General features: G+C 37.4%; 3 protein-coding genes across 6 annotated transcripts in view; all 3 read left to right on the top strand.

Annotated features, from left to right (window-relative positions):
• Positions 1 to 7,948, top strand: part of tlx2 (T cell leukemia homeobox 2) — an 11,654-nt gene extending 3,706 nt beyond the window's left edge. Inside the window, exons 2-5 of one of the 3 annotated variants that reach the window (XM_032554315.1) lie at positions 2,854 to 3,066; positions 3,276 to 3,513; positions 6,899 to 7,079; positions 7,565 to 7,948. In XM_032554315.1, the coding sequence (XP_032410206.1) occupies positions 2,854 to 3,066; positions 3,276 to 3,513; positions 6,899 to 7,079; positions 7,565 to 7,576 (644 nt within the window). In that variant the 3' untranslated portion in view covers positions 7,577 to 7,948. Of the gene's footprint in view, positions 1 to 2,853; positions 3,067 to 3,275; positions 3,514 to 6,898; positions 7,131 to 7,564 lie in introns of those variants that run through there. The other 2 variants (XM_032554314.1, XM_032554316.1) reach the window with 2 other exon arrangements.
• An 8,670-nt stretch (positions 7,949 to 16,618) lies between these two features.
• On the top strand, positions 16,619 to 40,383 carry npm1b (nucleophosmin 1b). Its single transcript, XM_032554756.1, has 11 exons — positions 16,619 to 16,710; positions 16,997 to 17,079; positions 19,013 to 19,132; positions 19,302 to 19,395; positions 19,709 to 19,800; positions 20,031 to 20,110; positions 20,214 to 20,277; positions 25,570 to 25,668; positions 34,363 to 34,452; positions 34,544 to 34,618; positions 38,596 to 40,383. The coding sequence occupies exons 1-11, from the start codon at positions 16,662 to 16,664 to the stop codon at positions 38,647 to 38,649; spliced, it is 900 nt and encodes a 299-aa protein (XP_032410647.1). The 5' UTR covers positions 16,619 to 16,661; the 3' UTR covers positions 38,650 to 40,383.
• Positions 40,384 to 49,346: 8,963 nt separating this feature from the next.
• Positions 49,347 to 70,926, top strand: fgf24 (fibroblast growth factor 24). 2 transcript variants are annotated; one of them, XM_032554758.1, is made up of 5 exons: positions 49,347 to 59,388; positions 59,577 to 59,613; positions 62,612 to 62,780; positions 66,430 to 66,536; positions 69,231 to 70,926. In XM_032554758.1, exons 1-5 carry the CDS (start codon positions 59,357 to 59,359, stop codon positions 69,507 to 69,509), a joined length of 624 nt encoding a protein of 207 aa, XP_032410649.1. In that variant the 5' UTR covers positions 49,347 to 59,356; the 3' UTR covers positions 69,510 to 70,926. The 2 variants fall into 2 exon arrangements, with proteins under 2 accessions (XP_032410649.1, XP_032410648.1); XM_032554757.1 differs by having other exon boundaries at positions 49,842 to 59,388; positions 62,612 to 62,789.
• The last annotated feature ends 1,163 nt before the right edge of the window (positions 70,927 to 72,089 follow it).

Raw genomic sequence — 72,089 nt, 5'->3', positions numbered from 1 at the left:
AATCCTTCGCGGATATATTTATTAGATTGCTGCGGAGGTAATATCCGCAGTGGGGAAGGGAGGCGCTGTCACTGAGAAGTGTTATTAAGTATAAGTGGTTTTATTATGGGAAACATATTCTCCACGGTGGCATTTTATTTTTTCGATAATGCGTATGCTAAATTGTGTTACCGAGGAAAAAGATTTTGTATTTCCACCGGTTTCTTTCTTCTTTTTCGCTTCTTCATCTTAATAAAGAAGGAGTAAAAGTCCAATTATTTTGTAGAATTTCTGCTTTTATTTGCTTTTCCCTTTATGTTGGAAGAGTTTCATGTGACCCCATGAAGGATCGACTCCACACAGGCCGTTAAACTGATTACACCTTTCTATGTCAACACTATTAAATTGATAATTATACATAAAATTACTAACACTGTTATTTTATTGTAATAAATGTTATTATTAAATAAAGCAGCTCCTTGAATAATATAATACAATGTTATTTATGATCATTTGTTACCACTGTACATATAAAAATTCAAATATCTAATATTCACAAGAAAAAGTCACAAAATATGCTCATATTCTACAAACAATTGAATTGTGCTTTGGCAATTTTGGCTATAAACTATAAAACTTATCATTTTTCTGCCATTTCCTTATATTCTGCACAGTTTCTACAACCTCAGGTCATGAAAGCTTTTACAGCTGGCTCATGCATTACAGCAGCACACATGTGATACAAGTTCAGCTGCATTTCAGAGTCTGTAAGGCAATGCCTTGCTGCAGTTGGCAGCTCCAAAAGAGCCTGCAGCTCGTTTGGTTGCCTCTGAACGTGCTCGTATGTCCCTGGCCCATTAGTTAGGCCACAGATGGCCTGAAATAGCCTCCTAATGTAGGATTATTTGGCCAGACCTGCGGCTGGGAGCAACAACAGGCCTCCTCCGTGTTCTCCCTCCGTGACCTGTAAGGCTCCAAGATGATTTAAGCAACAATTTCTCTAAAAATCAAGGATAATGGCTATAAAGGTGTTGCAGTCCACTTATAGTGAAGTTATAGAAATAAAACTGAGTTTTTGTTTGTGTAAAGTCTTGATTAAATACCATGGAGGGTTATCCATGTCCCAAAAGGTGCATCAGTTGGGTGCAATTGCCGTTTTATTGTTATTGAGCGATTATCAAAGTGAACACATAATGTTAAGTTGTATTATGAGCCAATAAAAATATCACAGAAGATTAAAAATAACAATAAGAGGAGGAAACAGAGAGGTCAGGGTTAGGCCTGCTTTCTGTGTCAGACTCTAAATGTGTGCTGCTAATTCACACAGCGCCGATGTAAACTTTATGTGACCCACTGTTACAGCACAATCTAGTAGCTCATCTGTTCTTTACAAATCATTTGTTCGTGTGCGCCTCAATTTGCCAATCGTGTTCAGCACCATCAGGGGACTCTCGCAGCTCCTTGGAAATGACTGCAGCACGGATAATAGCTTCGTGTTCCATTTCCCATCCAAATTGTCATCGTGTGTACGGGCAAATGAATTTTCAGCTTGCTGAAACTCTGATAGCAGCAGCAGCCGCAGCCCCGGGGGGGACACCTATGCAGATGTTTTCATATTCATTTTGGCTCCTGGTGAGCTTCTCTGACAAAACAAAAACAAATAAACAGCCTGTAAGACAGCAGGCAAACAGCTTGCTGGGAAAGAATGACACAAACATGCACCGTTTGTTTTATTTTTTCTTGCTTTTTTCTTTTCTCTTTTTTTAGCATTTGATTTCCATTCAGCTTCAGAAGGAGAATGTGGGCTGCAGAGTGGATCTATGGCCGACGATCTCATTACATTTATTGATCACCTGTTTACCCACGGCTGACAAAATAGACAGGATTCATAGATATTTTATGATGCAGAGGATAAGTTGTCATTAATACCCTGCATGTGAGGTTCGGAAAACACAAACTGTGTGCATGTTAGCTTTAGCTCAGCCCTGAACAAGTCAGATTTAACCTGCATTGTTTTTTATGCTTCTCTTAATTGAGAGTAGTCCAAATGCCTTTTGTGTACTTTTACAAACCAATCAGAGGAAAGGTTTTATGAATTTTAAATTATATTTTAAATGATCCAGTTTAGGCTTAACTAGTCAGAATATTTAAAATTTTGAAGTGAATTTGGTTTATTTACATTCTATCAAGTTATTCTTAAAATCAAAAACAATAAAACATCCCTTTAATTAGTGCTATGCTGAATAGCTGCAGTCCACAGCGATGCATTCTTAAGTTTTCACCTTGCTAACTTCAAATTGGAATCCAACTGTCATTTACCAGATATGCAAAAAAGCAATTTGTCGTTTTGGCTGTAACTGAGAAAGTGTTGTTTTTTTTTCTGTCATTCTTGACAGAATGACGTCCTGAGTAGTTGCCACATAACAGATTTCGAAAGCATTGTGCAGAGAAAATCATTGTTTACATACAAACCATTTCACTTGACAGAATTTAAAGCTTTAGTGACAGAATTAAACGATTTTTGTGCAAATATCCATTTTGTTTAAATCTGATTGTGCTTTGTTTAAATAGAATTTGCTTCTAGCTTCTGTGTTTTTACGTTCCAGCTCATTCAAGCTTTCTCTGGATGGCCTGTTTGTGCTTGATTTATCTTTATAACCCTGCAAGTCCACTCTCATTTTCTCTGAATGAGACATATCTCATTTTGTCGTAAAAATGACCAACTTTAAGAGAGCAGCAGTAAATGTCATTAAAATAGAGTCTGTTCATCATTCAGGCCCTCTTCATATGATTAGCTGCTATGGGTCGGTGCCAGCCCGACTGCTGCTGCTGTACTCCAGATGTGGGACCTGACTGTGTCTCCCTTTCCTTTAGGGGAGGAGGCAGAGGAGAGCCGAGCTGGGGAGGCCACAGGGGGGCCGGAGGCTGCCGGGTCACTCTGTCCTCTCCCCAAGGGAGACATCGGCAGGGTCCCTGTCTGGAGCACGGTGGAGACATTAGCAAAATGCTATTACCCAGAACTCGCTCACCTGCGAGACAGCAATGGTCTTCTGGCAGACTATCCTTTTCCAAAGGGGGCTTGCCCAGGTGAGTCTCCCCTGACAATTAAATAATCATATTTTATCAAATCAGATCTCTTTTAAAGTGTTGTGTTTAAAATAAGTGCTGCTTATTCATCTATGTTTTGCATTTTCTATATTGTGTCCATATGAGTCTTCAAAAACCTGTGAAATATAATTTATATCTCAAATTTTGTAAAAGTGAAACAAGTTATTTCTCCCCACTCAATTTTCCAGCCGCCCTCTCACCCTTCTCGGTGACCCGACGCATCGGCCACCCCTACCAGAACCGGACGCCGCCCAAGAGAAAAAAGCCCCGCACGTCCTTCAGCCGGGTGCAGATCTGTGAGCTGGAGAAACGCTTCCATCGGCAGAAGTACCTGGCGTCGGCTGAGCGTGCCACTCTGGCGAAGGCCCTCAAGATGACAGATGCACAAGTCAAGACCTGGTTTCAGAACAGGCGGACAAAATGGCGGTAAGACTGCAGAAAGGGGAAGGGGTGTTCATTTCTGTTTTCTTCACTTCAAATCGGATCCCTTAAAGCAAAACAAAGAGATTTAAGTCATTTTATCTGACAAGGATGTCAGCTTTTACTTCTGTCATAAACGGACAGCTCTGGATGTCACTTCTTTCTTAAACTGCTCACCTACATCTTACCTTAAGCACAATGGCCTGAAGCTGAAGCATTGAAGAGCTTGTAAAACTCAACACCTATTCTGCTTAGCTTAGCTGCCTGTCGAGGCCAGTTCGCTTGACCAAGCACAATTACTGGTGAGGCTCCTGAAAGGCCTTTTAGAAACCTGCTGTCCAAAGCAATACTGAAACACTCACAGGAGGAGCCGTCTGCCAAATCCATACACACACATACACACACGCATGCTCTTTCACTTCATTCCAACTGTTGTTTATAGTCATTTGGAGGTAAACGAGTAGAAAATCAAATTATAATGCCCTGCCCATTGTTAAAGGAGCAGGACGCATATTTCAAAAGCAAATTACAGAGAGCTAAATTACCTTAAGTCATTACCTTAAGGGTTTTTATGTTTAAATGACCCTAATGCTTTTTAAATGACTTTTTTTTTATAATCGTTGCAGTTAGAAAACAGGTAAACGTTTTTGCAGGGTGGAGTAAATTTATTGATACAGTGATTTACAAATTTAATACGACCTCTTTTCTTAAATTGCAACCACAAACTTGGTTGCATATTTTTGGGATTTTGTGTGGGAGAGAAATACAACATAATGTTTAATCTTGACATGAAAAGAAATTGATGAATAAAGCATGAATTTGTGTTGTGAATTAAAATCTGAAAAGTGTGGCTTAGATTAATTCATATTGTAGAGAGGAAATTAGAATTTGCAAGTGTTTTGTGGCTTTGCAGCTTTAGATGTTTAGAAAATACAAGTTTTTCTTCTCATTTAATTTTTTTTTTTTCAAAAAAGTTGCTATGAATGTGAATTTGTAAGTATTGGCACAAATTCCCAGTTAGATTTTGGTCAAGCCTTGTCTAAACCATTTCCTTGCAGCTCTGGCTTTATGTTTTGAGTCTCCTGCTGTCTCTAGTCATTTTTCCCATTAACTTTGGAAAGCTACCCCACAGCATGATGCTGTCATCACCAAGATTCACAGTAGGAATAGTGTGTACAGGGTGTAAGATTATATCACACACAAGCAAACTTCATTTCCTGACGAAGCAATATCTGCAGACAATTGAATTTTATTTGTTGCTATCAAAGAGAAAGGGCCTGAATGCAAAATTTAAAAAGTTTTTCCACCTCATAGTTATGCATTATTTTATGGTGGACTGTCATAAGAAATTCCAATACAAAATATTTTGAAGTTTGTTGCTTTTACATAAATTATTGTAAAAAAGGTTAGAATGGCATAAATACTTTTGTCAAGTTCTGTAGTTTATTGTATTTTGCTGTAGAAAAAAAAAACTGCTTTTGCATGAAAATCCTCCAAACAATTACATCATTCAGTCTGAGTCTGCACCACAGGCTGTAATAAAATGAGTCTGCTCACAATAAAACACCAGCAAAGCGTATCCTGACTGAGCGCCATGTCACAAGCGCAACGGGGGAATTGGCTTAACTCATTTTTCTGATTCCTACTTTTGCTGAGATTTATGCCACGCTCCCCCCGTTAGTCTTGCATCTGATCGGATGAGCGTGAGGGATGTCTTTGCGTGACGACCACGCTGGTAACAAGACGATGATCAAATCAACAGCCGGGGAATCGGATTATGATAATGCTGTTAACAATAATGTGTGGCTAATGGATGGAGGTTGGTGTGCGTGAAAGAGGGGGTGTTCAGAGGTGTGCTCCTGACTCCTACCTACCATTCAGATTTCACTGTTGAGCAGCTATTTTTGTTCACTACTCTCCTTTCTGAAGATTTATTGCTGCAATTTGCACAAACATCAAGAACAGAGTCCCAAATTACTAATGTTTCAAACACGTGATTGATCTGAATGTTAAATTTAGTTCTTTAATCATATAGGTTCTAAATAAAATCAATATTTCACCTACATCTAAGGAGAAACGGAAGTACATTTAGAAACTCAAATATCCCCATGTCAGTATAAGCTCCTCTATTAATGGTCGTACCGGATGTACAGGATGTGCTTTACTGGTGTTGCTCTGAAATAAACAGAAAAGCAGATGTAAGTTTTCACCTTGAGGCACACCCTCCCACCGCTCCTCCCCAGCTCTTGTGACTCGTGTCAGTCAGCAGCCGTCTGGGCCTGGAGCTGATCCTGCAGTGCAGGAGCTGAATAAATATTCAGGTGCAGCAACCAGTTTGCAGATAAGGAGCTTTTCACATGCAACGTGTTTCCCTTTCTGTTTATAGCCTTGCTCTCTGCATAACATTAGATTCATCAGAAAAATATTATTAGTGATTTTTCTAGGAAATTAGGAAATTAATGTTAATAAAAGTTCTACCATTCCTGCAATTTTATAAGGAAATTTGAGTTTGTTGTGAATTACTTTTTCAACTAAATTCCAGCAGTGCCTGATTTTAGCATTTTTGTTTATAACTTCTTAGAATGAACAGTTACTGTAAATACTTGTTTTTCTTTTTTATTTACAAAAAAATAAACAAATCAATGAAACTAAGGAATTGGTGAAAATAAATTTGTATTTTAATTGATTATTTTGTTCCTTTTTTCATGGAAATAGAATTAAAATGTTCTCTCTTTATAGCATTTTGGCTGTAAAAAATTTTATTAATGAGTTATTTTTCTTAGAATGTACCTTTTCATAATGCAGTTATTTTGATATTTTAATTCACTTTGTATATTAGTTATCTAATTTTTTAACAGTGTGGTCAAGACGTTACTTTTTACTTGTTAAATAAAAATACAAAAATAACAGCAAAAAGGTTTCCTAAAAAATAGATATTTGCAGCCAACATATTTTGTTGCTATTATTATTTTTGTCCATAATATCTTTTCTTATTTTTTTCTGCAATGTTTTTATTGTGAATTTTATATTTTGTCAGATTTTGATTTTTGCCAATTCATATGCTGCACATGAATCGGCTCATTCATGTGCAGCATATATTATTTTCCCTTCCTTATTCTATTTTTTATTAATTTGTTTCAGAACTGATTGTTTTAAGGTCACAAAATTGTTTACACATATTTAAATGTCTATATTTGTTTTGTCCTATTTTTTTGTTTTAGGCAAGTGAAAAAAAACAAAAACTAACCAGCCCAAATTAATTACTGGATTTGACACCCTGCTTAAAATGCAATGATGTAACATGTTTTTTTCTGTACATGCCTAATAAAATAAAACATAATTTTGGTTTGAAAGGATTCTCCGCTCACCGTCCGTCTCCTCCTTCTTACAGGAGACAAACTGCAGAGGAAAGGGAGGCAGAGAGGCAGCAGGCCAACCGACTGATGCTGCAGCTTCAGCAGGAAGCTTTCCAGAAGACGTTGAGCCAGCCGCTGCAGCCAGATCCCCTCTGCCTGCATAACTCCTCCCTCTACGCCCTGCAGAACTTGCAGCCTTGGGCAGAAGACAATAAGGTGACCTCCGTCACCTCTGTGGCTTCTGTGGTGTGACCGTGTGGGTGTGAATGTGTGTCTGGAAGAGAAAAGGGAGGGAGGGGAAAGGGACAAAGTTTGGAATGAAATGCCTATATCCAAGTGCCGTCAGAATAAAAAGGACAAAAGTGAGGAAATTCCTCATATTCTCCTAAAACCTTCTCACTAATCTGGGAGATCATAGACAAAGGAAAATGGTGCTTGCTTTGCAGGGAGAGACTGAGTGGACATTGTGCTTCCTCACTCACTGATCATTACCAGCAACATGGTGGGGGAGCAAACGTAGAAAGAGACGGCTATATGTTACTGTCAGGATCTACAGAAAAACACTGTGTGGACCTCAGAGCACAGGAGCCGCACTTAGATGCTGTTTGTCAAAATTAAGCAAGTCTACAAGTGTTATTTAAGAAATCTAAAGTCTGTTGAGTCATACCCTGCCTTACACCAAGTTTCCGCTTTTCCTTCAGCTGTCGGTCTAAAAGAGAAGAAGGCACTTTCCCCACTAAGTGCCAGGAAACAAATGGACACCTCTGTACATGCCCAACTACTGAGACTGCCCCTCATTTGCCTCCGGATCCATCATGCAAGGCAGCAGGAGGCTCATTGCCAGTGGCGGAAAATATACAGTCTCCATTTTTTTCGCTTATGACTTTGTACAATGTAGTAAAATGCATGTTTCAATCCTTTTCTGTGTGCACTCGGAGGACCCACTGGAGTCAGCTGCGGTTGAGGTGGATCTTCTCCCCAGCTGCAGAGCTCAAGTGGTAGTGGAGTGGTCCTGATGATGGATTCCTCATTATGTTAAAAAAGTGTTTTATATTAAAAGATATTGTGACTTTTTGAAACGATGACCAACTTCTCTGCTTTTCTTGCCTCTTTCTGTTGTTTGTTGGGTTCTTTCACCAACTGACTGTTTGTATTTTTTATCTCCATTATGAAAAAGATGCAATAATGCTTTATGATTTTAGAAAACAGTCAGCCTCATGGGATTTACTTGTGATTACGTATTAAAGTTTCAAACCACCCAAAGGTAAGATGCCAACAGACCTGCATCTGTAAAAGAGCACAGTAGCTATTTTTTAATCCATAAAAACTGATGACTGCAGCTCCCATGTGTGCATGTGGAGCAGGACGGTGCCAAACGACAGTACGAAAAACCCTCCATGGATAAATTAAAGTTTGAAATCAATACCAGCGCAAGCTAAAACGGGGGGACAAAGAAAAGTATGAGTTTTGCTTCGGTACGGAGTAGGTTTAAAATGAAGAAACCTGGATTTGTTTGTTCGTTTTCTGCAATTTACTGTTGCAATTTAAAGGAACATTTGCTCAGCGGATCAGGAAGAAAACTAAATTACATTACATTTGTGTCATTCCTCCAGGTTGTCTCATGCTTTCCAGTCTTCCTGTTTGCCTTGTCTCATTTTGGCTGTAAATGAAGATAAATACTTGCATTAATAGGACTATTATTTGTATAAAAATATATTATTTTGTGCACGGTAAATCTACCTTGCACAAATAATTAATAACTCAGTGTTGGGGAAAAGCATTGTTTTTAGAGATTCTTTGGTTCATTTACACACAGTATCATACAAAAACAAACAGTGATAATCAGATTTTCTTCATTCAGCAAAACAGCTATTCAAATCAACCTGTCTCTAATTTGAAAAATATTTAGACCCTTTGTTAAATTATAGATTAACTATGATCAACAAACATTTCATTAGCCAAAACCAGTGATTTCTAAAAAACCCAAGTGAAGGAACTATACCCAGATATTGGAGAAAATATGAAACACTAGTAAATCTCAGCGCCTTGCCTACCTAACTTACTCCCAGAATGCATCAGCAGCTCATCCAGAAGGTGAAAAAAACCTGAAAAAACATCCAAAGCACTGAGTGCATCAATTGCCTCACTTAAGGTCAGAGTTTAGTATCTACAAACAAACTGGGTAAAAATGGAGAGTTCCCTGGTCAAAACCGCAGCTGATCATGAAGAAAACAAAGACCCTCCTCACATCTTCCCAAAAACTGGCACAAAAGATTCTGGGGAAAATATTCTATGTACTGACAAGGTGAATGTAGAGTGTTCTGGAAATTGTGCTTCTTGTTACATTATAAAACAAATGTATCATTTCAAAAACATCAGCCCAGAAATCAAACATGGTGGTGGCAGAGTGGTGGTCTGGGGTGGCTTTGCTGCTTCAGCACCTGCACAGCTGCTGCAACCGATGGAGGCATGAATTCTGCTTCCTGTTAGAAAATCCTGAAGGGAAATGCCGAGCTATCAGCCTTTCAGATCAAGAACACATTGGTTATGCTGTTGGACAATTATCAAAGGCACATCAGTAAGTCTGACTTGTGATGGCTAAAAAAAGTAAAAAGTAAAACAAGTAAAAAAAAAAAAGTAAAAGTAAAGGCTAGTGAAAGTGAAAGAGTTAAATCGGGACTCCTCTGGCCCAACCTTAAACAGGCTGTTCAGGTTAACAAACCCGCACTGTGCCTGAATTGAACCAGTTGAAGAGCGAAGTCAAAGTCTCATTGCTTGTTATGTAAATGGTGAATGGCATGTGAAGGGTAGCACAAGCAGTTATTAGAGTGAGGACCCCAAAATGTATGTGTCCTCATCTTCTGTGCCTTTCAAGTGAAGTGGGCGTGGCCAGATGTCAGCAGTCTTTGACTGGGAACAGTGGGCTACTGTTCCCAGTCAAAACTGGGTTTTAGCTTAGCTCCAGTCCAGGTTTGGTTTGTATTTAATTTTTGTTTTGACTTGTTTGTTTTAAAGTTTTGTATTTAATTATTAATGGTTTTTTTGTTGGTAATTGGTTGTGGTGTGTCCTGTTTTAATCATGACACTACATGATTAAAACAGGACAACCTAAAGTCAGCTGGACAGTGGCTTTAGGTTTAGAGAAACATGACTTGAGCCAAGTTGATTTGGACAGATTTTTCTCTCCATTTAATGAAATCATTGAAAAGGTTGTGTTTTATATTTACTCTGGTTATGTTTGTCAAATGTTGTAATTTGTTTTATGTTCTGAAAGTGGGACAGAAGGAATAACTTTCAGAAAACTTCATTTGAATAGTTCCAGCATTACTTGCCTAACCTCAAATGAACCTGATTCCATACTGGTATGATTTATCAACTAAATATAATGCTAGAATGGAAAAGCTGTGTTTGGAAACTAAGTACCTCTAAATATGGAGGAGGGGAGTTGGTAAGCTACTCTGTAGCATACAGATGTGTGTTAACACAATTTCTTTCCCTTTGAGCAATAAGCTCAATAAGCTCCATGCTCTTTGTAATACAGATCAGATCATCCAATGTTTTCAGTTCCTTCTGTATATAAAATGAGATTTCTAGATTTATGTTTCTTGAATAATGAGACCAAACAGAGATGTTTAGTGAAATAAGCACAGCACATCAGTAGAATTATCTCATGTCTGCCAAGCATGGTGCTGGAAGGGTGAAGCTTGGGGATTGTAGTCTCTGAATGTCTCTGAAACCACCTTCTCTTCAACAGCTCATGTTTGGCTGGTTCCCGTTAACAATAGAACAATATTGTATAAAAAAAGCTATGTCTCAAAATTCTTCCCCCAGCGATATGTGAGAATGATAAAGTCATGAAGATACCATCGGGCGCTTGCTGCTACACATGGGTTTGCAACCATCTTGCATCACTTAGTACCTCCACAGTTTTTGCTTCAACACTAGTGACAGTGTGGAATCTCTTGTGTGTTTTTAAACTCTAAGAGTTTGATTTTGATCGTTCTAGAAACTGGGTAAGATCAAATCATTATCATTCCTCATAAACATGGAAAAATAACATCAATTACAAGAGGGTGCACTTTTTTACTGTAACTGTGTGTGTGTATATACTGCAGGCATGACAATAGTGTTTTAAACTGAGCGCCGTTTGTTTTGGGAAAACAATCATTCCTGTTTTGGAGCGTCGCGCCTCCGCCCTTTTGTTTGGTCTGATTGTTGTCTTTAAGAATCCTCGCCACCTACACACAGACGGTCGTAAACATCTCGCTATCAATGCATCCAGTTTATCGTGGAAGTGTTTATCATCTCAGTCATAACAAATAACAGCCTGTTTAGAAGAACAGTAAACACGTCATTCATGTTCCCTGCTTGTAAATGAGCCATCATTGCCACAAACGTCCCAAAAAAACGCTCCCTGCTGTACTCCGCCTCTTCTTCATGGCACCAAATCGCTCGTTTTCATTGGACTGTGAGCACAACACTGGCCTCTTGTTAGCCTTGGCTGTACCTGCTGATGACAAATACCACATTTCACAAGGAGTGTGTGTTTTGTTTAAGCCTCCTCATATTTGCTTTGAGCAGTTTGACGATGTGGTTCGAAACAGCTGTCTGCATGTGCACCCACCCCCGACAACCTGACACAGTGCCGCAGTAAGTCAGGTTTTCAGGATGTCTTGCCTGGTTAGGATCCTGTCAGTAGCAGGCAGATCTCCAGGTGACGCCTCCTCAACCCCCATTTCCTCCTCTCCATCCTGCTTTCATCTCTCACCCCCAGAGACCTTGAAGACGTGACTTGGCCCATTTCAGAAAAATTCCTGCGTTTGCTGTTTTCATACTCGTGCTTTGTGTTTTCCTACAGGTGCTTTTAAATATATTTTTTTTATGTTTTTCTCTTTTTTTTGTTTCTTTCTCACTGTCTTCCTACTGCCACCAAACACTGTGTCCTTATTCAATAAAATGTCACCACACGAGAAGAGCAAGCACACAAGGCTCACACTCTATCAGGCTTCCCATCAAGTACTTTGTTTTGAACAGAGGCACCTAAAAGCTATTCACTGCACAGAGCTATGTGTCACGCTCTGTCTATACTCATCCATTGTTTCCTTTCTTGAGCAATAGAGTAAACATTTAAGGCAGCTGCTGCAATTTCTGCTGCTTTATCACTGAAAAGCATAAAAGTCTGAGTTTTAATTTAAAACTAAATCGATTTGCAAAACTATTCAGTTTTGTTCCTATCAGATGAAATTGTTTTGCATTAGAAGTAAAATCCATTCACCATTTTATAAAATCTGATTGACACCTCCCCATAAGGAATAATTTAGTGACTTTAACTTTCTGACTACCAGATGTAATAATATCACTCCATGGTGCTTATAACCAGTTTTATGCTTCGACAGCTGCTTGATTTCAGTAAAAAGCAAACACTATGAGAAAGTGCCAAAGTGTATTAGCTCGCTTCTAATGTGCTGACATGCAAAGCTTTGTTGACAAAAGCCTTCATGGTCCTTGACGATGAAATCCTGCCACGGTCCGTTAGCTTGAGTCACTTGGAAAATAAAAAAAAAAACACCGGATATTTAAAAGGAATTATGTTGAAGACAAATATATTCACTGTGTATGTTATAGTATTTATATATGCATGAAAGAATCCTGTATTCTCATATTTGGTCAGTAACAGCGTAAAGGATTCTTCAAAGGTAAATTTAATAAAAGAACAAACATGAGCAAAATGAAACACCTTTAAGCTCTGGTGAAAAGTGGAAAGCAAAACAAATAGATTCTTTTCAAATGCAATTTCTGGAGAATTGTCTTCTGTTTGATTTGGCTTCTGAACAGAAATACAGCTAAATGTATTGTTTATAATCTGGGAGTAGAAAATGTTTGCAGTTGTCACTGGTCCAAACAGATAGACTGACTTCTTCTTATACTCTATACAACGTAGGAATTAAAAACAACAGGATTTGGGTTATATTTTCTACCCATAGGTTTGACCTAGACTACTTTGTATTGTTTTCTATTCTAAAAACTAAGGGATACAAAAGACATATAACCATGCATATACATACTCACAGCTAAAGGTAATTTAGAGTAACAATTTAACTCCTACATGCATGTTTTTGGACCATAGCAGGAGAAATATGCACAGAAAATCCCTCACTGTGAGTAGGTCCTACCCCTAATGCATTATGTGTTACATGCATGCTAGTTTCTAAGAATGTAATGAAAACATATACAATTTGTAAACCACTTGGGAGGTCAATAAATGACAAACATTTATTTAATAACACAGGTACAAAAAATTACACAAGTAAATAAGTCAATTTGAAAGAGTTTGCCATGTTGTTCAATTTGTGAGTAACTGTCACTTACTTTGAGCCTCATTTCTCACCCACTATATTTGACAAGAGTATTAAAAAACAACAAAAATTATGTGTACCTTATCAGTGGCCCCCACCTAACCAAGCCCCTAAATGCCTTTTTGCTGCTGCAAGCAGCTTTGATGGATACAACTCCGCTGTGGATCCCTGAGAGATTTTCACTGGCACTTGGAATCGATTATAAAAATTACACTGAATAAATAAAACAAATAAATACAACAACCTCATAATGTCAGATTTTAAATGAAAGAAATTAAAAATGTTACTCAACAAATATTTGAATTAATAAAAATTATGCTCAACACATAGAACTGCTTAAAAATATTCCTGTCTCTATAAACTTTAAGAGTTCTTCAGGAATAGTTCTGATGCTGAAAGTTTTAACGTTCCAGTTTTTATGAAAAACTTGTTTATGATAAAAATCTAATTCCATATGGTCTTTTACAATTCAAGTTTTAAATTTAGAAAGATACTCTGACCAGGGTGTATGCAAACAGTTAAACTAATACAGTAACTACCATCAACATCAGAACATAGCATCATTTCAGAATCTTTTCATTTCTCTAACCTATCAACAATGATGAAGCAAAATGTGTTTCAGAAATACATTATAGTATAGTGTGAGATGTACAAGGCAAAATTTTTAACATAAGTTCTTCATCAAGGAGTAAAAATAATAACACTGTAATCGGGAGAATATTTTGTGAAATATTATGAAAAGTGTTTGTAATTTATTGCTTTATAAGGTAAGTGTGTTCAGCTTTAAATTTCAGCACAAATAAGTCATAAAGTTATAAAGTTTAATTCCAAAAAGTTGTGTCAAACAAATATAATTTTCTTTTATTCAGTAGTAGAAAGTCTTTTAAAATGGTTAACATTAGCTGAAGGTTTTTTCATACTGTGCTGTTCATTCAAACAGGGGTAACACTCTAGACGGGCAAAAACCGAAAACACAAAGAAGATGGATAATGAATCAATAAAAAATAAATCAAAAATGAAAGTAGAGACTGAAGAAACGAGAAAGAAGTATAGAAAATTAATTTGTCATCTGAAGTATTGGTATATGCTCCAACATATATATAAGCAAAAAAAAAACTTGTTTAAATATGTTAAATAAACAAAATTTAAATAATATGAAAAAGACTAAAATAAATTTACATAATTTTGTTGTTTAACTGCACAGAAGAAATATTTCTAAATTTACATTTTAGAGTCAGTTAGCAGCAGCAGCAGGAAACTCCAGTCTCTGACTAACCGGCAACAGTTTTAGGTGAAGAATGATGAGCTCTTTCAATAACCTGACAGTTCAACGCTAAAATAACCTGCAAGCACAAAACACTGGTACACATCTCAGTTATATATGCACACATTTGCATACACAAACAGAAATGCAAATACAGACTTCAGTACCAGATTAAAACCTACCATCCACATTTCAAAATGAAAAGATCAAATAATCATACTAATAATACTGCAAAGTACAATATTGACTTTTACTGTTATGGTTTGTTAAATATGTAAATATAAGGGACAATACTAATTTAGATGATTAGTTTGAAAATGCAGAGCACATATGATCAATATTTTTTGTCAACATCATGCTCCTTCTGTTTAATCTCCAAACATGTCCTGACAGTACAAAAGTGTTTTTTCAAGCCTCTGTGCAAACAGGATGTGGACTCCTTTATTCATCAGCAGCTGGTGCTTTGATTGCTCAATAGAGTTCAGCTACTGGTGCATCAGTCATCAGAGAGGAACTTAAAAATAATATTTTACAATCACAAAGTATGAGCTGTTTTGTTCTGTGGTACTACATATTCTCTTTAGGTTTTTGAACCAGGAATATAAAGTGAAGAGAGTAGATTTATTAATGCACGTCTGTGCATTAATAAAGTGATAAAAAGACAGAGGATGTGTCAAACTCACTGAAATGCCTTTAAGTTCAACAGTAAATCAGGTGAACATCTACAGACTTGATGCTTTGATAGTGAAAGTATTACAAAGACTATAAAATGCTTTGGAAAACAGTTAAAAAAAGAAGTTATAATTAAATGTAGTATTTTAATAACAAACATTGTGAAGTTTGAAGCTTTTCACTATTGTGTGCTACACACATGGAAAACCTTTTGCTACACCCATTTTTAAAAATTATTTCTTTTTTTCCCCCTACTTAACACAAACAAAATTCATTCAATCAAACCAGACTAAATACCTTCACTAAACTATTACTGTATTTATAGACACCTATGTAAAACAGCAGAGGTTGATCTGTATGCAAAACAAAACAAATTGACTACATTTATGTAGTTCTTCTGTTCAAAGTGCTGAGTTTAGAAGCACATTCACTCAGTCACATTCACATTCTTACACAGGTAAATAGGCAGCTTGGGGTTAGCCCAATGTCCAAGGTCACATCAACATGTTTGGATCGCATGATGGCTCTTCCCACTGATCCAGATTTAAACCTAGTAGTGACACAGTGGTCATTCTTACCATACATCAGTGAAGAAATCAAGATTTGAACAAAAATATGCAATAAAAGTATGATGCAAACTATCTAAAAGACATTGTTGTGAGTTAAAATTGGTGCATCAACACCTAACAAACAACTCATCAAACGACTCATTTTAAATAGCATCTTTTAGCATGAAATGATATTTTTGCACCAAAAAATTGCATTTTCAATGATTTCCAAAAAGCTATTAGCGCAAGACTTGGCACACAGTGGAGGTGTTAACAGAAGAGTGTTTTAAGTGAAGTGCCAGGTGCATCGGCTGTTTTAAGTTTCTCACTCCTCTGTTTCTCCATCCACTAACTTTATTTTTTTATAGTTCCCTCATTGTACACCAGACAAAGACATGCAAAGTGTTGTTACTTATTGCTCTTTGGGAATCCCCATGTAGGTGTTATGCTTGGCATCTGTCTTAGATTCCACTACTGTCTTGATGACAGGCTGATGACAAAGTGCTTCAAGCCTGCAGTGCATAAAATGGTTCTTGTTGCAATCCTGCTTCATTAAATTTGGTGTGCTTGAGCTTTTTATTTTTTTTTCTTACAGACGTATTTACGGCAATGTATTTTCTGAATTTTTATGTAAGAAACATTATGTGGAGAATAAATATGAAGTATCTATCTATCTATCTATCTATCTATCTATCTATCTATCTATCTATCTATCTATCTATCTATCTATCTATCTATCTATCTATCTATCTATCTATCTATCTATCTATCTATCTATCTATCTATCTAGTAGAACGTCAGCGCCATCTACTGTTTACCTTGTAACACCACCTTTGTCCCGCCTTTCCTCCAGTCCGATTGGCTCCATTCTTTCACTACGCAGATGACGTCTTGCTTTTCTATTGGCTCGCTGAGGTGTACGTTACACTGGCTCTCATCCTCTCCGCCCACTACAAAGATGGAGGACGATATGTCAGATTTTAGCAGACCTCAAATGTATTTGTTTGGTGAGCTTGTTCCTTCTGATAAATATTAATTTGATAGGATGCACAGTGAAGATTAGTATAACATTATCACTTATATATGAGGCTTAAACGCTCATTCAAGCGTAAAGTTACCGTAATAAGTTGCTATTCTGTTGCCCCTGCTCCCGCCAATCAGCTCTTTGTTAGCTAGCTCTGCAGATCTTGTAGAATAGAAACACCCGTATAGCTGATGCAGCCGTTTGTATTGTGCATGTGAAATAATTGCACCTGTACAATTAATGACAATAATATTTATTTGCCTCCCTAGGTTGCACTCTGAGGTCGGATAAACGGGAGTTTAAAGTTGACCTAGATGACGAAGATACAGAACAACAGCTGTCACTCAAAGCAGTAAGACATTTTGTCATTGTTTTATAATCCCTGACATGCGTTTTCATTTGGGATAGCCTCATGAAGGATATATTTGCTTAAGCTGTGAAGTACAACGACATTGTGAATAAATATATTGATATATTTATATTAACAAGTACTGAAAGAGTCTATCACAGCACTTTCGTTTTATGGATTAATTAAAGCATCTGTTTGACTTTGATTCATAAAAATAAACGTTGAGTGATACTAAGATTATACATGTAGATTACAAACTAGACATCAACAGCGTTTAAAAGCTGAAATTTAGGGGACAGCTGGTTTCCCTTAAATTGGAGCCTATGGAAAATTATGGGCAAAAAAATAATAAAACAATACCTCATAAATATAAATATTTCTTTCGAACACTCAACAGATCTCTGAGAAATTATCTTTGTTTTCAGCTATAAATTATGCCCCATTTTTTATGGACTCTGAATGTATCAAATAATTTGATTTTTTGTAAATATAAATGTAAAGATATTAACAGAATATTTGGCTTATGAATATTTTTTTGTGTGCAGACTTTCAGGTTAATCAAACATGGTTTTGTTGGACCAAAAGTTAAACATTAATCCCAGCCTGTGTTGCTAACATGAATTTATAGAGTTGATACTAACTATACTTTTTGTTATGTTTGGTTCACGGAAAAATTATAGCTTCTCAAAACTGTGACCCAAAATAGCAAATAAAGAGCATTTTTGATGGAACTGTGGGAAAAACATCATTGATCGAACTACTAATGGTAACATGTCTATTAAAAGGTCTTACAAATATAAAAAATTAAGATAATTACATTGCTTTTAAAAACTGATATTTTAGCATAATTTATGCCCATCACTATGAAACATTTGAAGAGTTATTAAAAAGCCACTAAAATGCCATAGGAACAGAGGTGCTTTCAACTCTTCTCGCTATGCTGCCCCCTGGTGGCGATCTGCAGTGAGATTTCAGCTACTTCTGTTTCCTTGTCATAGATTTTTAAAATTATTTTCAAGACCAGTGCAACGACTGTTTTAGCTAGTGTCAAAATTGTATTCATACTCATGAAATATAAACAAAATATTGAAAGAGGTTTAGAGTGGTGCCTTTAAGTTTGCTAGAGACCTTATAAATGATTTAGAGAAGATGTTGAGGTCAGATTCGACCAAAACTGAACACTTTTGCATCATCAACATTGTCAAACATGGACATGGAAACTTTATGCTTTGGGGCTGTTTTTCCTACTAAATTTACCTCACTGACAGTTCTATAGATGGAGTCAGACATCTTAAAATCTTGTAATTTTCTGCCTTTAGACGAAAGACACTGAGGATTGGTTGTAAATGGGTCTCCCAGAAAGACACTAACTCAAGGTAGACATATCAACATTATGGAGATCCCAAGCCAGCCTCAAGAACTCTTTCCTGTCAAAAATATGTAAAGGGAGCTAAGGGTTCAAGTTGCTTTTAGTTATTTTATTTTTAGAGAGCATCTGTTGAGAGTAGTAGACCTAAAAAATTGGTTACCAGCTACAATTTGTTTTTTAATTTCCTTTATTTAACCAGCTGATTGAGATCCAGATCTCATTTTCAAGAAGGACCTGCAAAAATGTTGCTTTAATCATGTGCTTAACAACAAATCCATTAAACCTAAAGTAATTTGTGTCTTTAGGATTTTTAATTGACATTCTGCAATTTTGTATTGAAAAGAAACTTCAATAAACAGTAAAAACTGTTTATTACTGGCTAAATAAGCCAAGGTTCAAAGTTAGGAGGAAATCAAATATTTAATGACTCATAAAAACATCACTTACTTAGAAAACCTTTAGACCACTTCAGAAGAGGTAACATCAACTTTAACAGAAAACTAGATTTTTGGACCTTTACCTTCAAAGGAAATAATAAATCCACTGACCACTTTGCTGCTGTTCCAGGTGTGTCTGGGAGCAGAGGCTGAGGACAAATTCCACATGGTGGAAGTCGAAGGGCTCGCATATGATGCAAAAACCTCCAAAGTACCGATAGCTGTCCTGAAACCGTCTGTCCTGCCTTCTGTGAGTACTCAACAATTTTTACTGACAAAATAGTCAAAGAGCTTAAATATAATTGTTTTATTCTGTTTGGGTTGAATTTTTTTTTTTTACCAAAATAACATAAAAGAGGTAATATTAAGTCAGTGTTGGAACATGCAAATACTGCTAATGGTGACTTTTGTTTGTCCAGATGAATTTAGGAGGATTTGAGATCACTCCCCCTGTTACCTTTCGTCTTGTTTCTGGTTCTGGTCCAGTTCACATTAGCGGACAGCATTTTGTCAGTAAGTATTATCACGCAAACTCTCATAACGTCCCAGAAAATCTTTCTAAGTACGACTAGTAGTTGGAACACAGGACTTTATGTTCTATAGAATGATAAATCAGTTTCAAGTCCAGATAATATATCAACCATCACATCAGTTAGTGACAGGAATCACTCTTTGTCAAAAAAAATCCATATTCTAAACTAGGAATAGAGAAATATGCAGCCTTTTCTGAATTTTGGTACTTAAGTTAGTAATGAAAACGAGAATGTGCAAGTAAAGTTTTGTAACCGTGTTGCACCAACCCGAATGTAGAGTATTTGTTTCATAGGTGTGAAAGACTCAGAGGATGAAGAGGAGGAGAACAACACATCTCCGGTGAAACGGCCTGCAAACCTGTCCTTAGTGAAGAAGCCTCCGCAGGTGATCATGTGTTTTTTTTCCTGTTAATCCACCGCAGATCCTCTCAGCTCTTCGGTGAATGTCTCCCAGTGCTCTTTAAAAGTATTTCTATAAAGCTTCTAAATGTAAAACTGTAAGTTGTCACAAGATGAGAAATGTGATCTAAAACTGGATCAGATCAATTCAAAGTAGATTTATTATTAGCAGCAAATGTTAAAACCAGAAGCTAAAGAATATTTCATTTGTTGCAGAAAAAAATTAAAATGGATTCTGATGACGAGGATGATGATGATGATGACGATGAAGAGGACAGTGATGAAGATGAAGACGAGTAGGATTTTTCTTTAGTCTAATTTTACGTATTTGTTGTTAAATTTTTTTCTGCTTACCAGATTAAGTTTTCAAATAATTTTAGACGCTTTGCATTTTTCTAGTGATGATGAGAGTGATGAAGAGGATGTGAAGCCTCAGAAGAATGTGGCAAAAGCTCTCCAAAAAGTAAGTCTGGCCCATTTTCTGTTTATTCATAGGGACTTAACTTTAACTTAAAAATTCAATATGAAATATAGTAGAGTATAAAATAAGGGCACAATGTGATTGTGAAATGTAAGGTAAGGTAATTTTATTTGTATAGCACATTTTCAGTATCAAGTGCTTTTAATGTGAAAATCTTTAGCCATAAAAAGAAACAAAAAGTTAAATTAATTTATTAGTAGGTTGTGTGTTTAATTTGGGATCATTGTCCTCTTGGAAGAAATTTTATTTTGTTCTCTGTTCATTTAAAATGAATTTGTAGAATTTGCAGTTGCTTATCTTTTTTTATTTGATCTATTTGTACAATTTACCAGTACCGCTAACAGCTAAATAGTCCCACAGCATGATGCTACCAACACTTTGCTTTACAGTTGGTACAGTACTCTTAGGATAGAAAGCCTTGTCACTTTGTTTTGAAACAGGATTGTTATCGGCTTGTTAGATTTAAAGAAATCAAGTGTTTGTCAGACTTTTTAATGTTATTTATGCTCCTTGATGTTGGATAAAAACTGGCCGTTCAGTAAGAATGTCACCACAAAATTCCACTAAAATACTTACAAAATTAAGTGTCTATTCCAAGTACATGAAATAAGTCAATCTTCTGAATACAGATTTCAGAAAACAAATTTTTTTTTTCTCAAGCCTTTAAAATGCTCAGCTCAACAAAGGCTTTATTTCTGTCTAATACCTTTGTAGACACCATATTAGCTCCATTACCTGGAAAAACCTTTTGTAATCTAGTCAATCAGATTTAATCATGTCAAACAAACAATATTAATTTATGTTTTGCTCTCTATATACTTGCTCTGATCTTATTTTGAGTTGTAACTCATTTGTTAGTCTGCATGTGATGCTTTTTAAATCATCACCTAAACAGACGCACAGATTCTGCTGCTCCATAGTAACGATACTTTAGGGCACCCGCAATATTGTGAGTGCCACGTTTATCTTGGATGCCCATTCAAGTGTGCTTACAATCAGCGTTGTCCAAATAGAACAAGCACCATAGATGAAATTCAGCTAATTTTCATAGTTTTGTAAGATTCATGTCTTACAAAACGGTTTTGTTTTGTGAGACATGAATCCTTTAGAGATGAATCTGAAATCCTTTTTAATCTTTTTCATTTAAAATCTTTTTAGTTGTTGACTCTAATAATAAGAATATTTTTATTATTTATTTATTATTTTTAATAATTAATACAATTATTATTAAAAATAATAATTGTAATTTTAAATACAATTATTATTAGTGAACCATATCTGCAAATCAAAATAAGATGCAACAACCAAATCCCATTTAAACCTTGGCTTGTCTCTTACATAATTTGCCTTAAAAAACAAGTCAAACATCTTAATTCAGTTTAGGATTAAATGAAAATGATTGTCTGAATTTAGTGTAACTAAATTCATCTCTTAAGGATTGAACTAAATTCAATCCTTAAGAGATGAATCTGAAATCCTTTTTAATCTTTTTAATTTTAAAACTTTTTAGTTGTTGACTCTAATAATAAGAATAATTTTATTGTTGTTGTTGTTGTTATTATTCTTTAAGTAATTGATATTGTATTTATAATAGAGATAAATAATAAATATTACAGATTTGACCGTGCTTTTTAGGAATAAGGGGTGACTGAGGAATGAGAACATGGCATCTAATTACTGATATGCTTATTTGTTGGGTTAGTGTGTAAACAATTTTTCTCAAGCTGTGTGTAGTTTAGTATCTCAACATTATTATTCATATGAAAGTTCTAGAACTGATATGATAAAAGTCATATATGAAGCTACATTAAGACCTGTAGACTAGATGGATAAATTTGACAATGTCCTTCTTTTATTGTTTTATTTATTTACGAACTAATTTAAAACAGAATCCCTGATGTAGCTTTTGGCAATTGTTTGCATCTTCCATTCACAATATGGTGGCAATGCTGCCATATGATCTGGACACTCATGCAGCATCTATTCTTCTGTGTCTGTATTTGTATAGCAGCATTTTGTAATACTTGTGTTTTCCACTAGGTGTCAGAATAGTCAACCGCTTGTCGAGGTTACTTTATTGAAGAATGAGTTTTTTTTCTGAAGCTGCTGTCACTCCCCTCCCTTTTCTTCCACATCATTCAAACTTCTAGAAACTATACGCAACAGCATTTCATTTCAGCAAGCTCCGCCCACTCCTGCACCCACTGACCGTCCAGCTCTTTGCATGAGACAAAACGTGGAACTTTTTCATCCTGTGCGCTCACATACCCACCTGTTTTCAGAGAGTAAAATACAGGGTTTGTGTGGTGTAATGATCGGATTTCTCCTCTGTAATCTGCACGGATTCTCACCAACAACACTGTGCTGCACACACAAAGACATACACATACACACACACACACACACACACACCGTCTTTCTTAAAGGTCCAAACTATAGAGCTGCACATTTAAAAGTGTGTTTATGCACAGACGCATGAATGCACTTCAAGAATACACTTGTAGTTTGCATAAGCTGAAAAGCACAAACTGTTTGCTTTTACACACACACTGCTCAGTTATGGGAAACATCCTTGACCTTTTTTTCTGAGCACTGCATATCTTTGTCCCTCTGTCATCCCACTGTTAATATGATTGCTCCTTTTTATCGTTTCTCATGCCATTTCAGCTTTGCACCTGGCTTTTGCCTTTGAACGCTTGTTTTGCGTGTTACCACAATCGCTTACAAGTGTGTGTGCGTGTGTGTATCTGCCTCATTGTTTTACTTCGGTGTCTGTTTGTAATTTTTTTTTCAAAGCACGCTATCCAAGTGCAAACTGTGCCAGGCAAAAGATCAAAGCAGGGCAGATGCACATACCTGCGACATGAGCGCTGATCCTTCCCTCCGGGTCAGATGACAGCTGAGCATTTCTGTCACCTGTTGATTTATTCTGTTGTCTTCTCATCCAAGTCCTCATGCATCCCTCCACTCACCCCCTCTCTTCCCAGCATGACTCTAATCCTAAGCTCTATAGCTCCGCCATGCCTTTCTTTATTAATGAGTACAAAGTACAAAGCCCCAAAAAGCATGACTGGGAGCAATTATTCTTTTGACTGGAAATTCAGCTGTTTCAGAATAAATGTTTTCTTTTTGTTGTCAAACTTCAGTACTGTACAAGACATCCAAAATTAGGTTTCAGAAATTACACCAAGTAACAGTGTTCAAAAGAAATTACTCAGATGACTTTAATCCAAATAATCTTTGATCAAATGTTTTGGTTTAGTGTGAATTGCTTCCTTTGCTTATTATCAAAGGAAGGTACAAAAGCTCTTTGTGTGGTGACTGATGATTTTAGCTCAGTCGTAGAGTCAATGTTACTTAAGTAGACACTTAGCTGACTTCAGGGTTATTTTTATTGTCAATGATTTGACATTTTGGGTGTTTATTCCATCCTTGGAAACAACATGGGGTGCTGTTTTGGATTCAACAAAAAATAAACATAAGAGGTAAATTCACATTGGTACTTCAGATAGTTATTACTATATTTTCCGTAATATAAGTCACAATTTTTTGACCTATGTGACTTACACTACAGAGCGACTTATAGTCTTATATGGAACATGTTCATCAAACAGCCTGATGTTTATATTGAGAACAAATAATGGATAATGGAAAGGGAATAAGGGAAAAGATTCCATGGTTTTTAAGCTCATTTGAAATTATTTGGCAATGCAGAGTGAACACTTTGTTGGGAGCTTTTTGCTGTCGTTTTAACTACAACTCCCTTTGGTTATGTCTCTAGCAACTTTACACCCATATACACAGGCCCCTCCTTCTCTCTCCTATTATTCTTCTCAAAATAGCTTAAGCTTCATCGGACAGGATAAAGACCGTCTGTGAATCTTAGTTTTCAAGTGTTCCCTTAGGTTAGTTGCTGGATTTAGGTCTGGACTTTGACTGGGCCATTCTAGCACACATGTAAATATGCTTTGATCTACACCACTCCATAGCACTGGCTGACTGTTTATGGTCCTTGTTTTGCTGGATGCTGAACCTCCGCCTCAGTCTCAAAGCTTATGCTCCTATAGGTGCAGTTGTGGTTCTTTGCCACTTTTAGTATTTTAGTGTGTAAACCAGAAAATTTAAATTTGGTTTGATTTGACTAGAGAACTTTCTTCCACACGTTTGCTGTTTCTTCTACATGGTTTCTTGAGTTAGTATTTCCTGTTGCTACTTTTCTATAAGGAAAGGTTTGTGGAGTACTCAATTAATTATTGTTTAAATGTTGCTGTAGCACCCCCAGAAAATACGTGGGCCTCTTCCCTGCTTCCTTGATAGATGATATTTTTTCCTCCACTTGCAAATTATGTTCTACTCTTGTTCACATTAAATACCAATAAAACTTGTTGAGATTTCTGGTTGTAATTTAACAAAATGTCTAACAATTCAAGGAGTATGAATACCTTTGTAAGGCGCTGTTTGCAGCTTCATGTCCTAAAGACCATTATCTTTTAATGGCTCTTTGTGCTGCTTGGTGTGTGCAGATAATCTATCAGCTACTGCACAAGATTCAACTACACATTTACAGTAAATATTTGTACATGGATGTAAAACCATAATACAAACAAGTTGTACCTTCTGCTACTCCAAGCGTGAGGTGTTGCCTTTAAATTATTTATGTAATTGCCTTGTAGCAGTTCAGTCACTGCAGGGAATTACACTCCTAGCCTGCTCTGAGGTGAATACATGTAATTGCCAAACAGCGGTCGGTGCTTAGGAAATGTAGGTACTTGCCTCAGCTATTACAAGGTAATTACACAGCAGTGTAAACCTGACTGGAAGGGCTGTATAGCAGAGAACAATGACGGGTTATTGGGTTACTAAGTAGCTGATCACAGAGAAAATGCCAAGCATGTTTAGCGTCTTCTGTTCTGTTTTAATCTGCTTCTGCAGGTTTTCTGTACTTACTAACTGAGCTGTCTGAAAGTTTAGTTTGTGGAATGTTTAAATCTGTTGAGCTGACATTACTATGATCTTTCAAGTAAGGAATGACAAAACATGCTGGGGTTACAGTCTGATTAAAGGACACGACTGAGAAGAATTTTAAATGCATCAAACCTTTATTTTTGACTCTTTGTAAATTGTTTTACCTGTTTATTATAAAAGACTCTGTAGAATCAATGCAGTGGGATTTATATTTGTGTTTTTATATATAGCCATATATATACATGTACTCAGTGGTTCAAGCTCCAAGATTTCCTCAAGATGTGTTACTTGAGCTGTTTGTTTTTCTAGAGCCCAGAGTTGATGCCTAAAAAGCCCAAAAAGACACCTGTGAAACAAAATGGACCTGCAGAAAAATCCTCCGGACCAGCAGCGAAACCCCAGATTAAGGTATCAATCGTCCCTTTGTTTAGTTTTGGATGTTAGGTTATAACAGTATTTGTATTTCCCAATTTTTGTTACATGTAATCAAAATAGCGTTTGATGTTAGAGACAGAAAAGATTAGCTCTGCTAGGAAGAAGGACAAATAAGGTTAGACTTGTTTGGGATTTTGTTTGGGATTTGCAAATTTCTGTAATTGAGACATTAGCATCTGTCAATCAGACCTGCCACACTGCTGTGGAAATTTTGGAATATTCTAATTTGATCTAGATTTGGGTAATGAAACAATTACAACAGGATTTAACCTTTGTACCCTAACCCTTTACTCAAAACAAAGAAAAAATATAATTACACAAGAGACATTTAAAACTGTCTATAACATTGCAACTTGTAGCCTAACATAATTAGCAAGGGTAGCATTACCAAGAGCAATCTCTCTATTTCCTGCAGAGTTAGTATAACCAGACTGTAGCTGCGAGATTTTCCAAAGACATTTCCTAATCCACCAGATAATAAAAAAGGATAGAGCTGTGCTTTTGAGGTAATACTTTCAACCTTCACTGCACCTTATACCCGTTTAGCTTAAGTAGCAGCCTGAATGAGTAGCTGACATTACTCCATAAAAAGAAGGTTTCTCTTCCATTTGTTCTTTTGCTGGCTTTAATCGAAACACTTAAAAATAAGTTGTCTTGTCTCAGTGCCAACTTTCACGCCAAAGTGTGTTGTGATTAGGGAAACCCGTTAGTAGAGATAGAGATAAATCTTTATTGTCATTGTCACAAGGACAACGAAATTTAAAAGGTGCCATCAGTCAGTGCATATGCTTAAAAACAAAAAATAACTGTCTCACAATTCACACACAATGTAAGAATTAACAAATAACAGGTAAGAAAAAAAGTACCTATGTATGGTGCGTTAGCTGATCAAAGATGTTTAGTTTTTTTTGTCCATTCCTATCTCCAGCTGATTTCTTGGTTCATCTTTACAAAACAGTACACAGCTGTGACGGTATTCTAATGCGTTGTTCTACTAATTGTTGAATAAATAAATGTCAGAAAAGAAATTCTCTCTTGTGTATCATGTTGCTCCTTTTGCTAGGTTTGAAGTTGCCAGTGTTGTACCTTAGCAGCTTTCATTTTGTGCACTTTAAATGCACTTTAGAACCACAAAATCATTTGTGGTAAAAAAAAAGAAAGAAAAATACCTTCTTGTTTTTTTACGTTTGCATCATTTGGTTGACAATTACTCACATTCACAATTTAAAAAATGCAGAGAGAGAGAAAAAAAAAACTTGGCAAAACATTCCATTCGAAAGCAGAGGAATGTGATAAATGCGTGTTGCAATTAGTTCAACCTGATAGCTAATTTCTTGGATAGAATGCCTCCTCCTAAAACAAACAGCTTGAACTCTGTCTCTGTTTGAGCAAACACACATGACCTCTACACAAGTTTCCCGGGGCAGGATTTAAACCTGCGACCTCTTGGCTTGACCCCGCTGTGTTGGGTTGCAGCCACCTTTGATGCTCTTCACCCCTCAACAGATCACGTGCACAGCAGAGAAAACAAATTAGGAAGCTTTTCCTGCTTGTTTAAACATTTCACAAATCATGTTACTGTGGAGAAAAAAAAGGTCTTGGACAGAAACTGTTTAGATAAGGCTTTATGTGTTGGCATGGCGATGCCAGCAGATAACACATCATAACACATAGCTGTGTCTGTGATGAAATATACAGCATCCTTAACTCACATGCACATTTGTAGCACATGAGAAGGCTGTGATGTGTTTGTGGCAGAAGGTTTTGTGCCATGATAAATGCTTAGCCACACTGTTGCTAAACTCCTGAGTGCAGCTTGAGGGTGAGTCCAGCCAAGTCTGCACACCTTGATCTTCGCCTTGCTCATGGTGTTTAGCCGATTTGTGACCCAGCTTGCTCAAACTTTCCCAGCGCTTACTTTTTCTGGCTCTTTGTGCTTTTAGAGCTCCTATCCCCTCTCGACTATTTCACAAGTGTTCTCGCTCCACAACCTCTTCACACCCCTCACTTCCTGGACACACCTTCTCCCAATTGCTCTCATTACCAGCGTTTGATGTCTGGTGCAGCTTGCGCTTCCAGATGCCCCTGAGGAGTGAGGAAGCGGGCGTGGGTGTCTGTTTCTGCCCCCCCCCCCTCCTAAACGCAGGTGACTGGTCATTAGATTGGCTTGTCAGATCTGCTGCCAGCACCGCAGTTCTCACCTCTCGCAGCTCAGCACAGAGCGGCACCTTTGCTGTGTAACCGGCTCGGCATGAGAACCAGCTAACTTGAGTTGGGCTGATTTGAGGCACGCTAATCTTCCAGCTGGTGTTTTGTGGGTTTGGAGAAGTTGATGCCTTGAAGCACACGTCACGCTCATAAAACTGTTAATCACTTCACTTAGCCGTATCCCAGAAGGGAGTGAGTCATTGTTTCAGCGAATGATTGACATGCACTTGTAGCAGGTGCATTATTTATTTCTTTCAGGATGTGTTTCTCCTAGGTTTGAATGGCGAACCCAGAAACTTACTAACACAGTGCCTTGCACAGCCCTTGAAATCTTTAATGTTATTCATTGGCATTTTATGTGACACAGCAGTTCTTACTTGCGAAGTTGTTCAACAAATTAAACGCTTACTCTGATACCTCTAAATAAAATCCAGGATTTATTTCAGAAGTTACCTGGTTAGTAAATAGAGGACACATGCATTCCTGTGAATTCAGTCCTGCTTAGACAATACTAAGGCTGAGTTTGCATCCATACCGGCTTTCATGCCTAGAAAAAAATGTTGCTTCTTATTCTTTGCAAAATGGCTCAAGCTCAGTCGGGTTGGATGGAGAGCGTCTGTAAAAATTACATTTGAAGCCTTGCCATAGATTCTCAGTTGGATTTATTTATTTTTTTTTCCATTTTTTTCTCCGAAGAGTTTTTTGCGGCGCTAGTGGCTCGTATTTTTTCAACAGTAGGCAGACAGGAAGGAGAGGGGGAAGACATGCGGCAAAGGTCGTCGGGACCGGGAGTAGAACCCGCGACGTCCGCGTCGAGGACTAAGGCCTGCTAACCTCCTGCGCCACCACAGCACGCCCCAACTCAGTTGGATTTAACTTTGACTAGGCCATTCTAACAGATGAATGCTCTCGGTCCATTATAATTAATTTAGATCCACAAATGTCATATGACCTTTTGACCAAAAACAACTCAGAATCTTTGATAGTTATCTGGGAAATTTGTTGTCATCTTTAAAGAACTGCCATTTTATTAATAGTTTTAGATTATGGAAAATGTAAAAGAAAAAAAAAACAGTTTCCAAGCTAATAAGAAAATCTAAAGACTATGGATTATTGGCACTTTTAATGTTGTTCTGTTGACTATACATCAGGTAAACATAAGTATCCTTCTATATGTGATTCATAGAAAGTTTTGTGTCCTAACTTTTTCCTCAAACATGAGTCTCCAAGGATTACACTTAAAAACAGACAATTACCATACCTGGACAAACTTGATGAGCAAATGTCACAATCATGTGCTTGCACTGGATTGAAGATGAGCAATTGCATCAACTGATGGCGTGCTTGTGATTAAGTTCCATGTTTTTTGCCATCTGTAATCAGCGTCTGGCCCAGATGAAAAAGCTTGCCGGCCGAGTGTTTATCAGCTGTTTCAGGTCCACAGCTGTCCTTTGGAAGTAGAGAGCTGCCCGTAAATAATAAATATGTGGTGCATTTGTTTGGCCCGGAGCCAGCAACATATGTGTGCGTGCTTTTTTTAGTGACGTTTTTAGTGAAGTGTGGTGTGTTTGTGTCAAAGGTTTGCTCATTTTGCACCTTTGATCTCTGTTGTAAAAAAGGCAGATTTTTTTAAGGGACAGATTGTTGCATTTTTTTTAACTAGAGGGAGACTGCTTTTTTTAATTATTGCACCTGTGTTTTATTTTAAGGCCCAGCCCTAAGATTTTGCCTCAAGAACTAGTTTTTTTTAAAAACAATTAGAATAAAATGAAAGGACATGCCCTGTCAATTAGGCATCAGGTGTTTGTTATTAAGACATGAAAAGCACCACGTCCCCTCCAGATCTTTCTAGAAACACAAATATGTTGTTTACTTGATTCTTTGAAGTGGCATTGTATTAGGAGGTTAGAATGCCACTTTTATTAGGTTATGACTAATAAAAGAGTGATAATGTCCCATTGAAACCAGAAGTTTACATACACCAAATAAAAACACATCCACCTTCTTTCTCACTGTCTGAAGTTAAATCAGACCATACTTCTCTTGTTTTAAGTCAGTTGGAATTAGCAAAAATATTTCTATTTGCTAAATCCACATTTAAATATTAATGTCTTCAAAATCTGAAGTTTACATACAGAATAATTATTGTCTCTAAACGAGAGAAAGCCCAGATGATGATGTCATTGCTTTGGCAACTTCTGAAGGGTAACTATCACATGTGAGTTTTTGGAGGAACATCTGGGAATGTATTTTAAGGCAACACCGCAAACACACTGCTTTTATGTTTGACATGATTACAAACTCAAAAAAATGCCAAAATATTATAAATAGGAATTCATTACTTCACAAGAAACATTAAAAAGTCAGATTGCAGTTTGCAAAAGCACACTGGGACAGAGAATTTCATTTTTGGAACTGTTTTGACCAGAATGACCATCGTTACATTTGGATGACTAACTAGGATACTTGTAGCATTCTAACTCTAAAGTGTAGGTCAGTATTATGATGTGGGATTGTTTTACTGCAGGTGCACTTTAAAAAAATAGATGGTATTATTATGAGGAAAGAACATTATGTGCAAATATTGAAGCAACATTTAAAGACATCAGCCATGAAGGCACAGATTGGTCTTCAAAACACATAATAATCTTTAACATATAGGGAAAGTGGTTATAAATTGCTTAAGGACAACCAAGTCAATGTTCTAGCATGGTGTTGACAAAGTCCTGATGTCAAGTCTATGGAGAATTAGTGAGTAGGAAGGTCTGAAAGGTCGTATGTGAGCAAGGCGACCGACAAACCTGACTGTCAGGAGGAATGAGTCAGAACTCCAGCAAACTACTGAGAAGTTTGTGGAAGGAAACCTAAAATGTTTGACTCTAGTCATACAGTTCAAAAGGCAGTGCTACCAAATACAGAGAAAATTTTAACTTCTGATCTTGAAGACATTATCAAACAAACATATTCTTTCTCTCATTATTGTGTGATTTAGCAAATAATTTTGGTAATTCTAACTGTCCTGAAACATAAAGGTTTGGTCAGATTTAACTTCAGATGGTGTGAATAAAAACGTGTGTGTGTCTTTTAATCCAGTGTATTTATTCTGTTATGGTTTCAACTATAGTTATTTGTTGGATAGGAACTGGAATTCTGCATGAAAACACTAAAAGAGCTTGTAGAAGACTGTGTGCGTCTAATAGGCGCTAATTTCAGTTCTCTCATCAATGGAATCTTCCTCGGTCAGAAGGAATAGGCCAACTCCACCGGTGCAGCTTAGAAGTTTTATTGATAGAACAATAGCAGGTAAACGGGAGATGAAACCACAGCCGATGATGAGGTGGAGACAGCACCGAGGTGCCGGTACTTGGTGTGAGGGTGTGTGTGTGTGTGGTTATCTGAAACAGAAAAAGCAATAAAGGTACATATTAAAAGCCATGCAAGCAAAAACGGCTACACATAGATGCAGGACGAAAATGGCCCGCAGCACCACAAAAATCCACCGGAGGGCACCACAACACCACAAATGAACCGTCGGTTAAATGCAACAAACATACAAATGACAAAAACCGTCAGAACACATGAAATGAACGGTAATTCCCTCATATACTAATACAATAACAATATATATCTGGCAAAGTATACTATATAACCTGAGCTATTATAAGTAAACGCCTGCATTGTCGGCGGCCAGAGAAACACGAGGACGTCATCACCTCCTGGGCCAACAACCGACACAAACACAAATATCGTACATGGAAATGTAAACTTACATCATAAACACGCACACAGGTTTCATACACACGGGATTACGAAAGGATTGATGTGGATGCTACCTCCATGCCACCGAGCCACACAGAAGCACTGAAAAACAACTTGCTCAGCTACGTAAAATTAGAACTACAAAATGAACAGATGCTTCTTGGGTAGTAATGCAGTGCCAAACAAACAGACGGACTTTTAACAGAGCTGTTGTTATAAACTAGATACATTTTCATGAACAAAGAATCTGTGTCCCTGAAGTCTGAGTTCTTCACTGACAAGCTGCCAAAATCACAATGTAGTAGGAGTCAGGGGATTTATCTTCTAATTTCACAACATGGATGTTTTTTGTTTTAGTTGGCAGAGCTGAATAAGGATCTGTTGCCTTTTTAACTCTTAGAATCAATGAAACCCTGCAATTTTGCTGGATTCCTCGCTGGTTTTGCATGCACGGGCAAGCTCCGTGGCTTGTTTAGTGTACAGTCCCACCATATGGTGTGTGTCACAGTGAGACACTTCCTAATTGTGGACCTCTGTGCCTTTGGCTGTCCAGAACTTCACACACCCACAGGCCTTAAAATGCTGCGCTTATGTCTGCTCTCATCCTCCCAAACACAGGGGAGTCATCAAGTTTGGAAGAAGCACTTTTAATGTCGCTGAAAAGATAAAGAATAGCTGCTGGGCTTTTAGTCAGTTGAACAGGAATAAGTGACTTGACATGAGCTGTAAATCCATATTTTAGTTTTATCTAAGTTACATTTTTCCTTCAACAAATTGAGCCTCCTGCTTGCAACCTAATACAAACTTAATTGTTACCTGATGTAAAATTATAAAAAAGAGCATGTAGTTAGGCCAGAATGTGTTGTCCTTTTTAAAGCTTTTATTGTTTTCCAGCTGCAAACCCACGCCAAGCCTATAAAAACAGACCCAGACTAATCAGGTCGCAAGGAGGCTCTTGGACAAACTGTCTTATTGGTCAGCAAAAGTGATTGTTGGAAACATGTCAGACACAGCAAAAAGCAATGTTGATATTGTTCTGATTAACTAAATGCTCAACGATTAGCTTAGACCCCTACATTATTCCATACATATCCACACAGCTAATTAAAGTGAGTTGTCAATGGTGAATTTTAAATGACTTTCCTGGAGCACTTATTAGGTGTTGAAGAATTTTTTATATTTTCATTAATCAAATTTTTATTCAATGCCAATGTGTTTTAGCTACTCCATGTTCTTTCTGTAAAATGTTTTATCAGCTTAGAACAGCATTGGACCATAAATTGAACTTCATATTCTTTTCTCTCCGGGTACTCCGGCTTCCTCCCACAGTCCAAAAACATGACTGTCAGGTTAATTGGTTTCTCTAAATTATCCTTAGTAAATGTGTGTGTGCGTGGTTGATTGTCCTGACTGTCTCTGTGTTATCCTGCAACAGACTGGCGACCTGTCCAGGGTGTATCTAAAACATTTGCTGGAGATAGGCACCAGCACCCCTCCTGACTCCACTAGAGACAAGGGTGTAAGAAAATGGATGGATGGATAGATGTTTTATAGTGTTTGGAAAATGAGCCTTTTCAAAAACCTTCTGATTGTTAAGTCTGAGCACTGAGCCATTACCTAGCAACACAAGCAGACCTTCAGCACATTTGGTCAGGTAGTTGTATTTCTGCTAAAAGAGACAAGTGTTTTGTTGTTGACTTACCATCCAGAAACCACTAGATGCATTATTGTTGATTGTGCAGGAGGCTCTGCTTTTGCTTTTCAAAGATGTAGGGTTGTACAATTCTGCTTCTATTTGCAGCCATTTTCCCGGGCGAGTGTTAACATTGAGTTGGGAGAGGGGGGTGATTTAAAGGGATGAGTTAAAGTAACAAGAGGCCTTAAAACATCTCAAACTGAAAGTAGCTCGAAATCTTGTGATGTCAGAATTATTTGTTGCAAAAAAATGTAATGAACATGTTTTTTTACAGCTCATAGACCTATCCTAACCTGTTCAAGGAAGAGTAATAGGTCACATTTAAATTTAGCTGAAAAATTTTTGTATTCAAGACCATTACAAATAACAACCAGCAAATACAGCTTTACAAACAGTCATTTGCAGTATTAATAATGAGCAAACTGATTGTATGATAATATGCTATGCAGCCCTTACTTGGAAGTCTAAATAATGGTAAAAACTCTGCACTCTGTATCAGTCGCTCTTATTTAGCTTGAGCACAGACCAGGGGACTACTGTTGCCATCCAAACAGAGAAATTATTACATATACATAAGCTGTATTTTCGTTAACTATATGTAATTAACATAATACGCATGTTAAATATCGGATTTTTGTTTTTAACCTTGTGACATAATGTGGCTTATTATGGCAGAAAAATGCCCAGGCACACTTTAGCTAGTTGCTGTCTCAATTTTGAAACATTTGGCATCAACTTTCTCTTCCTTTGTCTTGTCACTTTATTGACTTTATATGTTAATATCATGTCTTTATGTTCTCCCTTGTTAGTAAAGCTGAAACTAAGGAGTATTACACATACAACTTTATCTCAGTTTCAGTAAGGTTGCAACTAAGTGCATCAAAGAAGAGGCTGTTTGTTGACATGTTTATATAACAACAACATTTGAATTTGAACAACTGATCCAGGAAAAACTTAGCCAGTTTGTTATCTGACTGAAATGTTTCTTTCTTTTTTTTTTCCAGACTCCTGGAAAAGACAAATCGCAGGCAGGGCCGTCTAAGACATTTACTCTGCCTGACATCAAGAACAAGTTATCATCAGCAGCCAAGGAGGTAAGGCCGTCTTTCCATTTTTTTTTTCTTCTGTGGAAATTATCACTCTTTTTGACTTTTTAAGTGATGACTTAACTAAATTCTTCTTTAGGGAAAACCACTCCCGAAGACGGAGCAGAAGTTTGAGAATTTTGTGAGGACTTCCTACAAAGTCACTGACAAGAAAGTAAGTAAAGTATATAAGTAGATTTCAGCTCCCTTATTGCCCAGAGTTTGAGACTTCTCTTATTTTAATTAGAATTAGTATTTTTGTTTCTGACATCAGACTAACCGTTAATATTCATTTTCTGAAGCATTACTGTTGATACATTTTTTCTGATTTGAAAAAAAATCTCTGTTGTGTGTCTATGAAATGAGCACATTAGACAAATCCTGTTTTACTCTCAAAAGCTTTTTACCATGTTAGATCCTCACAAATAAGTTATCGATCCTCACATTGTTCAACAACATCAAAGTCTCTCTAATTCAGTGAGTTCTTTTGGGCATAGCTTCATGTTTGTGTGAGCTCTCATGAGACTGAAGGGAGTACACCTGTCGAGAGAAACCGGCTCTCCGTGATTTACTGCAGTTAGACTTCTGTAGCCCCAATGAAGGGACTGGTGGTATGTGTAAGGAGCCTTTGAAGAAATCCAGAACTTTAATCTTTATTATAGTGATCTTTAGGCCTGTCACGATAGCAAATTTTGCTGAGCGATTAATTGTCTCAACAAATTATTGCGATAAACGATAATATTGTCTGAAGACCTTTTTACACTGATTTAATGGAAATGATGTAATAATGCATGTGATTTCCTGCCAAAGATAGATACACTTTATTTTCAAAAGAATACTTAACACTGGAGCTGATAAACTAAATAAACAAAACAACCAAAAACAAAATGGATTCTCAGTCTCCATTAACAAAAAATGTACTTGATAAAAACTAAACAACATAAAGCCAAAGTGGAAATAAACACTGCATTCAACCCAAAGAGTGCAGATTATGAAGTCTGTATACTATGTTGCCCTTCAGTAATAATTAGATTTAAATAGAGAAGATGGGCACATCGACTACCTGATGCAATAGTTCACACTACATGATTTTTTGCTCCTATTTTTCCCCATACAACAATCTTAGACCTTTGGTCTTCCTAAGATTGTGTGGTGTGTTACGGTAGATCCTCGTTGCCGCTCCGATCTAAATCAGGGGTTTTCCCCGACTGGGATCTTAACGCAGCCTGTTGAAAGTGACAGGTAGCCAATCAGAAAGCGCGGATTGTCCTCCGTGTTTTCTGAGGGGAAATTACGTCGGGGAATCCCAAACAGCTGACACGGCGCAACCCGAAGTCCAGCGGACATTGGAGATGATACGTGGAAACAACATTAATGTTTATTCAACATGCAAAGAATATAGAAATGACAAGAGGAGGAGTTGGAGCGAAATTGCTACCGCAGTTGATAAACCCGGTAACTTTTCAGCTGTTCTTCGTTAACGTGACGTAAATAGGTTCTAATGATTTTCATTCAGTCAGGACTTTACGCTGACACTAGCCACATGCATTGCAGGTAGATTGTTGTAAAGCATTGATTAATACCTGGTTTTAAAATTAGTTCACTGGACTTGTAGCCATTATTTTGTGCCCATTGTTGGACACCACACGGCAGGAACGAACCCGATCGAACCGTTATACCTAGGATTTCTGTCGGCTAATGTGTGGTCTGTCAGGTTTTGAAAATGGGCCGACAATCGGCTGACAGCTCTAAGATCGTGTAGTGTGCGCTGGGCTTTACACTAAGGAAATGAGGAAGGGAGGAGTCAGTGAGAGCACCGGAGTTGAGCCTTTTTTCGTTCAGTGTCATCAACAGAAAGAGAAAAAGGTGATAATGCCGATAATTGAAATGACGTCGATAGTTTTAATTTATCGTACGATTAATCGATTTATCGTTTATCACGACAGGCCTAGTGATCTTTCAGATGAACAAAAGAATTCCCAGTACATTAACTTGAATTAATCTCCCACCACACTCAGTGGCAGACTGTAAAGCTACACTGCAACATCATTTAAGTTGCCTCGCGAAGCCGTTTTCACCCCACAAACCTTTTCATATTTTGATGCTTTATAACTACAAATGTCAATTTATTGTTTTGTGGGTTTTGTGTGACAGACCAATGAGATGCACAGTGCAAAGTAGTACAATTATTCTGACGATTAGTCATTCTGCAGATTTTTCATTTAACCATTTAAGCTTATTTTATACATTAGAAACACATAAAAAATACAAATAAACAAATAATTCAAATCATTTCTTAAATAAGAAAATTTACATTTTATTGCCTAGAATTAAAAACAGTTGCATTCTTCTAGTGAGCACTTGATCATTTATAGCTAAGAAAAAATACTTCTGACATCGACATGCTTAACATCAATACAGAGTAGGGCTGATCGGTTGATTATTTTTTAGTTTAACCATTTTTTTGATTATTTGCATTTTCCTTTTGGATTTCTAATATTGCATAAAAGAAGCTCAAGTGGTTAAAAGAAAAATTTGCAGAATGTGCCATTTTTTAAATGCAGTTACTCAATTAATCATCAGAATAATCAATACAAAACTTAGTTACTGAAATAATCATTAGCTGCAGCAATAGTTTGGATATATTCAGAGGAGAGAGTAAAATTATACAGGTACCAGGACGCTAGGGTCGGAGCCACGGGACAGGAAGGTGAGAGCAACATCAAGGAGACTCGAGGAAGAAAGAAGATGAAGTTAGCTGGTGTGAGGGTAGAAGATGCAGAGGAAAGGACTAATATGAGATGGACCATTCACTGTGGCACTCCTGAAGGGAAGAATAATGACCCAGTCAAAGTCCAGAGCTAAATCCAATTGAGAATCTGCGGCAAGACTTTTTCTCCATCCATTCTGACTGAGCTTGAGTTATTTTGCAGAATAGAAGGAGCAAAAATGTCACTACCTGGTACCCATCTACCTGGAAAACCTGGTAGATGGGAACCCCAAAACACTTCGTATGAGAGGTTGTTCTACCAAGATCAGACTCTGAAGCTTTTCACAAGGGACTGGAAATATTAGATCACCAACTTTGTTTAGGCTCATGCATTTTTGTGACTATTCAGAAAAAATCTATATTCAGTAGTATTTCTCATTTCACAATAAAAACGTTTGACCACCTGGAGCTTATTGTCCAGGAATGAGATGTGTGATGTTTGTGAGGACCTGGTGAAAGCTCCCGTTTTTATTTTTACAAGGTGCTGACAGATACATGGTGCTCAGTAGTAACATATCCCTTCAAACCACGATTACTCATTCTACATGCAACAGTCCAAACAAGTTGGTATGTTAAATCATGAAATTATTTCTGAAGCAGCAACAAAACTCCTCCTTACACCCAGGATGTAGCAGGTTGTTAGACATTTATCCAAACCTCTTAACCAAGTTAAGAATTTGATGTTTGATTAAAAAATATATATATATTTTGTTTGTTAAGAGACTGCATTTGTGTAAGGAATGCAGTGTTAAACCACATCATCTGGTTTGGTTCTTATAGAGTTTTTTCTGTTTTCTTTCTTCATTTTCAATAAAAAGCACAATAAAAGTTCATTTGGACACGAATGTTGAGTCTCTGAAACTTTGCCCTGCCCCTGAGATCTTTAGCCCGGCTCTTTGGTTGTGTTGGGTGGGTCGGGGAACCTCTGTCTTAGATACCAGTCACTCCAAACAGACTGCATAAACGCTCGTTTGTTCTGAGTTGCTGTGTTAGAATAGGAAAAGTGTAGTTCTGGGAGCAGGTGGACACTCTTTGAGCAGCGGAGAGCTGGGTGGACGAGGCAGAAAATGGGGGTGGAGTTGGGTCTGGGAGAGCTTGTTGTTCCCAGTGTGTGGAAACATCTGTGGAAGTGCTTTGGTTTCATCAGCCAAGGCTGAGATCTGTCAGACCTGGAGCACCTAGTCATATACTCTGGTATGTAGTGCTGCCCCCACCCAACCCCTCGTCGTTCCCCTGCAGCCCCATCCAAGCACGGCGTTCCCACAGGCAGGACGCACAAAAATCATGTTGCAGTCAAAGTGGGTCATGTGCCTCGTGCTGTTTAGCACTTCATTTGAATGCTTTCTAATTCTTTTCTTTGCTTCCCACATCACCTTCCTCAGGTGGTCAAGGATCTCTGGAGTTTTCTGCAAACACTGAAGACTGAGAAGAAGTAATGTGCTTTTATCAGGAAGAATTTCTAAGCTTTCCTAAAGGCACAGTCTGCAATGTTTCCTGCTTAGCACAGATAAAGACTACAGTCAGGAGGATTGCAGATATTTAGTTAAGGTTGCTGCAAAGATAAAAAATTATGTTCATTTTTTTTTTTTTGATTGCAAAGCACTTATTATGTTTGTTAACGCATTAATTTGTTGGTTGACATTTTGCAGAAATCTTTTGATAGGTAAACTGATCCAGAGCACCTGTAGGGATGCAAACTGCAGTTGTCTGAGCATCTCGTCATGGGAAACGTACGATTCTAACATTTAACAGGCAACAAATCCCACCTGCCCCGTGGATGAATAATGTAAAGCATAATCTAATTTCAAAGATGTTAATTTCATTCATTTCTGGACTCACTACATCAAATACACAGTAAATGAATGCAGCATACAGTGCTAGAACAATCAGCAGGTCCAGAACAGCTTGGTTTGGATCTCTGACACCATGTCCTTCCTTAGTAAATGATACAAAAGGAAAAATTGCACATTGTGCCTTTTAAATGCTTCATTTGCAGCCAGAGCGACATCTCTGGGTCTTATTTTTGTGAATATGAGTAGTTTTCAACCATGCTAAAGGCATTTTCTATCATTGCTCACTGACAGCTCATGTCTTTTGTTTTTTTTATCATTTTTATTGTAAATGTGCTTTTTTGATTTTATCAAGGAATATACGTTTTTAGGTCCTACAAATATACTGTAGTAGTTTTATCTTTTAAATGTATCTTTTTAGCTAAAGCAAAGTCCACTGCTTTTTAAATGATCTCTCTACTAACCCGAAGTATTATCATTTGAGCCATACTCAAAACAATCCAAAAATGTAATGTGGAAAATAAGTAATGCCCGAACTTATAAAATCTGTAGATCTGCAGTAATGTGTGCAGCTCATATCTAATAAACAGTTGAAAAGCTTGTTTCAAGATGTTTTCAGCAGAATTAATTTGACATAGCTTTGTTTATCCTTCATAATATTTTTTACTTTACTATTTAATCCTGAATACATGTCTAATCAATTGTTTTTTAATCAAGGTTGATTATCCTTTATTGCAAAATAATATCCTACCCAAGGCAGTAACCAGAAATTCAGCCAGTGTTTAATGGATATCAGAATCTGGTTTTGAGCTAAAAACATAAGCAAGTTTTTGAGATAATTTTATGAAGATATATTGAGGCAGTATAGGTCTAGAATATTCTCCTGTCAGATATGCCAGCGTAATAATAATTCTGTGATCTTGTATAATTCAAATGTCTGTGAAGAGTTTTGATTTCAGTTGAATATTTTGTAGTTAGTGGTGTTTTTATCTGGTTAATGTCATTTACATGACTTTGATAACTTACCTAAAACCAGGTTCAGATGTTTTTTTTCTCTTAATTGGAAAACTTGTCATTGTTTTTAATTAAGCTCATCAAATCTTTTCTGTAAATAAATCTCTTACTTTTATTTGCATATTTGGCAGCTGAACAGTTCCGTTCTCCTATTTTTCCCAAAGCTTTCCAAAAACATTCAGAAATCTCGATACTGTTCTTTATTTCAAGTCATGTTGCAGTTTAATTTGAAAGTGTTTAGTGTAAGCCCTTCTTTTGTTTTTTTGGTTGTCCTTTTCACCTCTAATCTGTCACTTTTTGTTTGTCATGATTATTTTTGAGTGATGCTGGAATATGTTCAAATAAACAAAGAGGTTTTTTCTCAATTCTTGAGTGTTACTGTTATAAATTTGACCAAAAAATACAATTTGCTGCTTATTTTTTGTTTAAACAAAGCTATGGTTTATGTGTTTTGATTTTTCATAGCAAGTTATGAAATGATTGAAGAAAAACGTTTTGAAATATATATCTGTATTTGGTCATTTCATCCTTTATTTATTATTTTAAACATAGCTCTCTTAGAAAATAAATGTTGCAGTCAGTATTTTGAGCCACATTTTTAATGGCTCCTCACTTTAGTCCAAAACCCAGTAATATCCAATAAATTAAACTATGCGTTCCGATGAGACTGATTTCTCAGAGCAACTTTTAAAAATTAACAACCCTTAAGCAGGTATTAAACATTTATTAAACAGAAAAAAAATTGCAGCTGGAAATTGATTTAAAACCTTTTCTAGACAATTTAAATATAATCATTCCCCCCAAAACAGGAAACTGGACACCTTCCTTTTGTCAAGCTAGGATAATTTATCTTCTACTTAGTTTTTTTTAAATATTGCATATTTAATTTATTGCTGAGTATGAGCATGTAATCAATATGTAGTTTTACTCATTCTTTTAGGGTGACTTACATCATCTGTCCAGGGACATCAAGTGAAAAATAGCTGTCTGGCTATCTCTGGCATATTGACAGAAATGTTAATATGCACGGTCCCTGTAAGAAAAGAAAGGGAAAAAGTTATTTCAACTCCAACAAAAGGCTTTCTAAATGTCATTGAGGAGATGATGAAAATCTCAAACTAGAGCCAAATTTTTTTAAGTCCTCTTATTTTTTTTATAGTTTTGTTAATGTTATGTCATTAAAACCTGAAATTTAGTTATTTAAAACATTCAAGAAGTGAAATTATCTCTCTTTTTCTGCAAGACCTTCATTTTTTTTCACCTTCCATCCTTGTCACCAGTAGAAGGCACTAAAGTCCAGGTGTTAACAAGAACCTGTTATGAGTTAAATTTATATATTACCTGAACTCTGAGTCAACAATTACTTCACTCTCAGCTGAAAGCTTTTTTTTTTTTGCCCCGTGGCCACAACGGAGCGAGCGGATGCATCCATGGCATGACGCACAACTTTATATTCCAGGCAGGACGACTGTGAGGCACGTGGAAATCCCCCTGCTGTGGCTGATTTGAATTCCAGTCCAGGGTTTGACTGAAGCAGCCTGGAGGTATTGGCACACACCAGAACTTGAACACACATACACATTATCAGAGAATAGTGGGAATGCTGGTTGTACTGATGTTCCTGCATGTAATAGACAGATATTTGCCAGAAAGTACCGACCTGTGTTCAGACCCCCATTATTTGCTTTAAAATGTATTCTTTGACTAACTTTTCTTATAGTTCTTCTAGACCAGGTCTGTTTTGGTTGAACAGACACACAGCCTCAAAGCAGGTGTGTCGTACATATGAGAATGCAGGTATCAATGCCCAACTCAGCAGTCCAGCATAAGACTGGCCCATTAGGGAAATACTGGCCTTTACTTTAATCCGGTTGTAACATGATGTGGGACGGGACAGCCAGGGCAGTCTGTTCTTACACCAAGACGAGTTCACCTGCAGAACATGACAGAGTCCAGTGTGTTCATGTGTTTGGAGGAGAACCAGTGTCATTTGTTGGGATCTGAAGATCACGTCTGGCTTGTGTGTGTGATCATACAGAGTCAACAGTTTGTGTAGGGTTTTGTTTCTTTTATCTGTAGTTATGGATTTGCTTTACTCAGAAGGGTTTTACCTAAAGCAAAACATAATTTGCATGTTGCTTAAACTTTGAAAAGTATGGAAATGTGAAGATTTATGAAGTGGTAAAAACCATCCCCGTATTCTACGCTTTGCTTTGTACAGAAGGTCAGAACCCTTGGCTATTGCGAAACGATTGCTTCCTGGAGGCATGGACTCTGTTGAAGTCTTAAATTTTACCCAGTCGCTAGTGTTCGGCCATAACGTAGTGTAATGCAGTGTAATGCGCCGGTTCCATTGCCTGCGCCATAAACAAACATCCTCCACTGTGAAGAGAGAAGTGCTGAGCTGAACAAGATGGCTGTTGATGTTCATTCAGTAATTGGAAGTGTGGGCAACACAGACTGAATGACTTTGTTCATGTCTTCTGCTGCCATTGCTAAAACTACAGGCAGACTGCAATTCTAAAACAGTGCAAAAATCAAAGTCATTGTTCACAACTTCTTCTGTTCGCTGATCTGCTCAGCTGAAATTCTACCAGAGAATCCAAGTCAACCGGAGAAAGCCCAGACGGAGAACTGAAGGCAGATTAGAATTGAGTGGAATTGTGCAGAAAGGCAGTAGCTCGGCTAATATTCTTTCAGTGCCTCTCACTTTTTCAGTTCAAACAGCCATTAGCAACTACTGTAGTATCAATTAAAATACACATTTCCATTTGATTCAGTCACTCATTTTGCTGCCAAGAGAATTATCCTCCCATCTTGGAAGTGTCAGCGAATGGTTCTTAAACCAGACTCTGTTTTCCATGAATCCCAGGTACTGATTATGCAACCTCATCCTACTCTGTTCTTTAAACCGCCCTCAGTGTTGTCAGCGTGACCACTGTCAGACTGACATCACTCTACTCATGAAGCTTGCTCTATTACACCTCAGAAAACACAGATGATAGATGTGTTTTATTTTACTGCACTCTCTTTTAAAGTTATCTCAGTCTTTTTAGAGTGAAAGGAAATATTTTGCCCCAGCAGGGTTTACCTGTAGAACTTATAATTGAGGACAAGATTTTCCCACTCCATCTCTAGTGGAAAGAAATGTAAGGTCATGTCTCTGCAGGCATGTACATTTCCGCCCTCTTTTCTTCTCACAACCCAAAGCAATAGTTGAATTTAGAGACAGCTGTGTACCTAGTGTAGGATAAAAAGAAAACTTACTCCACAGTTACAGATGTTTATATGTTCCAATTGTATCCCATAAATCTTCTCTTGTGGTATATTTCTGTAATTTAGTGAGTGATGAATGTTGCATTTAGGTTGAGATTAAAATGCGTTTCCTAAATAATTAGATATAAAACATTTTCCAAGATTTCTGAGGAAACACTCCCGTCATTTTTGCTCTTTGGCGGCCCCTTGTGGCAAACAAGGATAACAGATTGTTTTGTGAGAGAGGTCCTTGGAGAGAGGTCATTTCTCTACTTTTAAGTAATTTCAAAATTACAATTTTGTTTATAAGTATCATATTTTTTGTGATGTACTTTAGTTAATTACACATCCTTGTCAATTTTCCTTTGCAAAAAGGCTACATCAGATTTTATGGAGAGGTTCTGTGAAAGTTGAACTCTTGCCACAGATGCCTACCTAATTTGATTTAAGTCTAGCTCCAGTCTGTAGCCTCTAACATGTTTTGATTCAGGATTGTCCTGTATTTAATTCCACCCCTCCCATAAACCCTGATCAGCTTCCTTTTCCCTGATGAAGAAAAACATCCTCACTGCACGAAGCACCCACTTCCATGTTTCACTATGGATGTGGGGTTTTCTGCCACGCATACAGTAGCATTTTGTGCTTTAATTTCTGTAAAAATAACATTTTAGTCTCACCTGGCCAAACATCATCTTTCACATGTTAGATCTGTCCCCTACGTAGTTTTTTTGCCAGTCTTTTATAAAGCCCAGATTTGTAGAGTGTACTACTATTAGTTGTCCCATCAACATCATTTTTCTCCTGAGCTTAAGTATCATATTTTTGATATGATACTTATCAAAATAAGTATTATATTTTGATTACGTGATTATTTGATTATTAATTGATTATTAATTACGTGACTCCTGAAGGCTATTAGCCACACTGGATTTTATTTCGGGGTATCAGATTAAAGGGGGCTGAATAAAACTGCATTATTTTGTCGTGAGCCATCACATCGAAATCTATCGAATTTTATGGTTTAATGTGATATAATGTGACTACTATCGACCCATACCTCCTGCTGTGATGCTTTTGACCTTTGCTGTGAATAAATAAGTCTGTCTGTGCTTGATGTGACAGTTTGGCACATCACCTGGATACAGCCAAATAAATGAGAAGAGAGGGAAAAAAATACCCAACATCCACAGGGAGCTTTCAAACTGGAACAATGACTTTACCCCGAGGGGAAAAAGTGATCAGGCTGGTATGTTTATATTAGAGAGAAAGGAAGCCATCATTGTCATCGCCAGCGATTTTCTCTTTCAGAGCTCAATTTTGACAGTTGAGTGTATCTTAATGACAATCCCTTCTATGTGTTAGTCAATTGTCAAGACTGATGTTCTTGTATAAACATTTTTTTCTTGCACAAAAAAGAAGAAAGAAACCAGTCAGAACTTTTTTTTTCCTGTCAGGATTTGTGAACCTTTTGACATTATCACTAAAAACTAAACCAAGCTATTTTTAACTTATTCTGTTTTGCCCAAAATATCTGTGTTGTCATTCAGGAGCACTGCACTTGCACTCAATTATTAAAAATAACCTATTCACATTTTGAAACTGTGCTCTGTAATTGGCATCCATGATTCTTGAGGGGACAGCAAGGTGGGGGATGTTCTAGTAGTGCTCTTCATTCACAGATTGGAATTACTGCAGCAAAACAGACATCTGGGGAAGTATTTGTGTAAATTAGAGGAAGAGGTGGAGGAGTTCATCATCTATCTTCCCGTAAGCTAAGCCAGGCCCTGTAAAACACAGCCCAGTTGATACAGCAATAGGACATGCAGTTATTAATACAGAAGAGGGAGGTGCTCTCACCTCGACAAGCGCCGACATGCGAGTGCATTACCTCTACGGCTGCTATGGCAAGGATCTAAGCTGCATTCCTCTGCCCACAAACTAAGCTTTTTTTCTTTCTAATGCAGCGGAAAGGTGTCTGGGACTTACTTGACTCAGGTGTGGAGGAATTTGAGAGCTCTAGATTTGTAAAATGGAAGCCACCAACGACCTGTGTTACGAGCTATTTAAAAAATGGTAGTTTTCAGCAAATGATTTAGATTTCAAGTGTTAATTTTAATATTTTTAAAAATCTGGACATCAAAGCTTATAAATCTTGTGAATGTGTTTAAGCTTTGTGAATTAGGATGCTTGTTGCTGTTTGGTGAATTCTAAATCCTAATTTTGACAGCATAACGGTAAGGTTTTGCTAAAAGGAAAGAAAATTCTTGGATTCCAAAAAACTTCCATTGATTTCTATATGACTCAATGTACTGTTTTCTTTTAAAAAGTCTGGACATGTCACCCGATTGCAAAACTCATCACATCAGCGTAAGGTGTTTTGACAGGTGATATTCAAGCATAAGTGGATTCCATGTCTGTGGAGTCCAGACCCTGTGGAGCTGAGTTGAGTTTAAGTGTCCGGTATGGATCCTGATGAATCACCTTGTCAGGAGAATCTTATAAAATCCAGCTAATGGGGATGTTTGTCACAGTTAAACCTTTTTGCATTGTGAAAGTTATAAAGATCTTTAATACACAGATCTTTAATTGCACAAATTTTCCAATCAAAAAACATATCTTTGTCAAAACTGGTTAGACATATAGAGCTGCTAGGTGTTCATTCCTACAAAATTTATTTTTCATTTCCTCGTACATTGTCTGAAAAATCTTTCTGTCTACTGCTACCCAGCTAGCTCTCAATCATCAACAGTTCTATCAACATTTGGAGACTGGCATAAACATCTTGGAGGTGAGACGGGAAGATTTGCTTAAAGGGAATTGAAACTGTTGTTGATTTTTGGTCCATGAATTCTGTGGTTTTTGGAGTACCTCAAGGCCCTCTCTTTGGATTTGACTATCTTACAATGACTCCCAGAATGATCAAAATGTTTGGTTTTATTCTTTTTTATTTTTAAGCATGATTGCATATGAAAATAAACCTAGACTCCTATGCACAGTGAGGACTTGAACTTAAACATGTGCAGGCTTGCTGGTTAACCTGGATGTTGGGTGTTTTGCAACTGTGGTTAAAAGTTTGGTTAGCTGGTTGCTAGAAATTAAGACACTTTTCTGATGATTAAGCCAGGGCAAATAAAACTGAAAAGAATTAAATGAAGTTCTAGTTTCAAACTAAAGTCTCCTTCAGAGGACACTTTCCAATGGGGATCTAGACATGTTTTGCATTCCTCTGTGTGTTATATAAGAAAATCAGTACATAATAGGGGGTTGAAATTTATCCACTGCTCTAATGCTTCAAAATTACTGAGCCAGAAAGTCACAGAGCCGACTTAGTGAGCAGGTTGATTTGTGAAGGCTCAGGCAGCTTGTCTTTGAAGCTACATACCAGAATCATGTTACGATGTTTTATTATCGCGCAAATTACCTTTCCATTTTGGAGCTCATGGTTTTTGAGTTAAATGGAGAATAAATGAGTTGCAGGAACTAACCTGAATTATTTAAGCAGTCTATAAGGCTTTCTGTTGCACTTCCTGAAATAAATAGGCACCGCTAACTAAAACTTTAGTTGTGCTAACCTTTAAGAATGTACCATAAACATTACTTCCACTAATGCTAAAGAGCTGTACCAACATGTCATTTATTACAAGCTTAAGTGCTAAATTCAACTATGTTGCGGCCTGCCATGCATCAGCGATAAAATATGTGTCATTGATGAAACAGAATTCATTTATTATGCACACCTGCACGGTCGCATTTCAGGAACAGTCATGATTTCTGTTTTATATTTGTTTCTTGCTAACTCTGTTGCTGATTTTGCCTAATTGACACCTTAGAGCTTCGGTCAGAAAGTATGCAGCACATCAGCAGATTGTAAACGGTTCACTGTAGAACTACAGTTTTACACCAATGCATTCTAGGTACAGATTAAATGGAATTTGCTACACAGCATCACCAGTGGAGAATGTGAGGAGAGAAAAAATAATGAAATACAGGCAGTAATATTAAAATTCAATATGTAACAATCAAAACACGAGGACAAATATGCTTTAACAGTTTTCGCTCACTTCAAAATTGTCTCCCTAAAAATCTTAGGCCTTTAAACTACTTTAAGAATACTTAAAATCTTAAGCATTAAGATTTTTAGAAATCCAATATCCAGTAGAATTGGATATTGAATATCCAATTCTATGCAGAAAATACAGAGGTCTTTACTTTTGTATTCTAATAGCTAGATTAGAGATCTGCACAAATCTAAACTAAATGACGAAAAACAAACAGAGCCTGCCCAAAACCTACAATAACTGTAGCTATGACTTCTGAAATAAAGTTGTACATAAAGTTGGATATTAAATCAAATCATTTTAAAATCAGGAATTGCAAAAGAAGTCAATATGGGAACAGCGGCTTATTCAAAATGTTGAATAAATCCAAACCAACATTAGGAAAATTAAACACCACAACATACCATGGACCTCTCTCTGGCTCCCTGTTTGTAAAAGGTTAGATTTTAAAATTAATAAACTGAATGTTCTTGGGAAATCTCCAAGTTATTTGTCAGGTATGAACCATATAAACCTCTCAGGTTCTCAGAAGTCTGTTTGTTCAGTCTTCCCAGGACTAAAACTAAGAGAGGTGAAGCAGCATATAGTTTCTACGGCCTTCACTTTGAAAGCCTGAAATGTGCAGAAAGTGGAGGTTTCTTTAAACCAGGACTGAAAATATTACTATTGCTGCAGCTTTCCTGTTGAGCAAAAGCATTTTTTATCAGTTCATTTAGCAATCTGTTTTCATTTTATGTAATGCTTCAGTTTAACTAACAGAGTCTATTTATTTTCTTTTTCTCCTTTCTAATGTTTTATCTGAATTTTGAATGACCTTCTGTATAGACCTTATTATAAAAATGTTCTGGATTTTACCCTGGTGACATTAGTTACATGTGTACTAATGTAAAACAAACATACTGAATACTTGGATGTCTCAGTTTGTTACTATTATCTATAACTGTCTGGAAAATGTGTTAAGGTTAAATTTCTAAGTGAAGTTTTTTGAAGAAAAAAAAGTTTAAACATGTCACTGCATTAATTTCCATGCATTTTCCTCACTATCAGTCCAAGATCAGTCCAGCAGCAGCCTTGGGGAGCATTTTTTATCAGATATTTGACAGATATGCCTCACTTAGAATATTGTGGTTCAACAAGGTAATTTGTCAGTCCCTTTTACATCAAAAGGCTGATATCTGTAATGACTTCTGCCCCGAGCTCTCTGAGACTGCTCTGCACCTTGCATGCCGTTTCACATGACACCTCTCCCAGCTTTGCCAACATATTCTCAGTATCGCTCAAAAATACCAAAGGTTTCTATTTTCTGTTTAAGACCCAATGTTGAAGCAAAAATGCTCCATAAGCCTCAGATGTAAAGTCAAATAAAAATGCAGTGATGTGACTTATTTTGGTTGCTTTATGGATGATTAAAGGTGAAAATTATTAGAAATATAATTTATGATCTGTATACGATTATGTACTGAAAAACGTCTCTATCACACCTTGAATTTAATTCCACAAACTAAAATATATATTAAATAAATAGCTGGGAAGTAAGTCAGAACTGAGAAATAGAAATAAAATCACTTTTTTTTTAATCATTTTTTGATAATTTGTAGGTCCACCTTTTTCTGCAAGTCTTTGGATGTATTTGTCTGCAAGCATGGCACATCTTTACGCAACTTTTTCTTGTAAACTAGCTAAAGTTTAATCAACCTGGATAGATAACATCTTTGAAAGCTATTTTTTTTATATTCAGGCACAAATTCACAGTTGGGTTTAGGTCTGGATTTTGACTTGGAAATGCTAAACATTTGATCTACACTATCAGTTTCAGCTTTGGTTGTATGTTTGGGGATGTTGTCTTCTTGGAAGGTGAGCCTCCACCATTTCTCATAGCGTTTGCAAGTTTTTTTTTCTTCCAAGAAAACTACATCTCTTGTGTAGTTTATTTTTGTATTTTTAAGCTTCTTTTTCCTCCTGTGTGTATGTGTAATTGTGTGCATTTTAAGAGAAACAAAAAACATCCATTTTTTTTAAACTGTTCAATCTTTAATATATCTTGGTCCATCTTTCCATCAATGCCAATCATCTTTCCTTTTCATTCTAAAGCATCCCCAGAGCATAATGCTACAACTGCCCTGCTTCCACCATGCATTTAATCTCCCCCACAATTTAAATGCATGGTGGTGCAGTGCTAGCTTACAGCAGAAGGACCTGGGTTCAAATCTCGAATTGGCGTAGAGTTTCCATGTTCTCCCAATACATCTATGGGCTCTCTCCTTGTACTGTGGGTTCCTCCTTCAGTCCAAAACTACAGTATATTTGCCAAGTCAACTTGGCTTTCTAAATTGTTATTAGCTTAGAGCTAGTATTTGAAGTAAAGCCACTCTCATTGCATTAATGTACAAATATAGCAAATTAATTTCAGATTTGTTTTTCAAATTAAATTGTCCAAAAAATTCAGAATTAAATGCTCAAATTCCAACAAGAATAATTTAATATAATCTACAAACCTATTATATTTCTGAGAGTCATTATTTTCCCAGTTGAAATGTTTAGCATAGCCTTGGGTTATTTTGAGAGTGAGACTAGGCTACTTCTGTCAGATTCCATTTTATCTCTCATTTGGCTTGGAGGTGATGTAATACATCACATATTTATTTGACAGAAACCACGTGGGCAAAAGAAAAAACATCAGGCATATCAAACATGCCTGGGTGTGGAAGGGTCCAGCCTTTATTTTTATGTCAGTGGGTGGAGGTACCAGCCTGCCTTGCCTTTGTACATCTTACATCTGGAACTGGCACATTTTTCCCCCTTTCCCAAATAACATCTGCAGTTAAAAAGCCAGACAGGTAGTTAGAGTTGATTGGTCATGGATGGATTTTTTCCCTCTCCTTTCTTTCCATGTAGCTCTCTCTTTCCCTCCCTTTTTTTGTATTCTACAAAGCCCAGAGGCTAGTATTTCACTGATTACAGAGTGCCTCCATTTGAATGGTCGTTTGTGTATTGTCAGAACAAAGGAGCGAGCGGCCTCTGAAGAGGTGCTAGACAGGGGAATGGATTGGGCTCAGCGATTAGGATGAGTGGAACTGCAGGTTCAGGCTAGCGTAGCAGCTCCTCCACTGCTCAAGGTTCTTTCTTGACCGGGAACAGACGTAAGGCTGCAACTGCACTTCAGTCAGTGCAGGACAGTGAGCAGTTTCAGCTGAAATGGGAGAGGCTCTGGCACTCATTTTTAAAATTGACACCTTAGGTTTAAGTTCAGATTAAAATCCATAATACATCAGATTTTTATTAGACATCACAGCTACACTCATAAATAGTTTAAATCTGCAAATACTTGAGACAGCTCTAAAATAGATAACTGTTTTTTGTAAGTTAAAATATGAAATATACCTTAATATCTATTAATCCATGCAGTGGAAGATATTTTAGCTCTATCACAGAACCTATCATAAACAGTTATCCTTATTTCCTGTCTAGGGGGACAGCCAATCAGCGCCAAGGATAATAATTACAGCTCTGAGATTGGCCGTTTACTATCTTTAAGGTCAGCAGGTTAAATAGATTCCTCTAGTATTTGACTTGACTGTCCTTAAATGATAATTGGGATGATTAGGGTCATTGTCCATTTGGAAGACCCATTGTGAAATATCCTTTCCTTGTAATAACATCTGTTTTGTGAAGTGTGTTGGTCCATCTTACAGCAAAACACACAGCATAATGTCACCTCTCCTGTACGTTGCAGTTGGGATGTTTTTCCCAGGATTCCAAGCTTCTTATTTTTTCCTCCAAATGTACCAATAGTCACTGTGGCTAAACACTTCAATTTTACTTTTGCCATACCTCCAGGCACGTCTCTCAAAATTAAGATCTTTGTCCCCACGTGCATTTGCAAAGAACAATTTACTACAGTAAATCTGTAATAAGCATGTTTTATAGCAATAGACATTCTTCTCTGAGACAGTGTACCTGTTTCTGTTCTAAATGGTGTGATGACTAGACATCCCCAGATGAAAGTGACACTTTCAGGCATGGAGAAATTTTACTTGATGATAAATCAGAAATTTTCCAATTCTTTTGATATTTTACTGATTTCCTTTGGTTTTTCCATCACGTCACACATGGAAGGAAGTGTCTTTGTTTTTCCAAATGAAATGTATGGAACAGACTGACTTCACTTTTTCTACTGAAGAACATGCTATATTATATAGTATATGCAATCTCTTGAATTAAATTGACCTGCAAGGTTCAATATTCACAAATTCCCTGTTTTGTCAAACATAACTCCACATTATTTGCATAAAATGTATCTATTAGTCGATTTTTTTCTTAGAGCATATCTAAAATATTTGAGAGAAAATGCAACTTTGGAAGTTGAATTATCTACTTGATACATTATTGGTTGGTGTTTGCAAAGCATCCAATCCAGGAGCCACATTTATTTTCCTTGGCCCTCATTGCAGATGTTAGCTCCTGTGGTAATGCTAAGGTGCTCTGAAGGGTGAGTATTAAAGTGTATTTGGTATTTCAACTTTTGAGATGGGGGGGCAGGGAGGTCTTAAGTGTATGTTACTTCAGTCCTTCCGGAATTCTGGTTAAATCAGACCTGAAATCTGAAAGACTGCCCTCTGGTGGTCAGAAATTGTACTCCAGGTAGCAGACAACTTGCAGCATCAACTGATTTTATGCATGTTGCTAATATTGCATGTTCTACCAAAAACAGGATGGCGTGCAACACAGCACACAACAGTCAGTAATATTGCATGTGTTACAAAGGTTTACACTGAAAAAACAAAGATAAAAACGCTTATTTGTTTGGATTTCTAGCTATGCTCAATTCAAGCGGCACATTAAAGACCTTCATTTTTTTTGAAGTAAGCAATTAGACTGTAAGCTACCTCAGAACAATACGATTTTTTAACTATTGTAATTAGCTATATTAGCCACATTGTTTTATGCAGAATTTTAGTGAAGGATTTTTCCATGCCTTGCCTGTCATGAAAGTAGCCAAAGTATCATTTGATAATTTTAATTGTTGGTTTTGGTCAAGAAGTGTCCTGTTCTTCACCTTGCTTTTAAGACCCATACCGTTTGAGTTTGCACCAGAGGAGCAGCTCTTCAGACAGCTCAGCAATCAGATAAAAGTTAACCTGACAGGTTCCTGTTTTGAACACCCACTCAGTATTTCTCACCCCTAACATGGAGGTAATGACCTAGAAATCAAAGTCCTCATCAAATTCAACGGGTGGGCTCAGGTCACGCTCCTGGTGGGCTTCTTTTGATTCTGAAGCATCGCCTTTTCAAAGCTGTTTTCTTGCTAATTTTTAATTTACTTTGAACCTTCGCCTCATTGATGGCGCCCATGAACATCCACCAAGAATAGAGTGTCTGAGTGTTTTCAATAACTGTCAGATAATAATAATGTTTTGTGTGAATGACTCAAGTATTCTGGCCAGTTTGTGACTCTCACAGTAATTTCATGCCACATTACAAACAACAAGCCCCTTAATTTGGTAATCACGGTCATCCAAGAAAACAATTACAGGGTCATTCAAGTAAGGGGGAAAAAGAGCTGACAAAAAACACTTACATCATTCCACTTCCCAAAATTTCACCACTAATCCACCCATTTCTGAAGGCTTATTATACTATTAAAGCACTCGTCTTGTTTGACACGTCTGCACACAGCAACAGGACTTTTTTTTTTTTCTTCGATTACCTCTTCTTGACCAAGGGAGTTGACATTTATCTGTCAGATGTGGGCCAGAATTTTGGAACACATGAGGTCTTTGGGCTGATTGTTATTCAGTTGTAACACTGTGACACATTTTGGCACCTTCTTCTGCGCTTAGCAACGGCCAGGGATTTTGTCCAAGAATGAATAGTTTTAGTGAGGTCTTCAAAACGCAAGCAGTCACATTAAGTTATTGCACATGTTTGCAACTAGCAACAAGGGAGCCGAAACTTTTGTTTATGTTTTCAGACAACTGTAGACTCCCTGTTGGACCGAGATGGAGCAGATCAGCATTAATGTCAAACAGGCAACTGGAGCTAATGGAAACATTAGTATGCTTGACGTGTACTCTGGTGTTCGGATGATTTGTTGAGGAGCAGGGCTTTAATTTTCATCCTCTGGTCTCCTCCCTTCAAGGCAAACCTAACTGAGCGCTAATGACTCCGTGCAAACAATGTGTGACAGGGGGGACAAATTAAAAACACTTCCTGCTTCTTTCCGCCTCCTCCCTCTTTCTTCAGGTGATCTTTGAAGGGTCTCTGAGGTAGCTCCCTCCCTCCCATCTCTGGCTCCTTTCTCCGTCACCCTCCATAAAGCCGAGGTGTTGCGACCCCATCACGACCTGGATCCATGTTAGCCGTTTGACTTCGGGTAGCTGGCAGAAGGACATGATCAGCGGTGTGAAAAAGGGGTGTCTGAGTGTGCGTTTGAAGCGGCGGGGTGGGGCCGGCCTACACAAGAGGGGTGAGGTTGATTTTGAGGGAGATGAGAGGAAGAGGGTCGTTCCATTTAAGTCTCACATGCTTGTCGAGCTGTGACTTCTTGTTAAAAAAGAGAGGCTTCTGGGTGGTGACCCCTCCGCATCAGTCGCTTCACCTTGGGAATTGAATGGGACACACACCGCAGCCACCGAGCCCTCCCTCCCCGACCCTGACACCCCCTCCTCTTCTTTGAGTCAATATGTCCGTGTCAGAGATGAAAGTGCAAAGTGGGAGGGACGCAGAGGGGGTCCTGACACTAATGTAGTACATTGGGCTTCACTTACTGATCTGCCAAGTTCTTTTGTCAAGCCCTAAATGCCTGCTAGGGTCCTTTGAACTGCTGAGCGCTCGCCCGCCCTCAGATGCCTCCTCCTTTAGCTTCAATGAGATATCCCCGGTGACATTCCCACAGTCCCGCCGCTGCAGACAGACACGCATAAGTGCACGGAAGCGGTTCAAATTCAAAGGCTTGAAAGGGCTCTGGGAGTAACATCATTCGCCACGTTGCAGTTCTGGCTCAAATTTGCTTTTTGTAAGAGAAATTAAAAAGAATCAGTGAAGGCGAATCGCTTTCAGGTAATTTAAAAGCACTTTCATTGGCTGGGTAGCAAAGCGAGCCAGGTAAACTAAGACTTCTAACTTTCTTGCTAGTTTTCCTCACTCCCTCGCTCTTGTCGGCTAATCTGTGTGGGTAACCTTATCCCAATTCTTCCCCGCATACCCAACCCCACCCTCCTCCAATCCTCAAGAACTGGACTGAAACAGCTCCTCATTCACAAAGCCCTTTCTTGTTATGCTTCTCCATCCAGGATATGATTGATTCTCCCTGATTTATCAGGTTTCTTCATCTTCCTCTTTTCCCTCTGTTTCAATTAAATTCGGGAAGCAGGTTTGTTTCCAAACTGGCAGTGTGAAAATAAATATAACCAGGTTTTTTCAATTTAAAGGGTAATTTCTCCCAAATAAGACCTATTTCCTGAGGCCTCAACAAAGGTTGAGTTTTATTAGTACAGTAAAATTAATAGGAATATTCTTATCAAAGAAATATAACTTATTGTTTATGTGTGGCAACAAAGAATTCAAAATGACATGACTGATTCTATCAATTTGAATAAATAATTCAAAAAGAAAAGTGTAGATTTCATAGATTTTTTTACACCCAAGGTAATAGTTTTAAAACATCACTTCTGTTAATTTTGATTGTAAAATTCAGTTTCTCATAAAATGTGAATATTTAGAATGGAAATTAAAATAAATGAATGCTGTTTAAATCCATGTTAGTGATTTGTCCATTAGACAGTCTTTGACAACCTCCTTAAGAAACATAAACCACAAAAGGTCACTGTCAAAGACAGCAAAATGTATTCACGCATATTAAGGAAAAAACAGATTGGAGAAAAGATAAAACGTTGCATATGTAATGAGGATAATTGCACCTTTGAAAGGATCATGAAGCAAAGCCCACTGATACATTTGGAGGAGATTTATGGACTGCAGTCAAAGCTTTGAGAGCCATTACACATAGAAGTGTCCAAAGTCCCCTTTTCAGATAGAAGAACATTTTTCATTTCATTCAGAAATCAATGCCCTAATGACTGGAGGACGAGTGAAGAGGTAAAGTCCAAGATGCTTGAGGTAGAGAATAGGTGTTGTAACTTTCAGAGAAACTAAATATTGTGTTTCCCTTAGCATCACAATTAACAGAAAACTAAAAAGCTCAGTCTGTATTCAATAAATCTATATCATGTACAAGTTTCACATATTTTATTAAATGATTTAATTAAACATACTTTTTGATAATATAATTCACCAAGATACACCTGTATTTTGAATTTGTCCGTTACTTCAGTCTCTCTTTGCCTAGTCAGGTTTTTTCAGACAGTCTAACAGGAAAAGATAAAAAACAAGTAAAGTTTTGATCAGGAATCCAATGACTCAAATAAGGATCAGCAAGAAGGTCAGAAACATATTTGCTTTGCTTCCTTTTCTCTAAATCTTATTTCATGTCTTTGGAATAAACCCCTAGCTCTGGCTCCTGATTGGTCAGCTGCCAAAGCAACTATTACAGCAGAGGAGTGAATGCCAGAACCATCAGACACTTGGCTTGCATCCAGTAGCTATTCCCCAATCTCTGAAGACTGATAAAATGATAAAAGCAAGTTTTAAAAAGAATGTAAAAATCATGCTTCTCTTCTCTTATGAGCTTCACATTGGTACCACCAGAAAACATGCAAAGAGCCACAGAATACATGGATCTATTTTGGCAGTAGCATAGTTCTACACTGAAAAAATAAGTTGATGTTTCATCTGAGTATATCTGAGTATCTGAGAATTTAGCAGTTAAAAAAAATACAAATACAAAAAAGCACAGTTATTGTTACCAATAAGCAACCCTCTAAAATAAATGTAACTCAAGCATCTATTTAATGCATACATTAGTTTTTTTAAAATAATTATTTATTTCTAGGAACTTCTAAATAGTAATCCAGAACTTTCTACAAATTTAGTACAATTATGACATGATGCAGAGACAATTTTCTTCAGCCACTTTAGGCCAGTAGGCTAAAAAATAAGAGGGGCATCATAGTGTCATAAGGTTTCCCTGACAACTGTAAATGCCAACTGGTTGTTGGGGAGTGACGCCCAAAAAATTCCTTTAAGTCCTACAATAACAAACATTGCTCAGGTTTTTACTGGAACTGGATGGTTTGGTCAGATGAGAGTATCTGGAATATCTGGGACAAAACAAAAGATAAATACATGCAAAAGCACCTGATACTTTCTGTCAAGTGTTTTAAATACAGTGGAGGTTCTGTGGTGGTGTGGGCTGTTTCTCTTTCAAAAACCACTGACAACCTTGTTAGACTACCAGAAAAATGTAAATAGATCATCACTGGACCTTTTAGGGGAGTCTAATACAGGAGGACAGATTTATATTGAAATGATTAAACAGACACAAAAATCAACTTTCTTCCATCTCCATCTGAGTCCATAGAAATCCTGTAGAAAACCTTTGGGCTGAGCTGCTCAGCAGAGAGTATATAAGGACTCTGGACAGTCTAAAGATCACATCAACAAGAATATTTTACCTTTCTCTCTATGTGTTCCAATTATGCAGACTAAAATTAGGAAACTATGCAGTTGTTATACTATTGCTGAACGTTGCTGAAGTCTAATGTACTGAGCCCAGCCTCTCCTAATACTTCTCTTTGGGCCTCCTTTCAAGGCCTTTTAGACTAATTTTAACTGGCCAAATATATTATAACAAGAAGACCTGACACACATGCCACTTGATATAGCATCCTACAAAATATTGTATCCAAGGCATACCTTAGATTTACAATTCTTAGAATTCTTAGAATTGCAAATTGCTGTTCTGTCTCAAAAGGGAGACAGAACAGCCCTTTTTATACCCCTGATTAAACAGCAGGGGTACCAATAAATTTAATTTCTATCATTTTAGTGTGAGATTCTGCTAAAAGAAAATATATGTTTATTTTAAGGCATCTTACACATTTTTACCAGGAGGGAAAACATTTTTTTCCCCCGCATCTGGGTCCCTCTTCTCCTTCCTCTGACTCACATGTGATCACCTCAAATAGCTTCCGCTGTTCTCTCTGTTATTCTTTAGTTGTGGTTGGAGAAATTTGTCCCAAACATGCATTGAAGAGATGACTAGTGATTCAGACCCTCTGCTGATTGCTTCTAATCATCCTGCCTGCAAATCACTCCTCAGGTGTATTTTTATGTGTAGAGAAACCTTTGTGAGGGGTGAGCAGCAACTAATGTAAGCTGGATTTGATCAAACACTAACAACCTGATATTTGTGCAACCATCATTCAAATAACCTTTTGAATAATTACTATTTACTGCACTTTCTGTGGTTTCCCTACTAGGGGCAGAGAGACTAAATTAGCTGTGTTCAGTTGTGTTACAGGGATTATTACAGTGCATTGCAGACAGGATCACACTTACCTGCAGAGAAAAAAAAAATCTCAGATTCATTTTATCATCTCAGCTTGACCTTATCAGTAATATTCATTCATTTTTTCAAGTTTTTGTGATGTATTTTTTAACATGTCATGTAAATCAGTAGCTGGGGCTTTTCTCTTAATTTCCCACCAAACCAGCAGAAGAAGACCCTTTGAAATCCCCACTCATGGGAAGTATATGTAACCATTTAGAATCATTTTAAATGTCAATGCATAAGGAATCCCGAGGATCCAGTTTTAATGGGACAATAAAACCGAACCACAAAGCTGTTTCTCTCTCTCTCTCTTTTTTGTTGTTGTTTAAATTGCAGCCTCACTTCAACGTTGCCAGCTCTGTAGCACTCGTAAACACATTCGCACCTCTCTTTTATTTAAATGTCGGTTAAGTTATGGCGCATAATTGAAGAGAGAAAAAAAAATGCATTTGAATGGTGTCTGGGGGGAGCAGGTCCAATCCACAAACCCACACCGATTTAAAGAGCGCACAGAAAGGAGAGATACAGGGCAAGTTTCTGTTCCTGGAAGAGCAAAGGTACCTCAACAATCAAGTTAATTAAAACTACTGCTGGTGTCAGAAATAAAGGGAATTATATCCATACCCATTAATTACTTTTTTTTTAAAAGTACACAATTTGCATAATTAAGTAGCTAAAACTCACCTTCTTTAAATTAGATTATCACGCATCGTTGACAGTGTTGACTTTGTTAAGGTCTAATTTCTTCTTTTTTTAAAAGTTTGTAAAGAAAAAAGATCCTACTGAAAAAAAAGAAGTATAACCATCTCCTTGCGCTTTGCCCACCAGGAGAAAAAAAAAATCTCTAAAGCTGATGGTCTCTCTGCGATTACCCTATCAGGTGCAAACCGCTGACATGTTTCCACCCACCAACAACAAAAAAGCCTCTCTGTGCCCAAATCTCCAGCCGCAGACGCACAAACACCGCTGACAGGCAGGCAGGCAGCGCTGCGCTATCATCAGCCTCTCCAGGGATCTACGACTTTTACTGTCACTGCGATATTTTTATTATTATTTTAATTTCACCTGGATAAGTTTATCTGCTTGACTTGTCTTTTGAGGACCGCTTTATTTGATTTTTTTTTTCTAACATTCATACAATGTTAGAATAAAATGTGCCTTGCAAGGTGTAGAAATCCCCCACAGGTACGGACCAAGATGAAGAGTCTGTGATCTCTGGAGGAGCAGAAGCTCAAAGGATATTTTTTTAAGTAAGGGGGATTTTTTGAGACGTCGCAACTTGGCTCCAGTTTAAGGTGAACTTTTGATACTCCGAGGACCTGATCTGAGAAGTTAATCTTTGGGATAGCTCCCCCAACAAGGAAGCGCCCAATGTTGTACTCCGTGCCTTTCCTGCTGCATATATCCTTACATTGGGATTCAGTCTCCTGCTTACCGCCGGAGTTGTGTGCGTAAAAAGACGCGCAGCGGAGCGAAAGCCAGAGAGAGACAGAGAAGGAGGCGATCCCGCCAACCTTTCCCGGGGCTCTGAGTGTGTGGAAGCAGGTGTATTTGAGCCGTCTTTCTGAAAGCCAAGATGTCCGTGCTGCCTTCGAGGTTCCTCTACCTGTAAGCGCTCCACATCTCTCTTTGCTTTTTTTAATTTTTTTTTTTTTTTTTTTTTGCATAAACCCATGCATTCTTACCAATAGAAGTCGCCAAAAACTTCATATTTGTGCATTGCTGTCATCCAGGTAGGCTGCGTTTATTTTCCATGTAATTGCCCGTGTGATTCACTCCCACTTCTCTCCTCCTAGGTGTTTACACTTTCTGGTTTTCTACTTCCAGCTGCAGGTACGTTTACTCTCCTCTTATATTCTTTTTGCGTGTTTATGTGCAGCTTTTGTTTTATATGAGTCATGATAGAAGAATTGCCATGTGCTACTTTCAGGGCGTTTACTATGATATAAAACGCTACAAATTAGAATCAACACAGATGTGGAAAAAAACCCAAACATTTTTATTAAGTTAGTATATATCAATAACTTGACTGAATGTAATCTGTTTGCATTCAAAATCACAAAAGCGAGCCTTTTATAATAGGTTTAATTATAAAAATCGTAAATATTTAACGTTCTTGTTTGCAGTTGGGGATTCAAGTAGCATTTTTCACTAATTCACAGCAACAGCTGGGTTGTAAACATGTAGGTGCCTGGGGTTGAAATTTGCAGTTTGAACAGATGACTCGTTTGGCGTTTGTTGCCTTGTTTTTACTAGTTTCGTCTTACTTTGAACCATAACGATTTGCAGACATCCACTCAGCTAATTGAGTGCGTTGGCTTTGATTCAGCCGCAGCCCCTTTCCCCCACCTTTCCCGTATTCAATTATTTATCAGTTCATTGTGTGTCGTTTTTGAATGTTTTAAATAAAAATCCATGCTTTTCTCGTTTTAAAGATACTAAATTTGTTAAGTAAAAGAAATAGCGTGGAACTCATAAAAACACAAATTTAACAAAGTATAAAATAAAAAAACGCAGCAAATATTTGATGAATAAAATTCTTGCCCGTTTTACATCTAGAATTTTTTTTTTCCTCTTGATTGTTTTATTGCATGTTCAAATTTGAGTATTCTCATAAAGAAAATAATATAAAGAAAGAAACACAAGAACTCATGCACAATTTGACTCAGTTTTAGGTTCTAATAGGATATCAGCGTACTTTTTGATTGCTTAAACATATTGTATCATGGATAAAAATAATATGCACTCTAGTTATTTTTTGGTATTGGAAAAAGGCAGAAGGTCATTCTCATTGTTGATCTCTAAGTATCTTTCTGTAGTTCATGAATATTTCTGGTCAAACTGATGTTTATAATTTTATGAAGGGAAACATAGGAGATGAACCACAGTTGGAAGTGAGGGGATCACCAGCATGAGAGTGTGCTTCAGTACCTGCCGGTGTGTGTGTGTGTGTGTGTGTTCTGTAGATAGCATTGCATATCTTAGATGGATGCAACAACTGAGCTTCCTCCGTGAAGGCTACGGCCAGACTTTTTGATGTGGAGACAATATCCGTTTTCATGCTGCGTCTTTGCAGGAAGGAGACGGTGTGATAAAAACTATCACATCGTCGCGAGCATTCACCTCAGCCATGTGCTTAGGCTTGCCTGTCCATTGAGATGAAATCCAACTGTCTACCGAGCACACCTTTGTATTTGTTTAGAGAGGGGAAGATTTGGGATAAATCCCTCAGCAGCTCAGCGAAGCTATGTTTTGTTGTGTGGTAACTCTTTTTTCACTCCTCAGCTTTGAGGTTCATGTTTGACAACAGATCACGCTGATGAACAGCTTTGAACATATTTGTGGAGAGTTTTGGCATGAAGTGCTTGCAGTTGGAAACATGTCTCAGTCGAAATTGGAATGCAACATCTTTGGCTGCTGCAGTAGTGACACCTTCTCCCCTCATTTGTCTAGCCGTTGTGGCTGTTGTAGCTTTACCGAGCATGACGTTCTGTTTGGAAACATTTATTTATATCCAGATTTATCGTTTCGGTCCAAGTCCAAACATGTGCAAAATGTGAATCTTTAGTGCAGGGTAGAGTTTGGGTTTTTCTTGTTGAGGCTGTTGTTGTCACATTCTGTCCAATTGTTGTTTGTATCCAAGTGATTTCAAAGAAACTAAAACACAGAAGACAATGGTCGCTGTAAGACGCAATTTTTATATTTGTCAAAATCAATATTATACTTTCAAATACGTTGTTTTTTAAATTTTAAGAATGGTTGTTCTTGAGGTTTTATTTGTGGTAGAATGTGTATGTCAAAGCTTAAACAAGGCATTTTAGAGATAAGAAAACCTCTGAATGAGAACGAAGGACATCAGGAGCCTTAACAAGTTTGCATTTGGATTTGACGAAGTTGTTTGTGTTTCCTGTCTGATGTAAAGGATTTGTTCTCCGGAGGTTAATGTTTCACCTTGTGTTTTTGCTACGTGTCATCAATTCACTGAAGTTAAATCAACAAGCACTCTGAGTATGTAATCTGTATATAATTAGCCACCTGAGATCAGCCACATAAAAAGCCATTACTGTGCAATTACCACACCATATACAGCTGGGGAGATGGGATCACGGCATGAACCGAGATTCCAGGGCTTCTGAAAGTATACGTTTCCTCTCTCTCTTCCACATGTTGGGTCACAGTTGCTTTTCTGACATGCTGCCAAATATTTTTCCACATCTTTATGTCAGGTCTTAGGTAACTCAGAAACATCAAGATGGTGAGAGGCAGAAGGGAGATTTTTGCAATTTGATAAAAAAAAAAATCTCCAACAAGAGAGTCTTTGTGGTTTAAGGTGCTTCTTTCTTCCTTGCTCCTCCGCCTGCTGCATTTTCTAATTTATGGACCCTATTTGGCCTGCGGGCAGATATTTGTTTGATGATAGTGCAACAGGTCTGGATGCTTCAGGTGTATAATTGCTAGTGGCTTGGTTGCTTGTGGAAATGAAGTACAGGTTTCTCAATACTGCCTGAGGGACACTATATACTGTGCCCCAGTGCTCACAAACAAGGCTTCTCTGCAGGCTTTGCACTTGTTCTGTTGGAGGTTTACTCAAACATACTCTCCATTAGTGTGTGTGCTAATGTGGTTAGCTTCTTGTAAATGCATGGCAAATAAAATGTGCCACCTTAAAGGGGAGAAACAATAAATCTCTGCAGCTACAAATTTTTATGTTATCTTGGTTTTTACACCCTAAAGCAATTTTCTTTTGACATAGAGCCCATAAAACCAACAGCACATATTACTATCATCATCTGTGTTTTGACAGTCTCGTTGTACATTTCCTCTTGTGCAGGAATCGCAGCAGAGCACTGCCGATTTCAGGTTTTACATTGAAAACCACACGAGGAACCCGGATGACTTGAGCCGGAAGCAGGTCCGGATCTACCAGCTCTACAGCAGGACCACGGGCAAACACGTCCAGATCCTGGGGAAGAAAATCAATGCCAACGGAGATGATGGGGGCAAGTATGGTATGGGAGAATTTCTGTGCATCTCACTTGACACTTTAGCTAGTCTGAGATCGCAAATCCAGCTAAAATAAAAGTTTTGGTGCTTCTAGAAACTCCTTCTTAACTCCAACCCTTTAGGCTGTTTGCTCTTCATTTTTCTGAGGTTGTTTTCTGTTTGCCTAGTGCAGGAGGAGTTGGTTTTGGAAGACAGACATTAGTGAATAAGGATGGATGAAAACCTGTTGAAACAACCAATCTTGCTGAGGATCTCTCTGATGGCAAATATCTATGATGCACCAAATCAATCAGACAGATATTGGCTCTGATCAGTGATTTGCAGATCTATGCTGAAAAAATCTTAATTTCTCTTAATGTTTATTACATTAATCTAAACTAACATCAATAATTTTCAGTCTATATGCTCATCAATAAGCTGCTTCTACTTGATTCACCTCCTGGAGTGTAACAGAAAAATCAGATAATGGTTAAAGAAATTTGCTTAAATGCATAGATGTTAATGATCTTATAAAGCCATCATACTATGTTGGATTCAAAAGCACTCATTCTGTAAAGGAACATATAGCATACATTTTGTCTTTTATCTGTTACTGACCTAGAAAAAAATGGCTGGTTGGACTTCAAATAAAACCAAGAAAAGTTGGTTAGTTGCATCACTGGAAAATATCTGTTGTTGTTTTTTTCTTGATATCTCGCCCAGAAGGTGTTGATCTTTGTTCAGTTTTTTCCATCAATGTTTTGGTGAATGTGATATTTCTTTCATGAGAAAAAGTTGCTCTTTGCCTCTTTAAGGTGAAGGTTGAGTATTGGTTATTTAAGCAATAGAGCTGATAGATCTTTTATACTTGAAAATGTTAAGCATTTAAACATAACCACAAAAAATGCCGCTGCAGGATTTTGGTCTGAAATGAATTATCCACCTTAAATCTCACCACTTAGCTCTGCACATGCTTTTTCATTACTGCAGATCAAATATGGCGGATGGCTAAATTGATGGTCAGTAAAGCACTCTTTGATGTAGCCTGTGCCGCGCTTCCCTGCAGATATTTTTTTCTCATAACAGCTGACTCACAGCTCCAAAATTGCCGGTCTTGAATGCCTCTGAGTCAGTGTGTTCATTGCAGATGCGCGCAGGCGAAGTTTCCTCACTGCTTGTTAGAGCTTGAGTGGAAGCAGATCCAATTTTTCCCATGAGCCTTTGCCAATTCTCTCCCCCTCCTCCCCGTCCCTCACCACCTCCTCCCCATCCAGCTGCAGTACCTGGCACCTGTGAACTCCTTTGCACTCACTAGCAATGTTCACTTTGAAAGATTGTAGTCTGGCGGCAAAAGGCCCAGAAAAAAAACAAGAAAAAAAAACAGACATACCAAACTTGGTTGCAGACCTTTGACTTCAGATCTGATACTTGTACATCTGACGTGCAAGAATTATAATCCATCACAGGTACTAATATATCATATGTGTTACTTTTAAAATACCAAAACACACCTCTTCCAGATCTGTCCGTTGTAACTGATATCTGTTGTCCTCTAAAAGTGGGCAGTGTAATGTAAAAACACGAGTCTAATTGATAAATGCTGCAATGTGGAATAAAAACACAATTTCTGTTTGACTTTTTAGACAAACGTATCTATTGAGGTCAACATATGGCTGTAACTACCATTTTTCATATTATTGCAAATCACCAAAAGCGTAAAAAATTGTCCAAAAAGAGATTAATATTTTCTTTCACTCACAGTCATGCAGTCTGCTCAGCATTTGTTTCTCACGTTTTGATCAGACTCCACTCAAATTTGTCTAATTTTAGCTTGACATCCTTAGGAAAATGGAACAAAACTCCCACTCAAAATGCTATTCAAAAATAAAAATAAAAGCAGTTTCTTGTGTTTTGCAATCTCTTACCAAGGGAGGATGTTAAACGATCTATTTTGCCTGCATTTTCTTCATGATGTACACATATCAGCACTCACTTCACAAAATCAGTCAGGAAAAATCCAAAGAATAGAGTACAAAATATTGGGATTACTCAAACAGGAAAAAGAAGAAAAGAAAGGAAATGTCCTATATAACTCAGCCTTCTCAGATTATAACACAACAGAATAAACTACAGTTGGCTATCCTTCTTAAAATATATTTATTACTATATACAACATTATGGGTCTTATTTTTTTATGTAATAAGATGCTTCAAATTGAGTAAGAGATTAGCTATTGTGAAGTCATCATCCAAATAATTGAAGGGTTTTATTTTACAAACAGAAACACACATCTGGTTGTCAGTGTATGTTTATGATCATTTTCTAAACATGTTTGGATTAAGATTGTGATTATGTAACACTTAGTTAGTGCTACTGATGACAATAAAGTTTATAAAAGGGGAAATGGCGATTGTAATAGGAGTTTGCCCCACAATTGGGGGGTTGATGGTTCGATCTCCATTCCGCCCGCCTCATTCATTGTGTCCTTAGCCAAGACACTTACCCACCCTGCCTGCTGGTGGGGGACAGAGAGTCTAGTGGCGCTGGTGCAAGGCAACCTCGCTTCTGTCAGACCTGCCCCAGGGCAGCTGGGGCTACTATTCAGTAACTTGGAATGGGTGAATGATTGTAGTGTGAAGCGCTTTGGGGTCCTTTGGACTGGATAAGGACAAGTACAAAGCCAAAATATTTCAATTTTATTATGATAATGACACTCTCACTGATATGCTTAGAATCCAAACCTTAGGTTAACAAGGTTGGATGGGTTACAGACATTGAATTTGCAAAAAGAGAGGAAAGAAAAGGTTGAAAACTATTCTATAAATATGTGAACCGGTCGGATTGGATTTTGCTTTTTTTTTAAGTGCAGCTCAAGAGATCCAAACTAATCTATCTAATTGTAAAACCAATTAGATTCCCTCTCCCACAGGAGAGGGAATTGCTGTCCCCTCCCAAACTTTTCAGAGAGGTCACCTACTTCCCACCTTTTCTCTCAAGGTTTGATTTTAGAGTGGGAGTTACTTCTGCCCATCCCATTCCCTTCCACTATTCTTCCCCTGCTCCCTTGAGCGCTACTGAATGGCCCTGTGTGTTAAACAAATGGATCATCTTAACTTTTTGATTGAGTGAGCACAAACTAAAGGGAACTTGAAACCTAATCCTGAGGGGCACATGACTGCTCCACAAACGTTTGGCAGATTTCTTTGCTGGTCTGAGGGCGAGTGCAGACAAAGGTGACCTTGCAGGGGTGAGCATGTTGGATGGGAGCAGGAGCGGGGTGTCGGGGGCTCGGAAGAATAAAGGAGCCGTCAGGATACATCTTTAGAGCGCATTATTGCCATGTCAAGTCATGACAGAGACCTGTTGGTTTGACTGGTCATTATTTTTGCCAGAGCTACTTAGTTAAAATAGTTTTGGTATTTTTACCAAGAGTAGATTCCTACTAATGCTTGGAATCTTAGAGACTTTTTTTTATAATAAACAAAGAATTAGCCGTTGTGCATTTTTAACTGAATCGCTCAATATTTGGAAGCTACATTTAAGAAAAATATACAATGCATGTAAAGGTGCCTTTTGTCTTGCGAGAAGAAATGTACAGGAAGAAAGTTTGTGCTAGAAGACAATTCAGTGACTCTTACTAAGTCTGCTGTGTCTTTTCTTTTCCAGCCCTTCTTGTTGTGGAGACGGAAACATTCGGAAGTCACGTTCGAATAAAAGGAAAAGAAAGTGAACATTATATTTGCATGAACGACAAGGGCAAAATTGTGGGAAGGGTGAGTATGGCTGAGTTTATTTATGTTGGAATATTTTCAAAAGATTAATTTGGCAACACCTTAATATTAGAACCTGTATTTTAGACCTGGCTTTTAATCCTATTTGAATTTAGTAGGACCTCATATCGTTTTTCTCCTTGTGTTTTTTGCACAAGCGAACAAAACCCCTTTGATAACTCAAAGCTATTCTTCCATTACGTAATCGGCCAACTCCTTTGACACTCGATCAGTCAATTACCTACTGGAATCACCACAATGCATCGAGGGACTAATGGTCTCTTAAGAGGAATTTTGTTGCAATTCTATCACTTAGTCACACCAGGTGGCCACAAATGCAAGATGACTGCATGTGACCACAGAGAACCACTTAGATTTGTAAAAATAGTTGAAAAAGTTTGTTATCCTCAGAGACACATAGTTTGGTTCCATTAATAACTCAGACTGCTTGTATATTTAGCTCCCTTTTTCTATAGATGTAAATGGGATGAGTTTTTCTTTTTTTTTTGAAAATGAAAGTAGGATAAACTGCTTTTTCATAGTAATAGTAATAGTTATATTTTATAGTTACAGTTATATTTATTTACACATTTACCTCAGGATATGCTGGAATGCAAACCATTGTCTGAAGGAATAGACATTATGAACCCAGTATTTTTGCCTGAAAAGACAAAGTAAAGTTATCATCTTTACTTAATGTACATTATTCCATTAAACTAATATTTGATTTTATGACACATTTATAACTCACTATAAAACCTTTTCAATACAAATAAGCATGGAGTGGAGCTATAATTTTATGATGTAAAGCAAATATTCTGAGTTAAATTCCTCCTCCCATCATAAACTTTTAAATTGTCATTTATAGATTCTTAACAACATTAGCAAAAAATCAAATTGTTAATGCAGTGATTCTTATGTAATATTTCAATCTGCTGTCTGCCAGGTAATTTTTGTATCTGTAATCCTCTGGTGTTTGCATTTCTGATGTGCATAAGCTGTATGTTTTAAAATGACCTGATAGTTTCATGTAGATATATCATCAATAACGGATCTCCACTGTGAGCAAACTCTTGCACTCTCAGGGAAATTTTGAAGTTTTTTTTTTTACGTAAAGTTTGCCCAAATATTTATCAGGATCTGTGTTTATTGTCAAAGCTAATTTAAATGTATTTTAATTAAGGTTCAATAAAGGTTTTGTTGGTGCCATCTGACAGATTTCTATTCGATGGCATTATGCCCAATAAAACCTCAGAAAACTGAGGTATGCATTTGTCCAACAAATGGCAAAGAAATAAGGTCACAGATGCAAACATGGCTGTTGACATTTCAACTAAACTGTTATTTTCAGCTGCTGTTTGGGGGAAACTGAAATTTTGTTTTTTATACTGTAAATGCGGTAATAAAAATAAACTATGACAAAAACACAAAATTATTCCATTTTAGCTCAAACTTACTCATATATAGAATAAGATTCTTGTCATGAGTGGTCCTAATCAATTGTCACGGTAATATTTAGAGATGAACCAATCAAGAAAGGCAAGCAGTTAGCAATTTAAGCCAATTGCAGTTCTCTTTAAAAAGTTTTTTTTTTCTTTCGCTTTATGCCATTTCAAGAATTTAATGTAAGAAACCTTATTAGATGAAAGTTTTTTGATAGATGTATTTCAGAGCCTGACAGAAAACAACAGATAGAAGATTACTCTCATTTCATCAAAGCATTTCCTCTGATTTTTACCTAACTCAAATGAAAGTGTATTCATGTTTTCTAGAAATGGTGGAAAAAGATGTGAGTTTTTAGTTTAGTTTTGAAATGTATTTTTAGTGTTCGGTCTGGTGATTACTGGCCATATCAATAATGGAAAAGTGTTTAATTTTCACATTTAATTGTTTCAAGGTTACCTTCTCAAATTTAGGAATATAATTACCGTAAGGTAAATAGAATATTGTTGTCCTCTTAATAATCCAAAGCACTGAAATTGCCCTCACATATTTTTCTTAAACTTACACAAATGACTTAGGTTTTTCTCAATTTAAATCAGATAAAAATCCAGATAATAGCATTAAATAATAATATTTTGATAATGTAGAGGTAGAAATAAATTTTGCTCCAATTCTGACCAGCATTATTTTTCTGATGAGCACGGACATGGATCAGCGCTTTTATCGCTAATAGCTATGCCATCAGAATACTTTAAATTAGCAAGCCATGCAGTGGTTATGCAAATCTGACATAATTATTGTGTTTTTTTCATGAGGTATGGACTTGTGTCACACCACTCCATGAGTCTGTCTCCAGTAGTTTCCCCATAACAGCAAGTTCCTTCCTAGAAGGCTAGCAATACACATGTTAGAATGAACAGCAGTTGAAAAACTGTTATACAGTCATATTGTAGCAATAGTCACATTTATTTGGTATAATCTCAAGGAATAAAATAAGTTACAGCTGATGCTAACTAGTATGGCTAACCATTCAACACAATTTTATAGAGAGAAGAGATATTGATTCAACACAACCCAAAAACATCATTGGAAATTTTTGGAAAAGAACAAAAAAACACTGTCAAAGCAAGCATCTTTACCTGATTAACTTTGTGCTCACAAAGTTAATCAGTTTTAGCTGATGCTAAAATAGGCATAATTGAAAAATATTTGGTGTTTCTGTGTTATTGATGTTGTCCATTTTCTGTTCTTCAGCCTGATGGAAGGAGGCAAGAGTGTGTCTTTGTCGAGGAATTCCTGGAGAACAACTACACGGCTCTTGTGTCGGCCAAGTACAAAGGATGGTACCTTGGCTTCAACCGGAAGGGCCGACCCAAGAAAGGCTCACGCACCACGCAGAGGCAACAGGAAGTCCACTTCATGAAGCGCCAGCCTAAGGGTCGAGTGGACCCGTTGGAGGAGTTCCGTTTCACCACAGTAACTAAGCGGACACGAAGGGCTCGGCGATTAAAAACCCACCCCAAGAGGAACTGAAGGGGCAGTTGGGAAAGCACTAGATGTCCTCACAGGAGGAAACAGAAACTGAAAATCTCAAGCTTCTTAAAAGAATCACCTTAAAGACTCTGCTTCTGTAAAAGAAAGACAAACTAAAAGAACAAAAAGTCAAAGATGTTTTATTTTTGTATTTCAGGATGACTGAATATTTCCTGACTCTTGGATTCTCCTGGGTTGATGTCATTGTGCTAATGTTTCTGTCATGTTATTTATACTGGATAAACTCAAGGACCTCTGAGAGAACTCGTGTCGCTGCTGTCCTCAGCCACGTTTGAACTGCAAGCTGAAGGCATACTTTCTTTTTGACAATGGGAGCTGAAGCAGGAGCTGACGCAATGTTATAAAAATCAGCCAACTAGAGATTTATTGGAATACCTGTCGGTTTTTGTTTGTGTTGCCCCTGACAACGCGGATCCCATACTTTCCACTGGAATTAGACACCATGGAGATGAAACGGAGAGAGGCGGCAGGTGACACCGCGCTGCCGGGATAACTGTGTAGCTTTGAGTGCAATATTTTACAAGTCTCTTGTCCTCTACGTTCTTTCCATATGTCTTTCATCCCTAAAAGTCACTTGTGGCTCCTGGAATGCGCTGAAACCTCGCAGTCCCCAGTGAGATCTTCATGACATTTCCATGCAGCCTGCGATTCAGCTGAAACGCAACGTGCTTTGACGAGTCCAACACCCGTTGTGATTTTAGTCTTGTTTAAACACTGAAAGAAAACAGTACAAACAGAAAAAACAGCGTAATTCCACACTGTCTTCCAGCTTCAACACACGTGGGGAAGGTTGTTAATCCCTTTTGTCTGTTTCTATTAGCTCTTCGTCACATGTGTTAAAACTGTTTCAGATATGGATTCCTTTTATTCTTAAACTGAGAGCTTGCCAGCCTTTTGGGGCCGACAATGACTTCCTCTACCTCTTGTGTTTATCTTTACCTGGGCTGATTGTCTGTGTTCAGTTAATTTCAACTTTGACCTTAAACTCAGCTCTTCTTTTCTTTTGCTCACTTGAAGATGCTTTTGGAAAAAAAGCATACCAATCATCCACAGACAGGAAATCTGTGCATTATCCTACATTATTTTATAAACCTCCATCTGATGATTAAAGCTTCTTCTCCAATACTGAGATGACAGGATTCAGAGAATCCTTTCAGCCAGATTTCATGTCTGAATCATAAAAAGGGAAAACTCTTTGCTTCTCACCGACAACAAACTCCAGGTTTTTTCACCAGTAGTTTGTATTTACCTGACCCCTGGCAGGTCTTTTTGTATGAGTTGCTACTAACAACATGACACATTTATGTTTTTTTTAAACAAATCTAAGCAAAAAATAATTTTATGACTATTATTAAGATATTTATTGTCTCCTTTTGTAAATAAAATGTGAGTTTTATTTGGCCTCTTTTAATAAAATGAGGACTGTATTTAAAAAAAAGTTTGTGTTTATTACAGAAATACCTTCATGTGTCTCAGTTTAACAATATTTTTGACTATATACCCACTGAGTATGACAGTCTTTGAAAGATGAATGCTGCAGGTAGAAGGTGGTTCAACATAGCGTACATTCCCTTCTCCGCATACTGCCAAGGTATGCATTTTGATATACAAACTCAGGAGTGTGAGGTCTGCTTTTAAGGTCATCTCTTTAAAAACAAAACTGTTGCAACATCTCTCAGAGCTTTCTATATCACCACAAAGGCCTCTGAGAGTTCACAAATCTGGTGATTTTACTGCAAAGTTGATAGGGTTGCATCTGCAAAAGTCATCATTGAATGAGAAAGTGCTATTTCAGTGTCTAGTTTTTGTTAAAATTACAAAAATGGAATGAAACACAAACAGGATATTTTTTGCAATAAAAGAAAAAGCAATGAGAGAAAAGTTCCTTAGACAAAGAGCACGTAAGATATAACTTTTTATGCAAGTGCTATGCCCTTTGAATGTATAAACTGACACTATTTTGGAGTCTTTTGCATGTTTTTTAAAGTGCTAAAGGAATGCAGAGTAGCACATCTCATAATGCTGTGTGCAGGAATGATGTTTACAGTTACTGTCAGACTGAAAGATGGAGGCTTTGAAGGGGGAAAAATACTCGTGTTTAAATTCCTTGCGATCTTATCAGGGCCCCCCTCCTTTGCTCCACTCTGGTAGTCACCTCCAGCAGATCCAGAGATTCCCCATTCTGTCATGGGATTTCAAATGTCTGACCTGCTTTTAAAGGTGGAAACAGAGTGCTCGACGTGTGACCCGGCGATGCACCATTAACGTAATGGATCCGAGCTGAACACTCTTTGTCTTCAGGGGTTTGCTGTAAGAGGACTGGGGGATTTTGAAGAATACTTTATGTGGTTTAAACTTGACTGGATGTCGTGTTTCTTTTTTTTTTGTACGTTGCGTGAGAAATAATAACAATAAAAACGGCAGGAGGGGGCTTCCAGAAAGGTTTGTAGTGAGTGGCCAGATCTGGGCCACTCATTAGCTTCAGATGGGATACTTCAGAATGAAATAAAAATATTGATCCTCATTGTTTCAGCCAAATAGTATGTTAAAATAGGTTTT

Source organism: Xiphophorus hellerii, chromosome 23 (assembly GCF_003331165.1).
Source record: "Xiphophorus hellerii strain 12219 chromosome 23, Xiphophorus_hellerii-4.1, whole genome shotgun sequence".
NCBI classification, from domain to species: Eukaryota; Metazoa; Chordata; class Actinopteri; order Cyprinodontiformes; family Poeciliidae; genus Xiphophorus; species Xiphophorus hellerii.
Note: the sequence above shows the minus strand (reverse complement) of the source record. Positions and strands in the feature narration are given on the sequence as shown.

Excerpts from the sequence above, each read along its gene's own strand:
- npm1b (XM_032554756.1), top strand. The coding sequence starts at position 16,662 with ATGGAGGACGATATGTCAGATTTTAGCAGACCTCAAATGTATTTGTTT. Across the intron at positions 17,080-19,012 it reads AACAGCTGTCACTCAAAGCA|GTGTGTCTGGGAGCAGAGGC; the intron begins GTAAGACATTTT and ends CTGCTGTTCCAG. Across the intron at positions 34,453-34,543 it reads TATCATCAGCAGCCAAGGAG|GGAAAACCACTCCCGAAGAC; the intron begins GTAAGGCCGTCT and ends ATTCTTCTTTAG.
- fgf24 (XM_032554757.1), top strand. The coding sequence starts at position 59,357 with ATGTCCGTGCTGCCTTCGAGGTTCCTCTACCT. Across the intron at positions 62,790-66,429 it reads AGATGATGGGGGCAAGTATG|CCCTTCTTGTTGTGGAGACG; the intron begins GTATGGGAGAAT and ends TTTCTTTTCCAG. Across the intron at positions 66,537-69,230 it reads AGGGCAAAATTGTGGGAAGG|CCTGATGGAAGGAGGCAAGA; the intron begins GTGAGTATGGCT and ends TCTGTTCTTCAG.